Here is a 72,089-nt window from a genome sequence, read left to right as displayed (position 1 = left end):
ACACGAAGGCTATACATTACGCTTTACACATCAAAGCTATTCACTAGGCTATATACATGAAGGCTATTCACTACGCTTTACACATCAAAGCTATTTATTAGGCTATGTACATGAAGTCTATTCACTAGACTTTATACATGAAGGCTATTTACTAAGCTTTATACATGAAAACTATTCACAAGGCTACATACATGAATACTATTCACTAGAATTTATACATGAAGGTTATTCACTAGGCTTTATACATAAAGGTTATTCACTAGGTTTTATACATGAATGCTACATATTAGTCTATATACATGGAGGCTATTCACTAGGCTTTATACATGAAGGCTATTTACTAAGCTTTATACATGAAAACTCTTCACAAGGCTACATACATGAAAGCTATTCACTAGGCTATATTTCCATGAAAGCTATTCACTGGACTATGTACATGAGGGCTATTCACTAGGATTTATAGATGAAGACTATTCACTAGGCTTTATGCATGTAGGCTATTCACTAGGTTTTATACATGAAGGCTATTCACTAGGCTATGTACATGAGGGCTATTCACTAGGATTTATAGTTGAAGGCTATTCACTAGGTTTTAAAGATGAAGGCTATTCACTAGGCTACATACACGAAGGCTATTCACTAGGCTTTATTCATGAAGGCTATTCACTAGGCTTTTTTCATGAAGGTTATTCTCTAGGTTATAAACATGAAGGCTATTCACTAGGTTATATACATGAAGGCTATTTACTAGGCTAGTGGTCACCAACCAGTTGATCGCGATCGGCTTGACGATCTCCATGGCATTTCTAGTCGATCGCCAAACGTTTCTGTAAAAAACCCAACCATTAAGCCTTGTGTTCCTATTTTATTTTATAAGTCTCGGGTTGTTGTTAGTGCAGCCAATTCCGCTGCCCTTCGCGCCGGGTAGGCAAACTGTTGCCATTTCATGTGTCTGAAGGTACAAACTCTGCCTTCACTAGGCTTTGTACATGAAGGCTATTCACCAGGGTTTCTGATTGTTGCTTTTCATCTTCCAATTGATTGGCCTTCGATTAGATGGACTAGGAGCAGTTGAGATTTATGTGATGTAAGACCTATGGGCTGGAAGAAAAGGGAAGAGAATGTGGACTCCATGTTTCTTGGAAGATTAAGAGGTGAACTGAGTCACCATGTAAACATGCTAGCTTCTTTAGAACTGCCTTAATGTACAGATGAGGGGAATTTCCTTGAAAGCACTGTAAATTTGAATCAATAAAACATAAAACCGCTTATGATTTGTTATGGACATTTGTAGTCTCTGTCATGACACGTTATGATGCATGTTTTAAAGCATTTTATAAACAGGTTGGTTCGAGCCCTGAATGCTGATACCCCCCCCCCCCCCCTCGCCTTATTGCTTATCTAGTCAAAATGGTGCCCAAGTGATGTAGATTCTAAGGATACTTCTTGTCCAATTACTTTAACTAAAATATATTTTTCTCCACATGTACTGTGATTGCTATTTGAAGAGTTTCTCTTCCAAAATGCTATACATCCATTTTTAGAAATGTTGGTCAATTAGCTTTTATTGTAAAAGATTGGCTTGTATAAGTACACTGGGGATAATGGAGAAGGTGGGCGACACCTGGAGGGGGGTGGAGACAAGTACAAAGACAGGTGAAACAGATCAGGGTGTGACGGAACCAAGTTTTCCTCCATGATTTTGCCTGTGCTTAGCTCTATTCCGTGTCTTTTTATACAAAACAAATCCCTCGCCCGTGCCAATGACAAGCATCCTGAGTTAGGAAGGATGCCTGTATATTTGAAGTGACTGGGTTTATTGATTCACCATCCAAAGTGAAAATAATAACTTTACCATGTTCAAAGAGCTATTCAGTGTCTATTTAAATTGTTTTTTTAACCATCGACCAATAGGTGCCCTTCTTGCGAGGCATTGGAAAACCCCTCTGGTCTTTGTGGTTGAATATGTGCTTGAAATTCACTGCTCGACTGAGGGACCTTTCAGATAACTGTATGTGTGGGCAACAGTTATGAGGTAGTCATAAAGAAATCATGTTAAACACTGATTATTATGTGACCTTGTAAAGCTAATTCTTACTCCTGAACGTATTTAGGGGTTGAATACTTATTAACTTGTAAACATTTCTAAAAACATATTTCCACTTTGACATTATTGGGTATTGTATGTAGGCCAGTGACACAAAATCTAAATGTAATCAATTATTAATTCCGGCTGTAACATAACAAAATATGGAAAAAGTCAAGAGCTGTGAATACTTTCTGAAGGCACTGTATATTCACCTCACTCTCAGAAAAATAAGTAGTACTGCTAGGCTTTACAGAGTCAAATAAGACAAATGACTAAAAATATGTCATATGAGATACAGTTGACGTCAGAAGTTTACATACATCTTAGCCAAATACATTTCAACTCAGTTTTTCACAATTCCTAACATTTAATCCTAGTAAAAAATCCGCCGTACGTCAGTTACAATCACCACTTTATTTTAAGAAAGTGAAATGTTGAAATAATAATATAGAGAATGATTTATTTCAGCTTCTATTTCCTTCATAACATTCCCAGTGGGTCAGAAGTTTACATACAGTCAATTAGTATTTCGTAGCATTGCCTTTAAATTGTTAAACTTGGGTCAAACGTTAGGCCCATTCCTCCTGACAGAGCTGGTGTAAATTAGTCAGGTTTGTAAGCCTCCTTGCTCACAAACGCTTTTTCAGTTCTGCCAAAATATTTTCTGTAGGGTTGAGGTCAGGGTTTTGTGATGGCCACTCCCATACCTTGACTTTGTTGTCTTTAAGCCATTTTGCCACAACTTTGGAAATATGCTTTGGGTCATTGTCCATTTGGAACACCCATTTGTGACCAAGCTTTAGCTTCCTGACTGATGTCTTGAGATGTTGCTTCAATATATCCACATAATTTTCCATCCTCATGATGCCATCCATTTTGTGAAGTGCACCAGTCCCTCCTACAGCAAAGCACTCAACATGATGCTGCCACCCCTGTGCTTCACGGTTGGGATGGTGTTCTTCGGCTTGCAAGCATCCCACTTTTTCCTCCAAACATAACGATGGTCATTATGGCCAAAGAGTTCTATTTTTGTTTCATCAAACTAGAGGACATTTCTCCAAAAAGTACCATCTTTGTCCCCATGTGCAGTTCCAAACCATAGTCTGGTTTTTTTATGGCTGTTTTGGAGCAGTGGCTTCTTCCTTGCTGAGCAGCATTTCAGGTTATGTCCATATAGAACTCGTTTTACTGTAGATACTTCCCTCCAGCATCTTCACAAGGTCCTTTGCTGCTGTTCTGGGATTGATTTGCACTTTTTGCACCAAATTACGTTCATCTCTAGGAGACAGAACACGTCTCCTTCCTGAGCGGTATGACAGCTGCGTGGTCCTATGGTGTTTATACTTGTGTACTATTGTTTGTACAGATGAACGTGGTACCTTCAGGTGTTTGGAAATTGCCCTCAAGGATGAACTAGACTTGTGGAGGTCTACAATTATTTTTTCTGAGGTCCTGGCTGATTTCTTTTGATTTTCCCATGATGTCACGCAAAGAGGCACTGAGTTTGAAGGTAGGCCTTGAAATACATCCACAGGTACACCACCAACTGACTCAAATGATGTCAATTAGCCTATCTGAAGCTTCTAAAGCCATTACATAATTTTCTGGAATTTTCCAAGCTGTTTCAAGGCACAGTCAACTTAGTGTATGTAAACTTCTGACCCACTGGAATTGTGATACAGTGAATTATAAGTGAAATAATCTGTCTGTAAACAATTGTTGGAAACATTTCTTATGTCAATCACAAAGTAGATGTCCTAACCGACTTGCCAAAACTGTAGTTCGTTAACAAGAAATTTGTGGAGTGGTTGAAAAAGGAGTTTTAATGACTCCAACCTAAATGTCTGTAAACTTCCGACTTCAACTGTATGTACGTAAAATATTGACATTTTACATTTTAGTCATTTAGTAGATCCTCTTATCCAGAGTGACTTACAGTACAGTTTGTGCACTGTTTGTTTGTTTGTTAGGTGAGACAACTACAGTAAAATATACACTATATGAACATTCCATTCCAGTTAAACAATGAAGATACACTGAATACACAAACATTAAGAACACCTGCTCTTTCCATTACATAACGTGAATGCAGATGAAAGCTATGATCCCTTATTGATGTCACATGTTAAATCCACATCAATCAGTGTAGATAAAGGGGAGGACAATTAAGGCATGGATTGTGTATGATGCCATTGACAGGGTGAATGGGCAAGACAAAATATTGAAATGCCTTGGAACTGGGTATAGTAGTAGGTGCCAGGCATACTGGTTTATGTCAAGAACAACAACGCTGCTGGGTTTTTCACGCTCAACATTTTCCAGTGTGTATAAAGCATGGTCCACCACACAAAAGAGATCCAGCCAACTTGATACAACTGTGGGGAGCATTGGAATCAACACGGACCAGCATCCCTGTGGAACGCTTTTGACACCTTGTAGAGTCCATGCCCCGCCAATATTAGGAAGGTGTGCCCAATGTTTGGTATACTCACTGTATAGTGTTTTCAAAACAATCTATTTTAATACGCAAATAAAATGTATGAATTACAAATCTGAGAACTGTAATATTTTACACACACGAGAAGGTACTCATGAGCAATAATTTTTGGTCAAAATCACCAATGTGAAAAATTGGCAGATATAGCGTTTTGGAACTAAACTCTTAATTTTTTATAAAAACAGAATTTTACCTGTGATTCTTAGTTAGTCCCCAAGTCATTGACAGATCCATAATACATTTCCATTAGTCAACGTTTTTCTTCCAATTTCACATCTTTACTTTATTTTTGTCAGACCCCAAACGAACCCAAGAGATAGTTTTATTTAATTAGGTGATTCACAAGGAATCATCTGTAAGATCATTTTCAACATGGATCTAATTTTAAACTTTATTGTAAAGGATTCAAATCGGAGTAATAAATATACTAATAAAATCATTTCATTTCTCTTGCCTATTACTTCTGTCTCCATAAAACTTGAGATGTGTATTAAGCTGGCAATTATGACTTTATTCAAATCTGTAAATGTAGTATCATTTGTACTGAATAAAGTATCATTCTCCTCTCTATCCCAGTCTCAGTGGCAGATATGTCTAATAATCATATACACGCACGCACACACACACACGCACGCACACACGCACGCACGCACGCACACACACACACACACACACACACACACACACACATTGTTCCCTCCAACGTTATCAGCTTACTCCATCATATTGAACCAAATCCATCTTGGCGCCACGTACTTCTCGGAATCCCTCCATTGCAGGTCTGAAGAAGAAACAAGACAAATCTTTGGTGAGTCTGAATACAGACACACATCAATACAAACCCACGCGCACACTTGCACACATACACTCTTTCTCACACACACAAACACACACACACACACACACACACACACACACACACACACACACACACACACACACACACACACACACACACACACACACACATATATTTAAAATAGGCAGACAATCTGACGCTGTCAGAAACCTGAATACAATGCTGTGTATTAATATTTCACGATGCTCTCCCCTCGTTGACCACAACATACCAGAAATACATAGAGAAGCAGGTTAACATCTCTCCAGACCACTAAGTGTGTGTGTGTGTGTGTGTGTGTGTGTGTGTGTGTGTGTGTGTGTGTGTGTGTGTGTGTGTGTGTGTGTGTGTGTGTGACAGAGAGCGAGAGAGAGAGAGAGAGAGAGAGAGAGAGAGAAAGACAGATAAAGAGAAAGACAAATTGGTTGTACAAGTATGTTTGTGTGTGTTATTTAGCCAATGAGTTGAAGGCATTCAGAATAAAAGTTCAATTGAGCAGCATGTATGCTTTAACCTTTTTACCATTAGAATATGAATGTGCATGTGTACGTGTGAATGTGTGTGTGTGTGACAGTTTCAGATTATTATTATATTCTCTTGCTATTAGCTGATTGTAAAATTGCTGTAAATTTACAGCAACTAAATGACAGTTAACTAACCTAAATCTATATTACAATACAGTACTGTAAAGAGCAATACTTTTAAAATAGCATTTTTGTCACGTCCTGACCTTAGTTCTTTTTTTATGTCACTATTTTAGTTTGGTCAGGGCGTGAGTTGGGGTGGGAATTCTATGTTTTGGTTCTGTGTGTGTAGTTCTATGTGTTTGGCCTGGTATGGTTCCCAATCAGAGGCAGCTGTCAATCTTTGTCTCTGATTCGGAACCATACATAGGTAGCCTGTGTTTGTGGGTAGTTATTTTCTGTTTAGTGTTTTTGTTGCACCTTGCAGAACTGTTTGTTTGTCGGCTTGTTGTTTTTGTTCGAGTATTCATCTTTATTAAAATTACTATGAATACGTACCACGCTGCACTTTGGTGCTCTTCTCCTTCTCCCGACGACAATCGTTACAATTTTACAATAAAGAATTGTATTACCTGACGTTTTGACATCAATCTGACGTCTTCCTCAGAGATACCTGACCATTGCACTTAACTCTAGTGGCCCATTGAGACACAACAATATGCCAAAATAACAATTATAATAAGGTAAATGGCTAATTATATCACAAAATAATAATAATAATAATATTAATAAGAGAAATAGCATGTCTTGTTAGTCAATAGGCCATGTAAATATTAGTATACAGTGCATTCGGAAAGTATCCTTGACTTTTTCCACATTTTGTTACGTTACAGCCTCATTCTAAAATGGATTAATTCGTTTTTTTTCCCTCATCAATCTTCACACAATACCCCATAATGACAAAGCAAAAACAGGTTTCTAGAAATGTTTGCAAAATGTTTGCAAAAACATCACATTTACATTAGTATTCAGACAATTTACTCAATACTCAATGAAGCACCTTTGGCAGCGATTATAGCCTCAAGTTCATTTGGGTGTGACGTTACAAGCTTGGCAGACCTGTATTTGGGAAGTTTCTCCCATCTACTCTGCAGATCCTCTCAAGCTTTGTCAGGTTGGATTGGGAGCGTCGCTACACAGCTATTTTCAGGTCTCTCCAGAGCTGTTCGGTCCAGTTCAAGTCTGGGCTCTGGCTGGGCCCCTCAAGGACATTCAGAGACTTGTCCTGTTGGAAGGTGAACCTTCGCCCCAGTCTGAGGAGCAGGTTTTTTTTTATCAAGGATCTCTCTGTACTTTGCTCTGATCATCTTTCCCTCGATCCTGACTAGTCTCCCAGTCCCTGCCACTGGAAAACCAGACCGTTTCTCACGGTCTAAAAGTTCTTAAGGTGCCTTTTGGCAAATTCCAAGCGGGCTGTCGTGTGCCTTTTACTGAGGAGTGGCTTCCGTCTGGCCACTATAACATAAAGGCCTGATTGGTGGAGTGCAGCAGAGATGGTTGTCCTTCTGGAAGGTTCTACCTTTTCCACAGAGGCACTGGAGGTCTGTCAGAGTGACCATTGGGTTCTTGGTCACCTTCTCCCCCGACTGCTCAATTTTACCCGGCGGCAAACTCTAGGAAGAGTCTTGGGGGTTCCAAACTTCTTCCATTTAAGAATGATTATTGTGTTCTTGCTGCAGAAATGTTTTGGTACCCTTCCCCAGGTCTGTGCCTCGACACAATCCTGTTTCAATTCCTTTGACCTCATGGCTTGGTTTTTGGTGTGACATGCACTGTCAACTGTGGGACATTATATAGACAAATGTGTGCCTTTCTAAATCATGTCCATTCAATTGAATTTACCACAGGTGGACTCAAGTTTAGGAAGCATCTGAATGACGATCAATGGAAACAGGATGCACCCGAGCTCAGTTTCGAGTCTAATAGCAAAGGGTCTGAATATTTAAGTAAATATGGTATTTCTGCTTTTTCTAAAAACTGTTTTTTTTTCATTATGGAGTACTGTGTGTAGATTGATGAGGAAAAACATGAATTTTATCAATTTTAGAATGTTTTAGAATGTATCAAAATGTGAAAAAAGTCACAGGGTTTCTCTGGATTCATAGACACTTAAATATCACCTATATACACATATATGCATTTTGACATGTCCTATTGATTAACGAGACAAACTATTTATCTTATTATTAGTATATTTTGTGTTATAATTCGCAATAAACCTTGAAACATATTTTCATTATTATTGTGTTATATGGTTGTGTCTCAATGAGCCACTAGGCTATAAGTTGGAGTTAACCTTTCATATGTGAGTTCCAAATATCTCTAATGGTCACCCCAGCGTCTGTTGGTTTATGCACGTGATGTCAGAATGCACACTGTTCCAAAATGTGATTATTACGCAACAGGACAGTTAACACGCGCTGCCTGCTAATTATCTGTAGGCTATGTTTCAATTTGTCAATTTCAAATTATTTTCTAACAAGTTGTATTTTCTTACTACAGTTTGAATCGATGTGTTTTCCGCCTCCTCATTAATTCACATAGAAGTAGTCCATTTCAGCATTGTGGACAATTTATGCTTGAGGCTTTACTGAGCCATAAACTTCTCTCTTCCAGTAGAAACCACCGCACTTCACTCATGTTTGCGCAGATCAAGTATGCATATATCTGTGCAGTCTTGCAAGAATTGGAAAATGTTCTTGCTGGCGCTAGCTTTGCCTTCCTTGTTGTTTTCCTTACACATAATAACTTAGGACATGTGTGCGTTCCTATCAAAGTAAGTTCCTTATTTTCTGTATATCGTGTTGTCGTTTCTACTGTAGGCACATACAGTATGTATTCATATATATATATGTATGTAATGAGCATACATAATGTATTTACAGTTTTATTCACGTTTTCAATTACTGATTATTGTACTGTTAAACTGATTATAATGAGCTAAGGTACTTGCCAGATATGTGTGGCGCCATGTTTGTTGACATTATATAATGCATTCTGGGTGTCATGTAATCTGCCAGACCAAAGACGTTATAATGAGGTGAAGGAATGGTTCACTAATCTTTTGGGTAAACTTCCGGAAATTAATGAAGGGAAGTGGATGATCGTAAATGACACACCCCCTTGAACATGCATACTATAAACAGACCAAACTCATCTTGTCTCCACTTATTATCTTTGGTTGATGCAAAAACACAAACTTCTCATCGTCGTATTACATTCGATTTCTAGAAATTGTTTTACAATTTTTTTTCGATCAATGGTGAGCTCACGTGATATGATTAATTACAAATAGTAATTGCTATTAGCTAATTCATATTGTAGTTTCGGTCAGCTGAGAGTTATGAAAATATGACCACAGCTATGCAGTGCCTTAGACCACTGTACCACTTGGGAGGACCTTGGCAACAACACATCTGTCACGCTGATCCTCACCACTGGGGCCCCTCGGGGGTGCATGCTTAATCTCCTCCTGTACTCCCTGCTCACCCACAACTGCGAGGCCCAGAACAACTCCAACACCATCATTAACCTCTCTTGAGTAGGGGGCAGTATTTTCACGTCCAGATGAAAAGCATGCCCAAAGTAAACTGCCTGTTACTCAGGCCTAGAAGCTAGGATATGCATATAAGATTTGGATAGAAAACACTCTAAAGTTTCGAAAACTGTTAAAATGATGTCTGTGAGTATAACAGAACTGATATGACAGGCAAAACCCTGAGGACAAACCATCCCCCCCAAAACAAAATTCAGCCTACCACTGCTTTCAATGGCTGTCAATTTTATTATAAGGCGAAATCCTCCCAGATTGCAGTTCCTAGGGCTTCCACTAGATGTCAACAGTCTTTAAAAATAGTTTCATGCTGGTTTTCAGAAAAATGAGCCAGAAATTGTAGTTTTTCTAGGTGGCTCCCATTTTGGCTGTAGTGTTTCCAAGCGTGTGGAAGAGAACGCGTTCTTTGGTATTTTTCTCCGGTAAAGACAATAACGATTCTCCGTCTTAAATTGTATCATTTATTTACGTATTAAGGTACCTAAGCTTTCATTATAAACAACTTGTTTGGAAAAGTTTATTAATAACGTTTGAGATTAATTAATTCAGTAATTGACGATACAAATTACAGGTAATTTGTTACAGCAAGGTAATTGGTGTTTTTGTGTAATAAAGTGTGTTAAGGCAGTAGGATTGAACTGAGCTGAGATGGTCATAAATAGCATGCTGCCGAAACAGGGGTCTTTCATCTACTTCACAACAGCTAGCAGCATCCATCTGATCCCACTGAGTCCACTGAGTCCACTGACTCCCACACATTAGACACTATACACTACCACCATTAGGCTAGGTGCACTCAAAGCCCCTACAAGTTCACTCAAAGAAAAAAAAGTTGGAACGATGTAACAAGAGTTTAAAGTTTAAATCAGTGTAAAATGGATATTGAGGGACATTTTATTTCATTTCTTTCATGACAACCCCAAGTAAAAAAACATTTGACTGTGATAAATGGCCTGTTAATTGAGAGTCATGTTTCTACACACATTCAGAGACAAACATACACAGAGCCTTCCGCCTTCAGCCTCCGTCCTCATGGGTCACTAGGGTTCATAGGTCAGTGCTGTTGGGCGGTGTTTGTGCCCATCTCTGCCTGGCATCCAGTGTGGCATACTAAACTAACTGCCGTCTCTCCATTCTGCCAGCTCATGCACAGTCCCTCTGCCAGCTGCTGCCAAACCCAGCCTGGGCCATCTGGTGCCGTCCAACCTGCTACGGCCATGCCAAACGGAACAAGCTCTGAAGAGATCAAACCACGCTTAACTGCTGTCAACACATCTAAACAGGCTATGTGAGGACAGCATGGTCACTTTCTGAGACTGACTGAGAAATTGAAGGAAATTAAGTGAAATGCTGGAGGAGGAAAACTCAAAGATGAGTGCTTCAGAGATTTGGGGAGATTTTCAAGAGAGAATCGTCTGATACATTTTATTGAGGTTGGGTGCGTGTGTGTGTGTGTGTGAAATATGGTTGTTGTGAGGTGCACAGTGCTCTTTCTACCAACAAATTTCATCAGAACTGCAATCCTCTCAAGAGTGGGCATCCTACTCTCTCAACCTCTTACCCACGGCTGCTTTCACACAAAATACACACAATCAGAGAATTCATACACACAAAATGCATACACACAGAAAACATTCACACACAGAATACATACACACACAGAATACATCCACACAGAGAATACATGCACACACAAACATCAGGCACACACACACACACACACACACACACACACACACACACAGGCAGGCACAAATACACACATAAACAGAGAGAAACACACACCAGGCACACAAGGACACACACACACACACAGATGCACTCACGCAGCCACTTGAAAACAAAAGAGGACAGAAAAGCACTAAACAAAACATTGTCTCAAATCTCAGAAGACGAAGGGAATACAACATTTATGACCCTCTCCTTGCATCCCCTCCCTCTGCCTCTGAGCTGGGCTAGCTCTCAGCTCTGATCTATGGGCCAGGGGAAGCAGGGAATGCTGCTCCTTTTCTCTGTCCCTCTCTCGCTCTCTCTCTCTTTTCTTTTCTCTCACTCTCCCTCTTTTTATTGTCTTTTTTCCCCTCATCACTACGTTTCTTCATGTGTTCCCATGTCTGTCTGTCTGTCTGTCTGTCTGTCTGTCTGTCTGTCTGCCTGTCTGTCTGTCTGTCTGTCTGTCTGTCTGTCTGTCTGTCTGTCTGTCTGTCTGTCTGTCTGTCTGTCTGTCCCTGCTTGTATTTATTGGATCTGATCTCTTGGCTCTGGCCCATTGATTTGTGGCACTGGGATTTCTATCTGTCTCCCGGCAACCTGTCCTTTTGATCCTCAGAGACAAAGCTACACAAACATTTGTCAACCTTGGAGAAACACTCAGCTGGCGTTGAAGATCCAATCTGGATTGATGTATTCCAGACCTTGCTTAAAATACCGTTTAGGGTATTTCAAAGTATTCGGGTATTTTTTTAGTCAAAAACCCAAGCAGTTGAATAATTAGGATGCATTGGAGTATACAATTGGAAATTATTGGCATGTATTTGTAAATACTAAAATACACACTATTTATACAAATATAAAAATACTCTAACGCATTTGAACCAGGTCTGTTTAGTAGTTTAAATAATGTATTTGGAAAATAAGTATTTGAAAATAGTTTCAAATACTTCCAATAGAAGTAGTTGTTTCAGGTCACATATTCAAGTTCACAGAAAATAAGTTGTATATGTATTCCAGAACTGCAGCATTTGTGTAATCTTTGATTCACTCTCGTAAGCTTAAAATGTTATATGCAGTGTATGATAGCGATTAAATGACTATAGATGGACAAGCAACATTCCAGCACTAATTTACCTGATTAAAATAATGTGTTCATTATGGTCTTTCATTCAGACCACGATTAGTTGAATCAATTGTGTTTGAGCTGGACTGGAACAAAAGCCTTCGAGGACCAGAGTTGCCCACCCCTGACTTAGATGGTGGTTAGACTAAAGGGGAAAAGTGGGAGGAAGAGAGGGATACTCTCTCACATGCAGACAGTCTGCTCTTCGTTTGACTGACTCTGGCTCTGCTTGAGTAGCAGAGACCTCTTAGGGAGCCATGTGTTTCACACCACCCCCTAGTGGTATTATCACTCATTGCAATCCATCCACCAAACCATAACGCTCATCTTTATGAAGTCAGTACAGTATGTTATTATTTAGTTGAAAACTCTGTTTATACATTTTTACACACATTCACACATTTTAATTCAGTGTTAATTAATTCCCAACAGTAATTAGAAACCTTTAATGAATCGCTACTCTTTTACACCTTATCTCTCTCCCGTTCTCTGCTTTTCTGTCAGTCAGTGGAGGCTACTCAGAGGAGGAAGGGGAGGACCATCCTACTCAATGAGTTTCACAAAAATAAAATAGTGAAACGTTAAAACAAATTTAAAAAATGTATGAAACTATACCAAATATATTCAAGTCAACAAATAACTGATTAAAACACACTGTTTTGCAATGCAGGTCTACAGTAGCCTCAACAGCCCTCTCTGGGGTAGCATACTGGTGTAGCCAGAGGATAGCTATTTTCAAGCCTCCTCTGGGTACATTGACTTCAATACAAAACCTTGGAGACTCATGTTTCACACCCCCTTCCATAGACTTATACAATAAGTATGATGACTTCTGGAGGACGTCCTCCAACGTATCAGAGCTCTTGCAGCATGAACTGACATGTTGTCCACCCAATCAAAGGATCGAAGTCCACAAGCGACGGGAAAAAGTGCGAGGAGGAGATATACAACAAGAAAAGTGATGATTCTGTTTCAATTTGGCTGCTATGAAAGTGAACTGTGTGTGCGGCTGATCAGGGGTGTGTGTATTCATTCTGCCGATTCAGTTGAAAACAAATCATAAATGGAAGCAAACGGAACAAAACAGGGATAAACCTACAGTACCTGAATTTGTTCAATAGAAAATATTGTTTTCCACGCTTTGAATTAATGTTTACACCCTAGATCAGCTAGAAGCAGGCAAGAGTGTGCAAGGCGGTATTGAATGTGTCACTGTCTGTCACCTTGATTACTCAAAATTCCCCCCGACCTTGTGCACCTACGTTATACATTTTAATTCGTAGTCTAGGTTGTAGCAACCTCATGATGGGTATAGGGCTAATTCTAGTATCATGGAGTAGCCTAAACGTATCGATGTTACATTAAGCTGGGTGAATAAAATATGAATGGCAGTCATCGAATATGCTGTAACAGAAATAAAGCCATGCTAATCTTCAACGGCACCGACCACCACTGCTGTCACTTTACCTTTGTTGCACTTCAGTTCATTTTTTTTTCAGAGTGGACCTGTCAGTTGTTGCCAGTGTGTGGAGGTGTGTGAAGAGAGAGCTGGGAGTGATGGAACCGAGGCAAGCATGGTAAGTGACTGATATAAGGACTGGTTCAGAGCCTAGCTGGGTCTGTAAAAGAGCTGAACAACAAACGTACAACTCATGTCAATGGTACTGATCATTCTGCCTCACACACACGCACACGCACACACATTCACACTCATCTGAACCTGTGTCGTTAACACTTCATTTGGGCAGACAGCATGTTGATAACCCTTTGAAACACCAGTCCTCAAGTGACAATACAAATATAACGGATGTGAAATGGCTTGCTAGTTAGCGGTGTTCGCGCTAAATAGCGTTTCAATCGGTGACGTCACTTGCTCTGAGACCTTGAAGTAGTAATTCCCCTTGCTCTGCAAGGGCCGCGGCTTTTGTGGAGCGATGGGTAACGATGCTTCGTGGGTGAGTGTTGTTGATGTGTGCAGAGGGTCCCTGGTTCGCGCCCGGGTATGGGCGAGGGGACGGTCTAAAGTTATACTGTTACATTGGTGCCGTGACCCGGATCACTGGTTGCTGCGGAAAAGGAGAAGGTCAAAAGGGGGGTGAGTGTAACGGATGTGAAATGGCTAGCTAGTTAGCGGTGTTCGCGCTCAATAGCGTTTCAATTGGTGACGTCACTTGCTCTGAGACCTTGAAGTAGTAGTTCCCCTTGCTCTGCAAGGGCCGCGGCTTTTGTGGAGCAATGGGTAACGATGCTTCGTGGGTGAGTGTTGTTGATGTGTGCAGAGGGTCCCTGGTTCGCGCCCGGGTATGGGCGAGGGGACGGTCTAAAGTTATACTGTTACACACACACACCACACACATATGCACGCTGGCACACACACACATACAACTCAGTTACTCCCAACCCTCAGAACACTCTGCGCAACCACCACAGCAATCTTAGATGTGTGTGTAAATGAGTGAGTGTGTAGGGATGGCTGAAACCAGGAGGAGAGGACGGAGGAGAAAACTGTGATGCTCTGAAGTGTTAAACCCTCCTCACATCCTCCTCCATTGCAAGTATCCTCTTCTTGATGGGATTGAGATAAAGTGTGTGTTCGTGTACGCGCAAGGGCTGTCAGTGTCATGCTGAAACAGCCTCCTCAACTGGACTCACACTGAGTGCTCTTTGGCTGGGGTCTAGAGGGTAGACACGGTCTGGAGGGGTGGAGGATGAGTGGAGAGGGCTGGAGGAGGGCTAGAGGAAGGGTGGACCTGCTGCACTCCTTCTGCCTAAGATCTCACTATCTATCTTCATCAAAAAGAGGTCTGGGAGGTCTGGGAGGTGGGAAGGAGTAGACATAAACACCCAGTGCCGCCTCTAGATTTTTTGGGGCCCTAAGAGAGATTTCGTTGCCCCCACCTCCCCCCACCTCGAGGGCATTGCATTTTAGTGCCCCCACCACCCCCCTGGCAGTGGATATTTTTTTATTTTTTTTAAAGTTAATATTCTGCAATCCCACACATGTTCATATGATATCTGAGTGAGAGTGACAAACAAAATCAATGGGAGGCTCCTGTAGGTCAGGGCCCCTGGAAACATGCCGTGCGTGTCCGGTTGGTAATTTGGTGATGATTACTATAAGGTTAAGATAGCTGGCTAGGCTACCTTACCTAGCAATTAAAAACATGTTAGCTGACATGGACTGAGTGACTGTGATTGACTGACATAACACGTAGAAAACTGCTGATGATTTCAAAATTGCACCTTGAATCTAGTTTTCTAACTCAGTAAGTTGAGAACCCAAATAACTTCCCTATGTGCAGCGCATAGTCTGCGTATAGGCTGAGTACACACACACACACACCCCATTTCCTATCTGCCATAGTTCCTGCTTTATGTCTTTACTGGAGGACGGGGTCAGTTACACGGTAACATCTGTACCTCCCTGCACGCCTCTGCTCCGCTCTCTGACCTGAGATGTGTAGACGGGTTAGAGGAGTGGGACGGGTAGAAAACGGGCTCTGACATGGCTACATGGGCCTTGTGATCTTTGCATGGCGGGTATCTTCTCATCCTTTTTTTATTTCCTCAATCCACTTTCAAAACTTAGTTTCAAAAGCTGAACAAAATGTCACCCCCACCCGAGACGTCATTCTCCGATTTTTGTCATTCTGTAACATTCACTTGTTAAAAGAGGGGTAATTGTAAATGTTCCTCTCATAGTGGCAGAGTAGCTCTCTCCAGCTGTAGTGACTGTGCCCTACTGTTAACTCAGATCTTATTGTCCCTCTTTCTGACTCTCATTTAATGCTGACAGCTTGACGGCTTGGCACATTGTTGTGTGGGCGTTTTGGCCTCACGCTGCGCTGATTAAATGTTAACGGTGTCACTTCATAAGAGTCAGGGACAGGGAGGAATATGTGAAAAATAACGATTTCAGCTGGGGTGAGATATATCACACATTGAAATGCAAACAATTATGCAGTAAAACTTATAATTAGTTGAGAAATGTTGTAGAGGGAAAGAGAGAAAGCGGAAGGTATAGAGAAAAAATAATCAGGAAGATGCGTTAGTTATGACTGGACCGGGCTTAAACAGAGTGAAGTGAGCCAAGCGTTGTCTCAGGCTGTAGCTTGATAAGACATCAACAACAACGTCATTTAGAATGACGATCCACTTTCATCAGTCAGCACGAAAGTGGCATCTGCAACAATCCTGTTGTTTATTTGGGAACCGGTCCCAGCTCCTGTATGTTGGCTTGATTGAATCTACTCGTGTTTTACCCAAATAATACACCCATCTCAGGGACCCTGGATTAACGTAATCCATAATCTACTGCCCTTTCTGAAATTATAGGCATTTTTTGAAATTAGGAGTATTTATGCTGGGTTGACAGCACTTTGATGATTACAGTAGTAGAGTAGTAGAATTGGAGTGACTATACTGTATGGTTGGGAAGTAACCCATCCTAGTGGCTTTATGACGTCCTGTATTGGAAAGCTCTTGGTAGTGTACTAACCTGCAGGGTTAGACCCTCTAAAGGGAATGAGAAAATCATTATAATGGACTGGATTGGATTTCCATTAGGAATATTGACAAACTTCATCAAGAGGTCACAGGAGGATTCAATGTATCATAAAAACACAAAAATATAAAAACATATGGCTTGTTTGTTGGTGGGAGACAGAGGGATTGAATTCATTGGTGAACGCAATAGCAGATGTTGAACGTGTATTTTGTTTTGATACTGTCGACCAGTTGAGACGTTGAAAGGCAAAGCTTAACATACTGGGTAGATCGCTGAATAGGGTGTTAGCCAATGGGTGTGTGAATACAATAATTCAGCGATGCATATTGTAGCAACACACACACACACACACACACACACACACACACACACACACACACACACACACACACACACACACACTGAATGCAGACATAGTATAGTCAGAGTACATCCAGTACATACATTGACATCCGGCTTTCTGTTTGAGACATCAGATTCCAGAATAAACTCACTCTGATCTTTTCATTCCCATGCTAAACTCATCCACCATTACGATAATGAAACCATAATCTAATCAACCCACGCTCCCATAAAAGGATCATCTGCATGGATGAGAGATTAATAATAACTAAATATTTATTTAAAAAAATAACATTCCCACCAAAATAGACCATTCGACTTATTTGGGTCACCAACGCTTGGTGTATTTCGATATTGAGTCAATCAACAGTTTATGGGTTATTAGCATTTCACTGTTACTCTAAAACATGCTGTTAATATACACACGACAAAAGACATGCTAATGCTTCCTATTCAAATACATACCCATGCAGCCATAAGTGACCATTTATAATACTAAATATGATAAGTATGCTACTTATCGAAGATAATTGTGAATATTTCATAGAAAAAAAGGCTTACGATAGTAACATGCAATCCCCAATTACTGGCAAAAACCTGTGTTTTCAGGTGAACGCTGTTCTGACACACATACACGTGTATTCACATCAACACACACACGCACACACACACACACACACACACACACACACACACACACACACACACACACACACACACACACACACAGTGAATTGTGAGTTTTTTATTATTGTGCAGATTGAGGAGCCAATTAGTTACCATCCAGACGCTGATCAGCTAATCCTTCACTGGAGGAGTGCCTGCATAGGGAATAGGCCAAACACACGCGCACGCGCACACGCACACACACACACACACACACAGCAGAGAGAGTTGTTGATTGTCACAGTAATAATAGTGGCACTTCTCCCCCCACTACACTTCCTGGAGGACAAAAGTGTTAACCGGTGCCAGCTTCATCACGGAACATAATAGAAGATGCTTCCTATTCAAACACATAGACACACACACCGGCTGCAGCCAAAACTGACCATTTAGAATACTAACAATTGTATGGTATTTATCTGTGATAATTGTGAACACTTCTCTGTAAAAAAAAAGGCTCACGATATTACCATGGTAATCCCCAATTACCGGCAAAAACGTGAAAGCTGTGGTGACACACATACAAGCGTACAGAAATCGACAAACAAACACACACAAATGTACACACACACACACACACACACAGTGAGGTGTGAGTTTTTTTTTTTTATCATTGTCTAGATAGAGGAGCCAATTAGCAATGCACACACACACGCACACTCAGACACACACAATTAAGTGGCCACAGTTTACTTATCAGCATAAATCAATACATACATTTCCTTAAACGCCAACTTGAGTGTTATAATTGGTCACTCTCTGGCTCTAACAAGTTTAACTTTCTTCAATAAACCAACTTCCTACTCCTTCATAAATCATTACCATAAAATATCATCAACATTGAAACTGCGTATTGACCAAGGGAGACCTCCTGGTAGTGTAAAAGTGTGATTTGATTAAAAATGTGTAATATTAGTATTGGAATATCAAATGGAACAGATGTTATGGTAATGTGGGGGCGCATTGGCTGTCCGTCAACTCCCTCTGATTGACGGTGGCATGCCATTTGAAGGGCAGCCATTTCCTACTGTATCCCAAACACTTATCCTCCACTCAGAGAAGGAACACATATGGGCTCCATAATGGCATGTCAGAGACATGCAGCTCTGTGAATCTTAATGCTGTTTCTTTAACATATCAGAAGGAAGTGGAAAGAGATGAGCTGAAGTCTGAAGCCTGAAGTTGTGTTGCTTGGATATATAATGTGTCATATTCCTACTGTTAACCCACCTGCCCAGACGTCGGGTTCAATCCCAGGCTGTTTCACATCCGGCCGTGACCGGGAGCCCCATGGGGCGGCGCACAATTGGCCCAGCATCGTCCGGGTTATGGAAGGGTTTGGCTGGGGGGAGATTTCTTTGGCTAATTGTGCTCTAGCGACTCCTTGTGGCGGGCCGGGCGCCTGCAAGCTGACTGCGGTCGTCAGTTGGACGGTATTTCCTCTGATACATTGGTGTGGCTGGCTTCCGGGTTAAGAGAGCAGTGTGTTAATAAGGAGCGTGGCTTGGCGGGGTCATGTTTCGGAGGATGCATGGCTCTTGATCTTTGCCTCTCCTGAGTCCTTTGGGGAGTGCAGCGATGAGATAAGATTGTAACTACCGATTGAGTATCACGAAAAAGAGGATAAAGAAAAACAGCTACAACGTTAATTCAACCAGTGTGTGTCCATTGGGAAGTGTACTGTAAATGCACACACTGACGGACACAAAAAACAGACAACACACAAGCACTCCCTTCAAGCACTTCATTTCACCACATCACAATCACATTCCCAATAACAGCCTTTTATCTGGCGGTTGGGTATTGGAGGAAATGCAATTCACCCCTGGATACTATGGCTATTAACCAACAGCACCATCATTTGTGGAGAAAAGCACAGTTGAGGCCCACCAGGGATTTCCTGACAGTATAATGCTTTTTACCACCGCTCGTTTGGGAAAAATTATAACGCACATGCACAGAGAGGCACACAGAGAGGCACACACACATACAAAGGAACACACGCTGAGCCACACACACACACAGAGCCACACACACACACACACTTCGTCACCCCCCTCTGCCAGCATTATGACTGCCTATCCAATCGAAGGACTCCCCTGAGCGTACTTCCTTGCTCTGCGGAACATCACTTCATTTGACCATTTAAATAATCCCTGGGATGCATCAGAGAGATGGGCGGCGGAATAATTACCACCTGGGAGCAGTAAGGAGCTGAGCAGAGCGCAGGGAGTGAGATCTGGGACACACACACGCTGAGCATAGGGTGGGAGATCTGCTGAGGAAATATTAAAGGCTTCATACTATGTATCTTTATATCAAGTACTATATTGTACCGGGGAACGGGGCAGAGAGCGGAACAGAAGTGTACACACTTAGCAAGTTTTTCCTATCTTGGACCTAAAATGGTTCTTTGGCCATAGCTGTGGGAATATTTTCAGGGGTGGGGTGCTGCAATTTCTTTTTCCCACGCTAGAGACGGCTATATCGGGCCGCTAATACAGGACTAGTAAAGGCCCAGTGCACAACTTTAGCTAATGATTGCATTTTTATTTTATTTAGAAAACATACACTGCATTCGGCAAGTATTCAGACTCCTTCGCTATTTCCACATTTTGTTACAGCCTTACTCTAAAATCGTTTAAATAACTTTTTTTCTCATCACTACCCCATAATGAAATGAAAAAGTGAAAACGCGAAAACAGGTTTTTTGAAATGTTTGCAAGTATTAAAAATGTAAAACTGAAGATGAACAGAGCAATGTACAGAGAGATCCTTGATGAAAACCTGCTCCAGAGCGCTCAGGACCTCAGACTGACAGAGCTTGAGAGGATCTGCAGAGAAGAATGGGAGAAACTCCACAAATACAGGTGTGCCAAGCTTGTAGCATCATACCCAAGAAGACTCGAGGCTGAAACCGCTGCTAAAGGTACTTAAAGTACTGAGTAATGAGTCTGATTACTTATGTAAATGTGATATTTACGAAGTTTTTTTTATATATTTGCAAACATTTCTAAAAACCTATTTTTGCTTTATAATTATGGGGTATTGTGTGTACTGTAGATTGATGAGGGGGAAAAAACTATTGAATCAATTATAGAATAAGGCTGTAACGTAACAAAATGCTACCAAATTCAGGAAACTAGGCGTTTGTGTAACGGTTTTCTTCCGTTGAAGGAGAGGAGGACCAAAATGCAGCGTGGTTAGTGTTCAACATGTTTAATAAGGACAATAAACATTAACACTACAAAATAACAAATGTGAAAAAAACGAAAAAGTCCTATCTGGTGCATAGACACAAAGACAGAAGACAACCACCCACAAAACCCAACACAAAACAGGCTACCTAAATATGGTTCCCAATCAGAGACAATGACAAACACCTGCCTCTGATTGAGAACCATATCAGGCCAAACAACAAACCCAACATAGAAACACAAAACATACAATGCCCACTCAGCTCACGTCCTGACCAACACTAAAACAAAGAAAACACAAAATAACTATGGTCAGAACGTGACAGTATGTCTGTCGCAAGTCGCAACTTTACAGGAGAGCCGTTTGAACGTAATTCTGATTTTTTTAATCAAAATTAGTTTTTTGGAAGAAAGTTTTTTCTAAAGATCTGAAACCAAAAAGGATTCTACTATGGGTACAAAATAACCCTTTTGGAATCCTTTTTTCTAAGTTTATAGCTGGGTAAGATATTGTTTAAGAATACACCAGAGTTGTTAATGACTACCCAACCCGCATGCGGGAGCGTAATCATCAACTGACACTAATTACCATAACGCAACGGACATAAATATACCTAGAAAATATTCCTATTCATGAAAATCACAAATTAAATATATTGAGACACAGCTTAGCCTTTTGTTAATCACGCTGTCATCTCAGATTTTCAAAATATGCTTTACAGCCAAAGCTAGACAAGCATTTGTGTAAGTTTATCGATAGCCTAGCACAGCATTTTGTCCAGCCAGCAGCAGGTAACTTGGTCACGGAAATCAGAAAAGCAATCAAATTAAATCGTTTACCTTTGATGAGCTTCGGATGTTTTCACTCACGAGACTCCCAGCTAGATAGCAAATGTTCCTTTTTTCCAAAAATCGTATTTTTGTAGGCGAAATAGCTCAGTTTGTTCTTCACTTTGGCTGAGAAATCGCCCGGAAATTGCAGTCACGAAAACGCCAAAAATATTCAAAATTAGCTCCATAATATCGACAGAAACATGGCAAACGTTGTTTATAATCAATCCTCAAGGTGTTTTTCAAATATCTATTCGATAATATATCCATCGGGACAATTTGTTTTTCAGTAGGACAGATTGGAATAATAGCTACCTCTGTATTTTACCCTAGAGTCACTCTGGGAGCCATCAGGTGACCACTTGCGCAATGTAGCCGCTTACGGGTATTTTTCAACATAAATGCGTAAAACTACGTCACAATGCTGTTGACACCTTCGGGAATACGGAGAAAGAGTAATCTGGTTGATAGCCCATTTACTGCTCAATAGGGATGCATTGGAATGCAGCGCTTTCAAAACATGAGGCACTTCCGGATTGGATTTTTCTCAGGCTTTCGCCTGCAACATCAGTTCTGTTATACTCACAGACAATATTTTTACAGTTTTGGAAACTTTAGAGTGTTTTCTATCCTAAGCTGTCAATTATATGCATATTCTAGCATCTTGTCCTGACAAAATATCCCGTTTACTACGGGAACATTATTTTTCCAAAAATGAAAATACTGCCCCCTAGTCAGAAAAGGTTTTTATGAAATCAAATAAAGAAAAAGTATTTTAAAAGGTTGGTATTGAAGTTATGGTTTCAGTTGGACGAGGTCTTAGACATCAGGTTATGAGGGAAACACACAGAAACACACCATTCACAGTGCTCATTGCATGCCAGATAGTTACACAGCCCTGGGGAGTTAGACAGATGCGTTACCCAGCTCTGAGGCATCACCCTGGGGCAAAGCTGCTGTGAGGGTGGCCCTGGGGGATCTGGAGGTCCATCAACAGAGAGTCATGGGAGTATAATCTATCATTTCAGATTTTAATGGGAAAACTGCAGAATCAAAGCGAAGAAGGTGAAGAGCCAGGTCAAGGCCTCTGGATTCAGCCACTTATCAAACACAGCAGCCCACTGTCAGCATTTATGTGTCAGTCGCGTGTGTGTGTGTGTGTGTGTATGTGTGCGAGTCTTTCAACACCTTTTTCATTGCTATTTATTGCCATGTCTCCATTGCTGTTCCGATTCTCTTCTGTGCCTTTGTTAAACTGTATTCTTGAAAGTGTTGTTGTGTAGAGTGGAGGAGGGTTGGAGGTGACAGGACAGGGGGACTGGGGAGAGGAGGACACTGTAACCCTGGATTAAAATATAGCCAGAAAAAGGATGGTCCCTCATTCCGAACAGCAGTTTACAGCAGAAAAGTGCCATTTCTGCCAGAGCATCAGCCACATTGTGGCCAAGTGTCCAGTCATAGCACAGCAGTCCTCCCCTGGCTCTCAGGGAATAGCATCATCATTGAGGGAGGAGGAAGAGGAGCAGAGCCACGCCCCCTCGCTCCACAAGGGAGTTCTGATTGATCCATACAGGGATTCAGCCAATCACAAGGTTTCATTGTCATGCTGCTGCTGGAGCTAAGTGAGGCTGTCTTTATTTATTGAACAAACAGCAAGAAAATGTTACTTTTATTGATGCTATAGTTGCGATTGAGAGTTAGCTCTGTGTTTTAATGCACAGAGAGACACATCTATCCACCTTCTTTGCAACTCAACTACTTTTAAGTAATTTATTTTCTGTCTTTGAAGTTATTATTTCTGTGTTAGATAAAGAAGTATATTAGCTTAAAACTGAAACAATCAAATCTCACTGTGTTTACAAACTGCAATAAGCCTTGCAATGTCAGTTTCTACCACTGTACCTACACTTGAAGTCAGAAGTTTACATACACCTTAGCCAAATACATTTAAACTCAGTTTTTCACAACTCCTGACATTTAATCCAGGTAAAAATGCTATGTCTTAGGTCAGTTAGGATCAGCACTTTATTTTAAGAATGTGAAATGTCAGAATAATAGTAGAGAGAATGATTTATTCCATCTATTTTGTGAAGTCCACCAGTCCCTCCTGCAGCAAAGCACACCCACAACATGATGCTGCCACCCCCGTGCTTCACGGATGGGATGGTGTTCTTTGGGTTGCAAGCCTCTCCCTTTTTCCTCCAAACATAACGATGGTCATTATGGCCAAACAGTTCAATTTTTGTTTCATCAGACCAGAGGACATTTCTCCAAAAAGTACGATATTTGTCCCCATGTGCAGTTGCAAACCGTAGTCTGGCTTTTTTATGGCAATTTTGGAGCAGTGGCTTCTTCCTTGCTGAACGGCCTTTCAGGTTATGTCGATATAGAACTCGTTTTACTGTGGATATAGATACAGATACTTTTGTACTTTTGTACCTTTGCTGTTGTTCTGGAATTGATTTGCACTTTTTGCACCAAATTACATTCATCTCTAGGAGGCAGAGACGTCTCCTTCCTGAGCGGTATGACGGCAGCGTGGTCCAATGGTGTTTATACTTGCGTACTATTGTTTGTACCTTCATGAATTTGGAAATTGCTCCCTATGATGAACCAGACTTGTGGAAGTCTACAATTATTTTTCTGAGGTCTTGGCTGATTTCTTTGGATTTTGCCATGATGTCAAGCAAAGAGGCACTGAGTTTGAAGGTAGGCCTTGAAATAGATCCACAGGTACACCTCCAATTGACTCAAATGATGTCAATTAGCCTATCAGAAGCTTCTAACAGCATGACATCATTTTCTGGAATTTTCCAAGCTCTTCCAAGGCATGGTCAACTTAGTGTATGTGAACTTCTCACCCACTGGAATTGTGATACAGTGAATTACAAGTGAAATAATCTGTCTGTAAACAATTGTTGGAAAAATTACTTGTGTCATGCACAAAGTCGATGTCCTAACCGACTTGCCAAAACTGTAGTTTGTTAACAAGACATTTGTGGAGTGATTGAAAAAAATGTTTCAATAACTCCAACCTAATTGTACGTAAACCTCGGACCTCAACTGTATGCGCACTGCTAACTTTATTTCCCATGCTGCAGCTAAATCAGAGCTAGCCTATGTTGATTGTACTGGAGACGATCACGAGTGTTTTACCCGAAACCTTATGTTAGAAGAAGGTCAAGAAAATACAACCATACAAGTGAATGTACAGAAATAGATTGTTTCTTATTCAAAAAAAGAGTGTCTTTCTGCTTATTGAAATGTTCTTTGGGTATTATAAGTCATTGTGCATTTCCTCAGCCAAGTGAATGTTTTAACCCTTTCTGTTGTATGAATGTAGGTACACCATGGTTGACCATAGGACTCTGTACAATACAGTTTGTCATAAGTGCTATAGCCTGGCCATTTGTCTCATTGGTGGTTGGATGTTGCCTCCTATTGCATTTGACAAAGCTTTGACTCTGGGCTAAATGTGAGACCAGCGTTGATTGTATGACAGACAGTGTCTTCCTGTCTGTCCCATAGCTTTTACTATGGATGTAGACATGGCTTTCTAAGATATACTGCATATTAAGGGTGTTCTTATACCCTGCCCGATACATTACCTGTTTATCATTGTATCAATGAACTCGGAAACCATTTAGAATCAAATGTGCTTTCTTGGATGTAGCTGTGTTCTTTTTTTCTTCATCAAGGACATATTTTCATGATTGAGTGCAATGATAAAGGGACTCAAGTGTTAAGATGGTTCTAAGTTTAGTCCTCATTCCTTCTTTACAGGAGTGGCTGGAATATTTTAAACCACTTATATGGATGTAGATGTTGTTATCTTTTTTGTAGTGATTATTTATTCATTGTCTTAATTCTCTAAACCTCTAGTTGATACAGTATTACAAGTTATAGCTCATTTCTGTTTAAACTGAAACTGGCTTTGGTTCTGGGTTCTTTGGAGCTCCATGGTGATATTTAGCAAAGTGCTTTACTTTGCAGTGTCTCTTTCAATGGGCTTCATTTTCAGTTGACTTCGTAATATATTGTCCGTAAACCATTGCGACAATACTCTGCACTAATCATGTGTAGGAGTATTTCTCAAAGATACTTAATTGCTCATTGATCCTTATGACTGCAGCTAGGGTTTAGTTTCTTTGAAATCCTCATGTTGAACTCAGAGAATCCCCTTTAAAGAGGAGCTACTTTGGAAGGAGTGGTAAAGTGTTTTATGTGTGTACCTATAGCCTATAAGCTGGGTTGACGGAAAAGCCATGCAGATCATTGATTGCCAAAAGAGCCAAAAGGGCGATGCACTATTTACACATTGCTATGACGTTACAGTAGTACAGCGAGCCATATTTAATGTTAGGGCTCCCGAGTGGTGCAGCGGTTTGAGGCACTGCATCTCAGTGCTAGAGGCGTCACTACAGACTCTGGTTTGATTCCAGGCTGTGTCATAACTGGCTGTGATTGGGAGTCCCATAGGGCGGTGCACAGTTGTCCGCGTTAGAGTTTGGCCCGTGGTAGGCCGTCATTGTAAATAATAATTTGTTCTTAACTGACTTGCCTAGTTACATAAATGTTACATTAAAATTCCACACTACATTGTTGGATTTGAAGAACTCTAAGAACGTACCGTTGTGCAGAATTGATATTTCCTCTGAGTTACAATGACTATTCATGATCTTTGTTCTGCATCTATTGTGTGCTTTTTAGCCCTCTCTTCCCTTGTACTGCTCCCTGTATTTCTGAAGGTAATATTTTTGTCTCTTTGCACAGATAACTCTCTCTATCCAGAGCTGGAACTAGCCGTTTGTCGGTTCTGTGCATCCTGTTCTATCTCTGCGACCCTGCAATCTGTGAATTCTGACCCTTGCCAACATATCCAGTGCTCCTGGGCAGGGCATGGTGTGGGTGCCGGGCCGTAGGTGCCAAGCGGCCTACAATCTGGGGAGCTTTGCGGTGCCGTGCTGTGGTACAGGGGTGTAGGTGGAGCATTTGTGAATGGTGCTCAGCCATTCTCTTCCGGCACTGTGCTGCTCCCTGGCACTTCCTGGCCTTTGATGGAGCACAGCCAGCCGGTATGGTGCTTCTCTCTCTCTGACCCTTTGCAGTGTGTCTCTCTCCCAGGCTTTCACAAACACAACCTCTGCTCCCAGAGAAGGATATAAAATGAATGAAAATGAGGCTATTTGCCTCTTTCGCTTTCCCTCTCTCCCCCTCTATCTATATCTTTCTTTCTCCCTCAGTCTCTCTCCGTTTTTCTCTCCATGAACCCTGTAAACTCATACCTTGGGTGGGTCTCCAAACATTGGGTAAACATTGCCTCCACATTGTAAACAAGACAGTTTGAACAACTCCTGTCAGGGAAAGTATTATGAAAGATGGATGGTTCCTAACTATACTTATGTCTGACACTGACTACTACTAGAACTTTGATGGATGATGCAATATTGATTAATTTGAATACTGAAAATAACTCAGAGCTCATGAATATATGATGTAAAAGCCTGAGTTCACCAGCGAATATACCAGTGGGGCACCGTCAGGGCCCTATACGCCCCCAGTGAGGGCCTAAGGATAGATACAAATCTGTATATATTTTTATATATTATAATTTGTCATTTTGTTTTCATTGGTTTAATATTTTTTTTTGTCTTAATTGTAATTATCTTCCTATTGAATTTCTTACGTTTGTGTTGGAAAAAGAAGGGCTAATATCCAAGAGAAAAATGTTTTTCTTTGGTAGTCTCTTGGTAGAAATAATCTAGCTGGGCTCAACGCTCATTGGCTAGGTCCTCAGGCTTTGAATAGACGGTGCCAGCCAATGTCATTGACGTTGACTTCAATTAGAGCAGCATTTTGGAATGACAGTAGAATCAACCAATCACAAATTGTCTTGTAATAGGTGGGACAATTGTATGTAATTGGGCCTTGAGGCACTAATTCAGAGCTAATTGCGAGCCTTATCTTGTTTTCTCAAGCTTGAGCCTAGCTAGCTGGCTATCTTTTTGCAGTGAGTGTATGTAGCGACGGCAGTGGCAACTGCAGGGAGAGTAATCGAGGACGATGTGGTGACTAAATCGCCCTTTTCAAGACTAACTTTTAATGAATAGTTCAATCTTGTACATACCTGGAGACCAACTCCTGCACTGCCTGATTTGTTGCCACGAGGAAAGAGTTTTGAAAGGCATTTTCAAGTTAATAATTATGAGCGCTATCCGTGGATAACCTGCTGTGAGCTGACAAAAAAAAAGCTTTACTCTTGGAATTGCCTACTCTTCAGCACAGATAATAGCTCAAGCTGGACAACTGGTTTCAAAGATTTAGCCTGTTTGACAGTCAGCACTTCGACACCAAAACTCAACTTCACACCTGCGAGCTACAGTGAGTTAAAAATATTTGGGGAACAAGACTAGACCTTCTTCTTAACGAGCAGTGGCGGAATGAGACACTTGCTCACAATAATGAAGTCAGACACAACAGGGAGATTCTAAAGTGCCTTATTCCATACGGTTGTGTTTTTAGGCAAGCAAGAATTTGCATTCAGAGGACACGTGGAGGGTAAAGAATCAGCTAATAGGGAAACTACTTGGAAATACTGGAATGCTTGGCTGAGTATGACAGCACGTTAAACTGCCATTTGGCTACGGCTACCGTTTTCACAGGCACTTCCAGCCAAATCCAAAATGACCTGGTACACGCGGTTGCGAATGTAATGACAGGAAAATTGAAGAAAATCATTTTTTTTCTCATCTTGGTGGCCTAGCAGCGTTTTTCTCAAGATCTGTCAAACGAAGAAAACTACTGGATGAAATATGCCATCAAAGACTATCCAGAGTGGCGCCATGGAACTTCTCCTCACGCTTAGTTTGCACTGTGTATGAAAAAACAGCGGAACTCATTGATCTCTATGAATACATAGGGTGCCATCACGTTGCTTTTGATGAAGACACAGCTCACAGCGCAGATGGACACATGGTGCACATAACAAGCTTCGAGTTCTGCTTCCTGCTATCGGCGATCTACGCCATGTTTGCAAACTCCGACGTGCTGTTTGGAATATTGCAGAACAGGGAGTTTGACATGCAGTTCTGCTTGTCCAGGGTGGACGACTTCTGCAACACCACAGAGAGGGAAAAAGGAACATTCGATATCACCTACGAGGACACTGAGTGAGACCAGAAGTTCCAAGGGGGCGCAGGACACATGTGCAAGGAGACGTTTGTGGCCAGTACCAACAGCTACACAGTGTGATCACCGTCAACATTGTCACTCAGCTAAGGAACAGGTTCAATAACCATGAAATGCTCATGTTCCTTTCCCTCCTTGACCCACAAAAGTTCCCAATAGATAGGGAAACACCAAACTTTCCAAACGCTCCACTTTCTCCAGCAGAAAAGACTAGTTGATAGTATGCGCCAATTGTATCTGCTTACCTGTCTAGTTTGGATCATTCCGGTGTCCACTGCATCAGTAGAAAGAACAATTTCGGCACTAAAAAGGATACAGACATATGCCAGGAACACCACTGGACAGGCCCGACTGTCAGCCCTGGCTTTAATCACAATCGAAAAATAACTTATTTTGGATTTAAAATCCAAAGACAACCTGCCCTTTTTATAAAGAAGGACAGGAGAATGGACTTCGGTTTTAAATGATAATCATAATGGTGAAGGGACTTTTGGTTTTAATCTAGAGCTTGATTTTTGTTGCTATGTCGTTCATATCATTTTGAATACAATGTGTAAAATATTATTTCAACTTTAGATCACTCGTTGTGTGGTAAAAACAAAGGTAATGACGTTTCGTGTGGTGATGCATTTTTTTATTGTTGCATGCTGGAGATAGAACATCGAATACAGCGCAACTTTTTTCTCTCTGACAGCATATACTGTCCGTGGTCTTGTAAACAATGTGAGTAGTTGTGTGGTTGAATTTATTCCGCCACTATTTGAGTGACTGTTTGTTTTGGCAAATACTTCTTTGAAACAACGCAACTGTATTTTCTTCTAAAGTGATTCCTGCTATTGATTTTTGCAACCGTTGTGTACGTGTGCTGCTTCTGCGAGCCACAGCCAAGGCGTGGCTTAGGACCGTTTCACTCTGTCATCAAAGAATTGCTTCTCCTACATATTGTAGGTCTGGAAAAGAAAAGTCTCAATTCATGCTCTGTATACACAGGCATCCGAGTTCCCTATCTATACTTATGAAGTCAGATATTTTTCCGCAACTGAGGGCCTAGCTCCAATAGTCACGGTTCGTCACTGGAATATACAGCAATATACATGGCTCACTCGGGATACGTTATCAGAGTCGATACAGCCACCTGGTTTCTTCACGCATCACACCAACAAAAACTGGTAAGAAGAAGGGCGGGGGTGTATGCCTTATGATTAACGAGTTGTGGTGTGATCATAACAACATACAGGAACTCAAGTCCTTTTGTTCACCTGACCTAGGATTTCTTGCAATCAAATGCTGCCCGCATGATCTACCAAGAGAATTCTCTTAGATTATAATAACAGTCGTGTGTACCCCCCCAAGCAAACACCTCGACAGCCCTGAAAGAACTTCATTGGACTATGTAAGCTGGAAACCACATATCCCGAGGCTGCATTTATTGTAGCTGGGGATTTTAACAAGGCTAATCTGAAAACAAGGCATCCAAAATTTTATCAGCATATCGAATGCGCAACCCAGGCTGGAAAAAACCTGGATCATTGTTACTCTAACTTCCACGACGCATACAAATCCTTCCCTCGCCAAATCTGACCAGGACTCCATTTTGTTGCTCCCAGCCTATAGACAGAAAATAAAACAGGAAACGCCGTGCTCAGGTCTGTTCAACGCTGGTCCGACCAATCTGATTCCACGCTTCAAGATTACTTTGATCACGTGGACTGGGATATGTTCCGGATAGCGTTGAACAACAACATTGATGTATATGCTGATTCAGTGTGCGAGTTTATTAGCAAGTGCATCGGTGATGTTGTACCCACGGCGACTATTCAAATCTTCCCCAACCAGAAACCGTGGATTGATGGCAGCATACGCGCAAAACTGAAAGTGCGAACCATTGCTTTTCATCAGGGCAAGGCGACTGGAAACATGACCGAATACAAACAGTGTAGCTATTCCCTCTACAAGGCAAAGTTGGAGACTTTTATCTCCCTCACCAACTTCAAACATCTGCTATCTGAGCAGCTAACCGAGCGCTGCAGCTGTACATAGTCTATCGGTAAACAGCCCACCCATTTTTACCTACCTCATCCCCATACTGTTTTTATTTATTTACTTTTCTGCTCTTTTGCACACCAATATCTCTACCTGTACATGACCATCTGATCATTTATCACTCCAGTGTTGTTAATCTGCAAAATTGTAATTATTCGCCTACCTCCTCATGCCTTTTGCACACAATGTATATAGACACCCCTTTTTTTCTACTGTGTTACTGACTTGTTAATTGTTTACTCCATGTGTAACTCTGTGTTGTCTGTTCACACTGCTATGCTTTATCTTGGCCAGGTCACAGTTGCAAATGATAACTTGTTCTCAACTAGCCTACCTGGTTAAATAGAGGTGAAATAAAATAAATAAAATAAATAAAAAATCAAACAAGCTAAGCGTCAGTATAGAAATAAAGTAGAGTTGCAATTCAATGGCTCAGACATGAGAGGTATGTGGCAGGGTCTACAGTCAATCATGGACTACAAAAAGAAAACCAGCCAGGTCGTGTACCTCAATGTCTTGCTCCCAGACAAACTAAACAGCTTCTTTGCTCGCTTTCAGGACAATATACTACCACCGACACGGCCAGCAACCAAAACCTGCGGGATCTCCTTCACTGCAGCCAATGTGAGTAAAACATTTAAACGTGGTAACACTTGCAAGGCTGCTGGCCCAGACGGCATCCCTAGCCGTGTCCTCAGAGCATGCGCAGACCAGCTGGCTAGTGTGTTTATGGACATATTCAATCAATCCCTTTCCCAGTCTGCTGTTCTCACATGTTTCAAGAGGGCCACCATTGTTCCTGTTCCCAAGAAAGCTAAGGTAACTGAGCTAAACGACTATCGCCCTATAGCACTCACTTCCGTCATCATGAAGTGCTTTCACCTCCACCCTACCGGACACCCTACACCCACTCCAATTTGCTTACCTCCCCAATAGGTCCACAGACGATGTAGTCGCCATCACACTGTGCAAACATGTATGGCAATTTAGCTAGTTAGCTTGCACTTTCTAGCTAATTTGTCCTATTTAGCTAGCTTGCTGTTGCTAGCTAATTTGTCCTGGGATATAAACATTCAGTTGTTATTTTACCTGAAATGCACAAGGTCTTCTACTCTGACAATTAATCCACACATAAAACGACCAACCAAATCGTTTCTAGTCATGTCTCCTCCTTCCAGGCTTTTTCATCTTTAAACTTATATGGTGATAGGCATCTAAACTTTCATAGCATTACCACGACTACCGGCAATAGTTTGTCATTCAATCACCCACGTGGGTATAACCAATGAGGAGATGGAACGTGGGTACCTGCTTCTAAAAACCAATGAGGAGATGGGAGAGGCAGGAGTTGCAGCGCGATCTGCGTCAGAAATAGAAAGGAGTTCTATTTTAGCCCTTGGCATCGCAGACGCTCGTTGGCGCACGCGAGCAGTGTGGGTGCAATATTTGAATAACATGGATTTCTAAATTTATTTTGCGATGCTTACGCGACGTGTACGGTCTGGTTAGCATGTAATTGAGGTGTATATTAATCTCACATTCCAGTGTTCGAACACGTAAACAAGGCTGCATGGGATTTCTCTACTCTGTGCAGCCAATGGCAATGTCTGCTTTAGGTATCATTCCAAGAGCCATTTATGGATTTGTCAACTCTATCTCAGTTCCATTCTATGTTAATGTATTGCCATTTGTAAATATGAGTACTGTACATACATTGGAATATCTCTTACCCTGACCATGAAATTGTTATTTGTCACCTCTGACACCCACTATGTTCTTGAACAGATTACTATCTAGTCGAAACCCCTCTAGGGGTTAAAAACTTTTCTGAGGTCAGATCTTAGCTATTGAATGGCACTTATCTAGCAATATCCTCCAGTTGAAATACCATAGTAAATATTAGCAATTCATACAACCCTGTCATAACAAATTATTCAAATGAGTAAGCTTTGAAGACATATCTTATCAGAGTGAGAGATTACTTTTCTCTCTCTGGGAGCTTCACCAAGCAAAGCACACCTTCCCTCACTCTCCCTTCAACCCATTTCCTCTGAGCCTGAGTGGCTTTTCAGCCGTCGCAGGGTTAAAATATGTGTAATACCCGGGGACCAAACACATGGTCGGAAAGGAGGCCAGTTTATTTTTCTTACTTCCCTGACCTGTCTGGATTTGATCCCATGAGCTATCGTTTCTAGACCTTGCCATTTCTTTTTATTTTCATCTACAAATGGCACTGTTCATTTCCCCCAAGATAATCAGGTTGCAAATTATTTCAGACAAATGTAGCACTTCAGGAAATAGCAGGAATTATTTTCTGAAAGGTTAAGCAAAAATATTATATTTCACATTTCAGGGACACATACTTCCATAAGGACGAAGCTTTCGCTTAATTAAGCATGGGTTATGTATAGCAACCCAGAACGTTATTCGAAACAATGTGCATTTTTCGGAAATGTGAACAAATAACAGGAAGCCATTTTGAGAATTTGGGGTTCATGATTGAGTCAATGAATGAAGAAGGCCTTCCTTGGTCAGTCTTTCTGCTGGCCTGTAGTCTAGTCCTTAATGCAGCGGTCTGGCTGTCATAGACAGGGCCTGAAGGAAGTGCTTGATACTGTCAGCCGGTGTTTGGCTCCGACTGGGCGATGGAAAATCTATGTCAGTTTGGATTCCCGGCGCTCCGGATAGGGCTTTGGCCACAGCAGGATCCTTCCCGCTTGAGCCTGAAAAGACCTGGCGTCTTCCATTTCGCCGAAGCTCCCTGGCTGTCTCCAAGGAAACCAGGAATTCTGCAGGAATAGTAGACCACCAGGGGTGGAAAGAGGACTGAAATATCCTGCTCAATTAGAAGGACTGTTACTTTAATGACATTTTACTGAAGTAGAAGTACAATGACTGATTACTAAAACAATTATCAAAAAAGTACAAGTACTCGGAAAACTACTCAATTACAGTAATGAGAGAAGTTGTAATTAGTTACTTCAAACCTCTGAAGACCAGGAGGGTTGGGAATATTAAGAGAAAAGAAAAACATGCTCTCTCATTTCAGATCATCAAGTTTTCTTAGGGGCTCCTGAGTGGCACAGATATCTAAGGCACTGCATCTCAGTACTAGAGGGGTCACTACAGATCCTGGTTCGATTCCAGGCTGTATCACAACTGGCCATGATTGGGAGTCCCATCGTCATCTGTGTTTGACCGGGATAAGCTGTCATTGTAAATAAGAATTTGTCTAGTTAAGACTTGCCTAGTTAAAAAGTAACATACATAATTTATTTTTAAATGACAAATATACAGTTGAAGTCGGAAGTTTATATACACTTTTGTGCCTGTTTCCTCCAGCATCTTCACAAGGTCCTTTGCTGCTGTTCTGTGGGATTGATTTGCACTTTTCGCACCAAAGTACGTTCACCTCTAGGAGACAGAATGCGTATCCTTCCTGAGCGGTATGACGGCTGCGTGGTCCCATGGTGTTTATACTTGTGTACTATTGTTTGTACAGATGAACGTGGTACCTTCATGCGTTTGGAAATTGCTCCCAAGGATGAACCAGACTTGTGGAGGTCTACAATTTTTGGGGGATTTTCCCATGATGTCAAGCAAAGAGGCACTGAGTTTGAAGGTAGGCCTTCAAGGTACACCTCCAAGGTACACCTCCAATTGACTCAAATGATGTCAAATATTTTCCAAGCTGTTTCAAAGCACAGTCAACTTAGTGTATGTAAACTTCTGACCCACTGGAATTGTGAGACCGTGAATTACAAGTGAAATAATGTGTCTGTAAACAAATGTTGGAAATATTACTTGTGTTATGCACAATGTAGATGTCCTAACCGACTTGCCAAAACTATAGTTTGTTAACAAGAGATTTGTGGAGTGGTTGAAAAACAAATTTTAATGACTCCAACCTAAGTGTATGTAAACTTCCGACTTCCACTGTATATACTAATTAATAATAATTAGGTGGGTGCTTATATTTTTCCTGTTTCATACATGTACAAGTGTGTATTAATACGCATGAGTGAATTGGAAATGTACTTTTTGCGTACCCCAACTCTCCTTGAGACACCCTCTGAAAGTGGGGTCAGGCCAGGGTCAGTACAGTACATACGGGTACTCCTTCTCTAAATAACTGTTAGAAAATGAAGACTTCTTCTATGAAAATGTATCATTGTATTAGGGGGAGAGGTATTTGGGGGATACTGTGGTTTAACTGGATCATACCTCTGAATTGGACACTTAACAGAGCTAACGCTGACACTATCGTCACTATCATCAATCTCAACATAAAGATAATCACTGTAATAGCTAGCCTCTTCCTAGTATTCCTCCTCATCATCCCTACCACCAGCACAACCACCAGCACAACTTCCACCCTAATCTGCATCACAACAACTCTGGCCCCTCTAAAACTTTTGTTTGTTTAAAAATTTGAAGAGGCTGTTTCCCTTTGACCGTAATGTATCGCTACATTCGCCCCCACTGCATCGGCTTAATGTGCACTTAGTATGCAGGCAAGGGCCTCATTAAAATGCAAAGTGCGTTCTGGGAAAACTAGCTCATCTGTAAACACGGAACTGTGATTTTCTCCGACCGAGCCGGAGCAAAACGGAAGCAGGCGGCTCCTCTCCCTCTCTCCCTCTTTCCTTGGTGCTCCATGGAAGGATGTCTCAATCCAGAGGGGCTGGAACTCGATCGGACACAGCAAGGCCTCTAAATTATGCAGGCTGGAACAGTGAGGCATTGTTTCACTTTTAGCAGGGACTAATCTCTCCTCTTATGTGTTTTCCCTCTTTGTTTTTTTTACTTATTTACGGAGTGCGATCCCTCTCTCTGCTTTGTCCCACGATGTTAAATATTTAGAAGATGCTGTCGTGTCGAATGCCTCTCACCCTGGTTGTGCTACCGGTCTGGGCTGATGGTAATGGAATGAGAGCAGCGCATTTAGAGAAACACAAAGTGTTTGCTTAGTGATTTAATAAAACAAAGAGGTATTAAAATGTGATCCGGACCAGTCTGTCACTTAGGGAGTGTGTCTCAAAGCCTACTTTGATCCTCTCCTACGGAAGGCTTTGTTCACTGCAACTACCGACCTAGGCGGTTCAATGTAATTTGGAGATGCAACGTGCGTTTTCAGTGAACTACACATACATCTATGTTTTGCTCTTTGATGCCCATCAGGTTCATATGAGGAAAATTAGATACAATGAAAAAAAAAATGGATCCAATACAGGAAAACCAAGTCAGGAAAAATTGAATACATATAAAAAACAAATCAATCAGACCAATAAACAGCATGTTCTGATGTTCTTGTAGCATGAATTCCTGAGGTGCTTCAGTAAACAACCCTACTCAGTAGCCACTTCAACATCCACAAGTAGTTTACCATGGAATCAATCGCCTCTTCTTTCTACTGTAGCTGTTGAGAGATGAATGAATATCATTTTGTGAATTTTCCAGTAACTATGGCTTTCCATATCTGTAAAAAAAAAAATATCCCTACAAAATGCATTACCCTGTCTGGTGCCATTGGGCAGATTGTCAAATATTATAAAGTATATATTAAAAATTCTGTGTGACGTCTCATGTGTAGACACTGTGCCTGCTCATGCAAATAAATTCATGAATATTTAACAGAGATGCAAATGAGTACACATGACAAGCAAGGCTTTTAGCTTGGAATTTAATTATAAGTGTAGTCGCTTGCAAATGAGTTTACTTTTTCCCTTTCCTTTTCTTTCTTTCACTCCTTTTCCCTTCACAATATTCCCTATAACCAATTATGTTCCCCATGTTATGAATTCCAATATCTCTGGTGTGACAGGAGGAGGAAAATACTTCTCTATTCCAAATACACATCTCGTATTTTATACAACAAAGTTGCTCTCGTTCGTGGCAGAGAGAGAAGCAACTGAGATGGTAAACGGGGTCTATGCACCAGGTTTTATCGTGTTATGTTCTGACATTCTGATTGTCCAACTTCTAGGTTTCAACCTTCAGGGTGAGTGACTAACCATGATAAGAGATTGGTTAAGACGAGCGGCGAGTCCACTCATTAAAAAAAAGAAGGAAAACTCTCCCTCTTTTCTCTTTTTTTTCTCCCGTGGCCTAGTTTGGTAGAGGCCCTTATACGACGTGACTGTTCATTAGCACGTCTCAAATAAAGGTAACGCAGAAGGTTGGCCCTAACGCCAAGGTCAAGGACTTTTTAAAGTCTAGGCCAGACAGCTCTCCCTTTTGTAGCTCTTTCACCTCTTTATTTTTTCTGTTCTGTTTTTTTATCCTCCATTCACAGGAAGGATGAGCCTCTTTCAGGCTGGAGAGATTGTGTTGTGTCTGTCTCGCATACAGACTTCACCAAGCTTGATATTTAGAGTTTCCAGAATCAGACAGCTAGAGACAGAGATGATAGCTCGGGAAAGGTGATTGTCCTGCAGGATTCATCTCCTCCTAAGGTCTCCTTGCGGCAATTTAGGACCTTTCTAATCTCATATAGTATTTCAAGATTATAACATGAAGTAAACCTGATCTGAGTCTCTAAGACACTTTCAAATTACTCTGAGGTGTATATGACAGTGCTAGAGAGTCTGAAAGGGACGTTATACTGGAAAGTGAGACTTGTCAGAGACTCCAAAACGTATTCGACCCAACGGCAGCACTCATGGCCCTTGAAGTACACACCCGCAGCACTTTGTCTATGTGTCGGTACAGAGAGGAAGGGTTGTAAATAGCACTTCATCTAATTCTCCGTCGTTGAAAGGCCACGGAAATGGCTGCTTTATAGCAGGCAGGGTGAGAAATCTCCTCCTCGTCGATACTAATGCCGACCCAGGCGGTTGAGGAAGAGGCCAGGGGCCAATCAATAGGAGACATATAAAGTATTTCAGATGGTTTCATGGGGTCTGTGTGAAGCATCACTATTTATTTGAGTCTCTGTTGGAGACAGACGGCAGAGTGGAGGAAGGGAGGAGTTGTCTTTGTCCGAGTTGTTGAGGAAGACAAACTGGGGTGAACTTTACTGGGCGGAGAAGAGGTCAAAGAGACAGAGGAAAGGAGGAGAGGAGGCAGGACTGATTTAGTGGGCAGTGAAAATGTTTGGTATGAATCACAGAGTAAAGGACAATCAAGTAAATAATGCTTCAGGGAAGGGATTTGCCCATGAGCGCCACCATAACGCATGAGAGGTCATGAGGTCCAGAAAATGGTGTCTCTGTAATCAAACACCCAACAAACAGCAACCACTACAACCAAAATTGGATCACTAAGTCTCTCTCCTTCCCATCTCAAGCCCTCTCCCCTTCTCTTCCCTGTTCCCTGTCCCACTCCCTCCTCGCCCATCTCTCAGGCCCTTTCCCCCTCTCAAGCCCCTCCTCCTCTCTCCCCTCCCCTGTCCCCACTCCCCCCTCTCCCATCTCTCAGGCCTTCTCCCCCTCTCAGGCCCCTTCCCCTCTCTCCCCTATCCCCTCTCCCCTTTCTCAAGCCCTCTCCCCCCTCTCAGGCCCAGAGCGCCTGTGGCTGTGTGTGTGTGGCCGTGGGTTAATCATTCTCTCTGGTCTGCCTCTCTCTTTCTCTTTCTCTGCTGTAATTGGGTCAAGTGGAACCTTATAACACTCAAGTAGCAGGCTGACCTAATGTGGACCCATCTCCTCACCCCCTTTTCCCCTCATCATCATCCACAACCCTGCCTCCCTGCTCCTCATCATCCCCCTACCCGTGACCCTCGACCACAACCCTCACCTCCATATCCCATCTCTCCTCATCCCACGGCCCTTCTCCTTAGCCCTCCTGCCACTCTCCCTCTTCTCATCCCCTTTTCTGCCCTCATTCCTCACTCTAATGGAGATGTGATGGAGGGAGAAGAGAGGAGAGAGAGAAGGAGAAGGAATGAAACATTGACATGGGAAGCTCCTACAGTTTATTTCATATCAAAGTCAGGATTCATTTGGCCCTGCTTGCCCAGGTCTGCACAAGTTTAGACAGGGGCCAGACCATCAATTAGAAAGTAATTGTGGAGCTAAAGTGTGTGTATTTTTGTGTGTTATATGGTTGATTGATTGGTTGATGCCAGACAGAGAGAGAGAAAGCATTCCCCAGAACACACTTGTGGTTGGCCTTGGGTCAAGGGTTTTAACTTGATTCTACATGGATTCGACCTACCGTATCTCATTCATTGCCATGAGGATAGACCACAACATACTGTCAGCCATTTTATGGTAAGAGAGGAGCAGTCAGAAACACCTGGTTCAGACATCTCTGCCTGTAGATGGTCTCTGTCTCTTCCTGTCTGGGGTTGTACTGGCCATGCAACTAGACACATACACTGAGTGTAAAAAACATTAAGAGCACCTGGTTTTTCCATGACATAGACTTAGCAGGTGAATCCAGGTGAAAGCTATGATGCTTTAATGATGCCACTTGTTAAATCAATTTCAATCTGTGTAGATAAAGGGTAGGAGACAGGTTAAAGAAGGATTTTTAAGCCTTCAGTCAATTGAGACATGGATTGTGTCTGTGTGCCATTCAGAGGGTGAATGGGCAAGACAATAGATTTAAGTGCTTTTGAAAGGGGTATGGTAGTAGGTGCCAGGCGCACCGGTTTGTGTCAAGAACAGCAATGCTGATGGGTTATTTACGCTCAACAGTTTCCAGTGTGTATCAAGAATGGTCCACCACCCAAAGGACATCCAGCCAACTTGACAAAATTGTGGTATCATTGGAGTAAACATGGGCCAGCATCCCTGTGGAATGCTTTTGACACCTTGTAGAATCCATGTCCCAACTAATTGAGGCTGTTCGGAGGGCAAAAGGGGGAGGGGTGCAACTCAATATTAGGAAGGTTCTCTTGACATGTTGTACAATCAGTGTGGCTCAGATGGTAGAGCATGGTGCTTGCAAAGATGTATGAACTTACTACTGTAAGTTGCTCTGGATAAACACGTCTGCTGAATGACTACAATGTGCATGGTGTATTCTATGAAGGAGATACCATATGTAATGAACAATTAAAAATGGTATATTTCTGCATTGCCCAAATTCCCATAGTAGGGAAATGTCACAACAAACAGATAGTCATTTGATTTCTAATGACTAGTGATTCACTGGCGACAGTGTTCTTCTGGACTGTGACTCAGACTAGGCTGTGTGTCCAGCCAGCCGCTGACCTCAATCCTGGGCCAGCCTCTGTGCTACAGTCATAGTGTCAGCCCTGACCTAAATCTCTCTTCTATTCAATCTTCCATTCTCTCTTTTATATTCTCTCTCGGCGTCGGTCTCCCTCTCCTATTCTCTTGTTTTTTCCTCTCTGTCTCTGCCACCCCTCGCTTTATCTCCTGCTTTCTAAGTGAAGTAGTGTAGGAAAGCTGAATGTTCCCATCCGAGCGGGAATATTGGACTAATGGCGTCCGTGGCGTGGACACAGTGGTTCCTCTTCATGTCTCTAGTGTATTATCCTGACAGCTGGAAGACTAAGTTTGTCAGTCTCTCCTCTCTCTCTCTCTCTCCCTCTCTCTCGCAATCTGTCTTTCTCCCACTCCCCTCTCTCTCTCTTAAATTCAAATGGCTTTATTGGCATGGAAAGTGTTACCAAATACATTGCCAAAGCAAACATATAGACATATAAAATCAATGATGACGCAGATATATAATAATAGGACCAATAATAATACTCAGTGAGTAGTAACAATTAACAGGACACTACAGTAAGAAATAGTGAGAAAGACACAGACAGCAATGTTATTGCTTTGGATGGCCGTTCCACTGGCTGTCCCTATGGGTGTGGCAGGAAGCTACATATTTTGCAGCTAATATGGTACAAAGGTCGTTTTTTTTGTTGCCAATAGTTATTAGATTTCTCTTTCCCTCTCTCTCTCTCTATCTTCCCCTCTTCCTCTTCTCTTCCCTCTCCCACCCTCTCTCCTGATATCACAATTGAAACTGCCTGTAACACAGAATCTGTCTTTTCAGCATCACTCATAGCTGTCATATAGACTTTCATGCAATTTCACCTGTCAAAAGACTTTAATACAATTTCAGACCCAATTTGCATCCCATTTTCACCAATTTATAACATCAAGCTAAGGTTGTTTCCCCTGCAGAGCTGGCTGATGGAGCCGAGCCAGAGGGCCTGCTGGATGGTAGGCAGTAACCAAACTGCAGTGATAGTGTTCCGTGTGTGTTAGCTGTCTTTTTAAGGCCGTGCCGTGTCCTCATCCCCCTCCTCCACCCCCCTCTGCACCAGAGGACCAATTTCCTCTGTTATTGTCTGCAGCTGTTCTGTCCTTGATCCGCCATCTTCCTCCGGCGCTGTAAAACACTGACGAACCCCCTTCAGGACACTTTCAACAACCAAAGAGCATAAAAGATCCTTAACTGAGTCTCCCTCAATTACATTGACACAGCTGATGGGGAGAAAGGAAAAACAGACCATTAAAAAAAAGAAAAAAGAAGGGAAGGCAATTGTAGGCAACTAGGCAGAAGCCTGGCGGTAATGAGAGAAACGTTTATAGGGCAAGCGGGGCCCGCTAAAGAAAACGACAACGAGAACCGCTAAAAGGGGCCTAACAGTATGACTTTGTCTGTTTTACTGTAAGAGAGCAGACAGGCTTGAAGTGATTAATTTAGCTCTGAGCTCTGTCCTGAGTACTGCCTCATCTCTTCTGTACCTAAGCGTCTCTAGCCTCTAACAAGAGCAACTAGCTCTCACCTCAGAATTAGACGTTCATCCATGTTTCTCAAACTTCAAATTTCAAAGTTGTTGCAAATCTCAAAAGTGTTTACGGTTAAGTTTAGGCATTAAGTCCAAAACCTTAAGGTTAGGCATTAACTCTGAATGGTTAAGGTAAGGGTTAAGGTTAGGGATAGGCTTAAAACAAACATAGCTGGATTTGAACAGGATTACAACCATCCGCCATCCCTGTCCACAACACACTAGAAAAACCCAAACTTACTTGAAGGTAGCAGCTCTCGCTGTTGCCCCTAGTGGCCGCTTTCCACATCCTCTCCCGACGTACTCAGATATGGATTGACGTCGAATACTGACTTGTATCACAGGTGACCTGGCTGAAAAAGATAGATGAAGGGAGCAGACGAGAGTGTTACTAATCTGCTACTAATAGTCTCCTCATGAGAAAGGGGACAGTCTTATTGGAGAAAATGAGCCTGCAGTCATATCTTTATGTAATCCGGTAATTGAACATTGACTACTTGGTGAGAACTTAAGTGTTCATTAATTAACCAATTCACAATTAACAAAAATGGCCAATTAACATAGACACACTAAATATGAATACATATGCAGTGTTTTCACACACACAATTCACGAACGCACACACACATGCGTGAACACACACACACACACACACACACACACACACACACACACTACAAGCTATTGTACCTGAGCTGAGCTTCCAGACTCCAAAATAAAGATAAAGCACTCGGAGGCGTGATGTCCAGTGAGAGGTGGGAGATTAGTCACACCTGATCCCCAGGTGCCCCTGGCAACCTAACTCAGGTGTGTTCTTTACAAGATGGCCTCCAGCCCTGCATGCTCCAGAAAGCCAAACAGCCAACGACAAGGAGAGAAAAGAACCTATCATTGCTTCGGTTGGCTTTCACCTCCGGATGTTTTCTGCAACAACAAGGTGGATATACGTATTTTTAGATTCCACCCTCAGTGCTTCTGTTTCAATTTAGAGATTTCAGACATTCAGAGATGTTGATGGGTTTTCCAGGACAGGACCCACCTCCGTGTCTTCCTGTATATGTTTCCAGTAACACCTCAGTCACTCAGTATGTACTAGAAATACCACTTTCTGGCAGTAAATAACATAGCCTGTCATTCATATCCAAAACCATAGGGGCAAATATCTACCCACTTTCATCCCAAACATAAAACAACATTTAAAAAGAACCTGTGTCTGAAATTAGCTATTTCTTCTAATGCCTAGTCAAGAGCCCCTGCATGCGCTTCATTAGTGTGATGAAATTGAGTGTGTGGCTTTCACAGGGCTAATATTTCAAAGAGACTATCAATCATGTATCAGGCTGTCTGGGGGAGAAGCAGGCTGTCGTCGACTGGCTGTCAGAGCGGTGCTTCCAGAATATACACCCCTAGATACACCGCAGGTAGAGAGGATTATAGGCAATGTAACAGTGAGCCTCTCCTTAGATCTCTCTTAGGATGAGTCCCTAATAATGTCACATTTATACACATGTATACATGCACATCTTCACACACGCTGTTTAATTGATTGACCGATTGATGTCGGATGTACCTGTACTCTGAAGCCTTAATGTTAACTTCCATTTCATATTAGTCTATTCTACTCCATTACAGAAGCCCTAGACTACAGTATACGAATGGCAGGACATTCTATTGAATGTACCACTAGATGCTGAGTGTGGCCATATTTCAACCTACCACAGTCAGTGTATCTAACGTCCTGCTGGAAGTAATCAGGCGAGACGCAGCAGGTGGGGAGGTCCACAGCAGTGCTATCCCCTCACCATGGCGACAGGCATCTGGTCAGCCAAAGGTAGTCCTCATGGTCTCAGCCAACATCCACAATGACTGGTCAGCCATGGCCAGACCTCCGACTGTATAGCTGGCTCAGGTCCTACACCCACACCGAGGCCTAATACTCCTGAGTGGACTCCTTTCCTCGCTTTTTCTCTCCTCTCGCCTCTCTTCCTGGTCTTATAGCTTCTCAATTTATATCCTGTAATCCTCATTATTCATATTCACTGGCCAATCATATTCCTCTAAGACACAGAATGCAGATAGTTCAGGTCAGGAATGGAGGAACCTAGTTAAGGCTGCTGGGGTAATGTGAGGTAGGACCGATAATATGTGTAACCTTTCAGACATCACTGACAGCTCTCTCCTTCTCCAGGCTGTTGTTTTAGTCACTATAATGCTAATGCCTTGGCATTTTGCTTCTGGGGGTTACCACAGTACAATGAGTTACTGAGTTTCTTGTCCTTATCTTAAAACCCAACTCTTCTCACTTCTCACAACCATACACAGGGACCAACATCTTTATTCAGGATATTATCACTGTATGTATGGCTTTGTGTTTCATGTGCAGACTCTAAGTATGGTGGTGCACAGTTTGTTTTTCATGTGATTAATGTGTTATCACAAGCCATGCAGTTTTATAATCAAGTAATTTGACTATAGACTCATTAGAAAACCCATGCAGGAAACGTAATTCAATAGAAAACCATGCTGTCAAAAGCAACATTATCATGTTGAAGTTAATTTATTTATTCAAGTCTGACAGGAATATGATGTGAAATAAAATATTATCATATTACAGTAGCTAGTTTTCTCATTTGTGTTGATGTCCCATTTTGTGTCAATACTATTAACATTCTCGTTTAATTCCCTGTGAGCAGTTAGGTAGCTGTGGTCTGTGTTAAATGGATATGAAGCTGGGTCTCTCTCTCTCTCTCTCTCTGTCTCTCTCTCTCTCTCTGTCTCTCTCTCTCTCTCTCTCTCTCTCTCGCTCTGTCTGTCTCTCTCTCTGTCTCACTCTCTCTCTCTGTCTCTCTCTCTCTCTCTCTCTCTCTCTCTCTCTCTCTCTGTCTCTCTCTCTGTCTCTCTCTCTCTCTCTCTCTCTCTCTCTCTCTCTGTCTCTCTCTCTGTCTCTCTCTCTCTCTCTGTCTCTCTCTCTCTCTCTCTCTCTCTCTCTCTCTGTCTGTCTCTCTCTCTGTCTCACTCTCTCTCTCTGTCTCTCTCTCTCTCTCTCTCTCTCTCTCTCTCTGTCTCTCTCTCTGTCTCTCTCTCTCTCTCTGTCTCTCTCTCTCTCTCTCTCTCTCTCTCTGTCTGTCTCTCTCTCTGTCTCACTCTCTCTCTCTCTCTCTCTCTCTCTCTCTCTCTCCCTCTCTCAAACATAAAGGGAAATAAACATTATTATTCACTATGCACAGTGTTGTAACCATGTGCAAATAGTTTAAGTATGAAATATAGGTTGTATTTAAAATGTTGTTTGTGTACCACTGGTTGCTCTTTTCTCATGGCAAAGGGCCACGGATCTTGCTGCTGTGATTGCACACTGGTATTTTGCCCAACAGATATGGAGTTGTTTTCAAATTCTCTCTCTCTCTCTCTCTCTCTCTCTCTCTCTCTCTCTCTCTCTCTCTCTCTCTCTCTCTCTCTCTCTCTCTCTCTCTCTCTCTCTCTCTCTCTCTCTCTCTCTCAATGAAGTGTATGCTGGGAGTGAGTCAGGCAGCAGGAGCGATTGTTGGAGCGACTGAATTTCTATCACTCTATTGGGTTTTGGTGTTTTCAGTGTGTCTATATACAGTTGAAGTCGGAAGTTTACATACACCTTAGCCAAATACATTTGAACTCAGTTTTCACAATTCCTGACATTTAATCCTTGTAAAAATAGCTTTTATTAGCTTTAGTAGCTTTTATTTCTTTCATCACATTCCCAGTGGCTCAGAAGTTTACATACACTCAATTAGTATTTGGTAGTAATGACTTTAAATTGTTTAACTTGTTGTAGCCTTCCACAAGCTTCCCACAATAAGTTGGGTGAATGTTGGCCCATTCCTCCTGACAGAGCTGGTGTAACTGAGTCAGGTTTGTAGGCCTCCTTGCTCACACACTCTTTTTCAGTTCAGCCCACAAATGTTCTATAGGATTGAGGTCAGAGCTTTGTGATGGCCACTCCAATACCTTGAAATTGTTGTCCTTTTGCCACAACTTTGGAAGTATGCTTCAGGTCATTGTCCATTTGGAACACCCATTTGCGACCAAGCTTTAACTTCCTGACTGATGTCTTGAGATTTTGCTTCAATATATCCACATAATTTTCCTGTCTCATGATGCCATCCATTTTGTCAAGTGCACCAGTCCCTCCTGCAGTAAAGCACACCCACAACATGTTGCTGCCACCCCCGTGCTTCACGGTTGGGATGGTGTTCTTCAGTTTGCATCCTCCCACTTTTTCCACCAAACATAACGATGGTCATTATGGCCAAACAGTTCTATTTTTGTTTCATCAGACCAGAGGACATTTCTCCAAAAAGTATGATCTTTGTCCCCATGTGCAGTTGCAAACGTTAGTCTGGCTTTTTTTTATGGCAGTTTTGGAGCAGTGGCTTCTTCCCTGCCTTTCAGGTTATGTCGGTATAGGACTCATTTTACTGTGGATATAGATATCTTTGTACTTGCTTCCTCCAGCATCTTCACAAGGTCCTTTGCTGTTGTTCTGGGATTGATATGCACTTTTCGCACCAAAGTACGTTCATCTCTAGGAGACAGAACACGCCTCCTTCCTGAGCGGTATGATTGCTGCGTGGTCCCATGGTGTTTATACTTGCGTACTATTGTTTGTACAGATAAACGTGGTACCTTCAGGCGTTTGGAAATTGCTCCCTAGGATGAACCAGACTTGTGAAGGTCTACAATTTGTTTTTTTAGGTCTTGGCTGATTTATTTTGATTTTCCCATGATGTCAAACAAAGAGGCACTGAGTTTGAAGGTAGGCCTTGAAATACATCCACAGGTACACCTCAAATTGACTCAAATGATGTCAATTAGCCTGTCAGAAGCTTCTAAAGCCATGACATCGGTGTCTGGAATTTTCCAAGCTGTTTAAAGGCACGTCCAACTTAGTGTATGTAAACTTCTGACCCACTGGAATTCTGATACAGTGAATTATAAGTGAATAATCTGTCTGTAAACAATTGTTGGAAAAATTACTTGTGTCATGAACAATGTAGATGTCCTAGCCAACTTGCCAACTATAGTTTGTTAACAAAAAATTTGTGGAGTGGTTGAAAAACAAGTTTCAATGACTCCAAGCTAAGTTTATGTAAACTTCCGACTTCAACTATATACATTGGTTAGTTTAGTTGTTTTATGGTTATATTTGTCTCATTGTCACTAAGCATGTAATTGGGTGGTGTGATAATACAGACTGTTTTTGTCAAGGGTGCAACCAGCGTGTGGGGCTTGCAAAGGCCTGTCGCGGAGGGTTGGGTTTTGAAAAACTTAGTCAGCGGAATGGTTTGAAGATTCCGGCTGCCAAAGGGTGTTCTGTGGAAGAATCTAGCTAAAACTGTTCGCCTTATAGTTGGGTATGATGGCATTAAATCTGCCTCAAGGCTGAATAGCGATGTAGTGATAATCTTAGATTCCATTGAAAAGGTGAAGACGATAGTTGAGAGTGGTGTTGTATTGCACGATACTCAGACGTCGGTATTTCCTCTTTTGAATCTGTTGAAGAAAGTTATACTTTCTAATGTGCCACCATTCGTTAGAGATGAAGTGTCGGAGGGAGAGTTATCTCCTCATGGTCAACTTGTATCTACAAAAAAGAATATGCTTTTTGGATGCACATCTTTGCTGAAACATGTCATGTCTCAGAGGAGACAAGTGCACATGATTTTAAAGAAGAATACTGACAAACTGAATTTAGCCTTCAGTTTTAAGATTTGATTATGTGCTCTACGCATCTACTGAATCAATGTAACGCTTTGGCTGTGGAAGAAGGGGGAGGCATTTTGGTAGGTTATTGTGCCGAAAACCAGTGCGCAGATCCAGGTAGCAGCTATAGTGACGGTACAGCTAATGCACCACCATGAAGGGATGAACATACTAAGGTTGCAGGGGAAGGGAGAAGGTGGGTAGATGTGGTTGGAAAACTAGGAAAGGAGGGTGGGGTGGCTACGGGGGCAATTGTGGTGGGTCAGACCAAAAAGGGAGGGGAAATAGCAGGTGAGTCTGCGACTGGGATCGCTGAGTCGGTGCTGGAAAATGAAAGTGGAGTTCAAGAGGAGAATGAAACAATGGAAAATGAAGCAGCTGTGTTTAAAGTACCGAGGATTAAGAGGAAGAATTTAAGGGGTGATGAAGGTTCTAATTCTAAGACGAAGGTAGAGATTGATAAATCATTTGGGGATGAAACGATTGTAAAGATGATGGCGTTTTCTTCTGGGGAGGATAGTGAGAGTCATTTGACACATCACAACAAAATAGTGAGGGAAATGGGGTGGAAGGGAGGTATGGGATTGAGAAAGTACATCAATTTCTGAATTTGACAAAAGGGAAGTAATATATGCAGGATTATAATGTAACAGATTTTTTTCCTGAAAGTGATTTGTTTATTGAATCAGCAAAGGTTTTGATGTAAAAAATAACAGGGGGAGGTTTGACAAGCCCTGAAGTTGCTAGTTCAGTCGCAGTCTTAACTCTGTAAAGAGACAGAAATAGTTTTCTGTCTCTTCCTCTATATTGTTTTCCCAGCCATAAGCAGTTTTAAGAGTTCTTCTTTAAATGTAAATGTGGCGAGAGAGCAAAAAAAGAGCTGTGTTGTGTTAGTTAATTAAGGGAAAGGGAAATGACAAGTTTTCTACTGGAAACGCGTAGTAACATTGAAAATGAAGTTGTGGCAACAGGAGTGTGGAGGGGGGGGACAGTGGTGTGTAGTCATAAAAGCTCAAAAGTGGGGGTGTGGCTATCCTGTTCTCAAAAGGGTTTTTGCCTTTGTCATATGAGGTTGAAGAGGCAGTTGAGCAGAGGTTATTCAAAGTTAGAGCGAGGTATGAAAACATCACTATGTGTTTAATAAATGCATATGCCCCAGTGGTGGCAGATGGCAGGGTTTGTTTTGTTGAGACATTATCAAATACCACTGAGAAATGTAACACTGATAATAATTTATTTCTTGCTGGGGATTTTAACTGCACAGTCAGTGATTTAGATAGAATATAGTTTGGGGGGGTTAACCTCCAGAAGGGCTGTCCTCACCCTACTACCAAAAAAGGGTGACTCTCGGGAGGTGAAGAACTGGAGGCTGGTGGCCTTATTGTGCACTGATGATAAGATCCTGTCCATGGCTTTGTCCAACAGGCTGAGGGAGGAGATGGGCAAAATCATACACTACTGTGTTCCTGGCAGGCAGATAGCGGATAATGTTTCCCTGATTCTAGGGCTGTTGGGTTGGATGCTGGTCTAGTTTCAATTGATCAGGAAAAGGCAGTTGTGTTTGTTATGTGCCACCATCATATTTATTTCACCTTTAAGTTTATTTTTAACTAAGCAAGCCAGTTAAGAACAATGATAGCCTAGGAACAATGGGTTAACTGCCTTGTCCAGGGGAAGAACGACCTCTTACCTTGTCAGGCTCGGGGATTCGATCTTGCAACCTTTCAGTTACTAGTCCAACACTGAGCTCCCTGCTGCCCCATATAGAGCCACCACTAAATAGCATTTGAAGTCAGATTGAAGGGGTGTACCTTTCAGAGGATATTCCTCCTATTCGTCTCTCAGCCTATGCAGATGATGTAGTTATTTTAGTGAAAAATGAAGCGGAGGTGGATAGTTTGAGTCTAATGGTTGATAGGTTTAGGGGAATATCCTCTGCAAAGGTAAATTGGCGAAAAAGTTGTGCTTTACAGATTGGGAAATGGTCTGGAGGGATTATGGCTTTTCCAGAGGGGCTAGAATGGTGTAGGGGAGCTTTTAAGTATCTTGGAGTGTACCTAGGGGATGAGGGGACTATGGAAAAAATGGTGGAAGCGAGGATTAGGAGATGGCGTTGGTTGTTATCTCATATGCCATATAGGGGCACACTATTATTGTTAACAATGTGGTTGCCTCTAAACTGTGGCATCGGTTGTCATGTTTAGAGGCACCATCTGGCCTTCTGGCTAAGATACAGGCAATTATTTTAGATTTTTGGGGGGATAAATATCATTGGGTTCGACAGTGTAACGTCTGCTTCCAACTCACACTCTCAAACACATAGATCCCCTGAACACATCTCACTTTCCAGCCCACTTTCCAGCTCACACTCTCAAACACATAGATCCCCGAACGCAGCTCACGCTCCAGATCCCAATCACCTGAATTCTGATCACCTGTTCAAACACCTGTATGTCATTATCACACACTATTTAGTTCAGTTCTTTGCACCCCATCATTGTGAGGTATTTTTTTTGTTTTGTGACACACTTCAAGTCGGAGCTCTGTTTTTGCCATAATGCAATCCTTCCATGTATGATAGTTTTGGCCTGCCTCACTAATGACGCTTTTTATATAGTCCCTGCCTGTACTTTAGCTTATCGGATTCCCTGTTATCAACCTATTGCCTGATCTCCTTGACAACGTTACAAGCCTTTCCCTGCCTGTAATGTTGCCTTTTTGGACCCCCTGTGTATGACCTTCTGCCTGCCCCTGGACCAGCTACCTGCCTCCTCCTGTGGTCCTTTACCAATAAACACCTGCTGCGCCCTGCGCTTGAAACCAGCTCTCTGTCTCCCATCGTGTTCATTACAGACCGTTTTTTTCCTATTTGTCGAAAGAGGAGGGGGGACAAGGTCTTGTACATCTTGCTAGTAGGGCTGCTGCTTTCCGGTTCCACTTTATTCAAAGATTGCTTTATGGACCAAAACATGTGGTTTGGAGAGGGGTGGCAGGTCTTGTAATACAGCAGGTAGGGGATTAGGTTTAAAGAAGGCTTTATTTTTGGTTGATAGTAGCCAGATTTCGAGGGAGGGAGTACCTCCGTTTTACAGAGGCCTTCTTAGGGTTTGGAGTATAATGAAGGTGTCCAGAAGCACTACAGTGGAGTCAGTGCATTGGCTACGGGAGGAACCTCCAGTTGGGGCAAGATTGGATTGTACAACTGCAGCTGTTCCACATTTCTCCATGATTCTGGTGAAGGGCAAAATCGTCACCCTAAAACAGTTAATGGACATGGCTGGGCCATGGCTGAACATTTGGGGGTGAGGTCGGAAACGGTTGTTGGACAACTGCATGGAAGCTGCAGGATAGCTCTGTCAGCAGAAGAGTGGATTATGCTTAACAGTCACAAGGAAAAGGGACAAGATGAAAACGTCCCATTTCCAAGACTAGGGATTACACCCAATATCTCAGAGTCAGAAAGAAAGGTGTTATTACTGGATTTGAGAGGGTTGCAAGAGGTGGGTTTGGATGAAGTGGATGGGAAGGATTTAAATAGGGGGTGTGTCAAGGTGTTGAATAAAGATACATTGAAAAATAGGCCTTGATGACAAGGTAAAGCCAGCATGGAGAGCACTGCACAAGCCACCGTTACAAAAGGGTACTGGTGATATGCAATGGAGGGTGTTGATGACAAGGTAAAGCCAGCATGGAGAGCACTGTACATGCCACCAGTACTAAAGGGTACTGGTGATATGCAATGGAGGGTGTTGATGACAAGGTAAAGCCAGCATGGAGAGCACTGTACATGCCACCAGTACTAAAGGGTACTGGTGATATGCAATGGAGGGTGTTGATGACAAGGTAAAGCCAGCATGGAGAGCACTGTACATGCCACCAGTACTAAAGGGTACTGGTGATATGCAATGGAGGGTGTTGCATGGCATCATTGCAGTTAATGCTTTTGTTTCTGTAATTAATTCAGATGTTGGAGATGGATGTCCTTTTTCTAATATAAGATAAACCATTTTCATTGTTTTATGGGGTGTGAGAGGATAAAGTATCTCTTTGAAATAATAGAGTCTTTGTTTACAGCTGTAGGGGAGATTTTCAATAACACTGTTTTTTTGGGGTGGGGTTTCAATATAGGAAGCAGCAGATAAGAAAATGTCAACTGTTACATTTTATTTTGGGACAAGCCAAGATGTCAAGTTCTTTGAGTAGGGAACATAAGATAGACACGGGATATAGGCTGGATGTAAAATATATTTTGAAGGGATTCGTTCTTCTCGGCTGTAAAAGATCTCCCATTGTTTGAGGAGAAGTGGGCTTACGAAGGAGCTGTTTGTTTTGTGGAGGAGGGGAAACTATTTTTTGTTGATGGAATTAGTTGAATGTAAATTGTTTTTTATCTGTATTTATTAGTTTTTTATGTTAATTTAAGTATGACACATTTGTTGTTTAATTTCTGAAAAGGCACAGTGTGCCATTATTTTGTTAATTTTTATTATCTTTATTTAACTAGGAAAGTCAGTTAAGAACAAATTGTTATTTTTAATAACTGCATAGGAACAGGGGAATGCCTTGTTCAGGGGAAGAACGACAGATTTTTACCTTGTCAGCTCAGGGATTCGGTCTTGCAACCTTTCGTTTACTAGTCCGACGCTCTAACCACTAGGCTACCTGCCAGCCCAATTTAATCGGTTAATTCATGAGTATAAAATAAAGGTTAAATAAAAACTCAATACTCCCTCTCTCTCGCTCACCATTTTTGTTTCTCTATCTTTCTATGTTTCTCCAAATTTCCTGAGTTATATTCCATGTCCATATAAAGCTTTCCAGATTAAGACATATCCACATATTAGATCCCCTAGACTCTATTTCTGCATCTTTTCAAACGTCCTTTGTATTCTTCCTATATTAGTCTTGTTAAACTTTGCATCCAGGGGAAAATAGCTTGGAGAGCATTGTCAATGGATTTCTTAATCTGAATATGAATATACTGTATAACCCCTCCCCCCCATTGAGTGGAGAAAAAGCACGGCTAAATACACTTGACCTTGGCAGAGCAGCGGGTGTCATGAAACTATGCCCAGCACTCGCATCTCCTCTTGGCACGGCACCATCGCTGACAGTGCTCTGAGGGTTGGCAGGGATTATACTCTTAGGGTGAAGATCATTGTAACATGTTCAAATAAGGCCGTCTGCCAAAAGGCAGTGCTGCATATTCTTCTTCCAGAGATATACACACACACACACACACACACACTGTACACATGCACACACACATACATACACACACTGCCTGCGTTGCACACACATTAATACACACACACTGCATGCATGCACACACACACACACACATACAGTGCCTTGCGAAAGTATTCGGCCCCCTTGAACTTTGCGACCTTTTGCCACATTTCAGGCTTCAAACATAAAGATATAAAACTGTATTTTTTTGTGAAGAATCAACAACAAGTGGGACACAATCATGAAATGGAACGACATTTATTGGATATTTCAAACTTTTTTAACAAATCAAAAACTGAAAAATTGGGCGTGCAAAATTATTCAGCCCCTTTACTTTCAGTGCAGCAAACTCTCTCCAGAAGTTCAGTGAGGATCTCTGAATGATCCAATGTTGACCTAAATGACTAATGATGATAAATACAATCCACCTGTGTGTAATCAAGTCTCCGTATAAATGCACCTGCACTGTGATAGTCTCAGAGGTCCGTTAAAAGCGCAGAGAGCATCATGAAGAACAAGGAACACACCAGGCAGGTCCGAGATACTGTTGTGAAGAAGTTTAAAGCCGGATTTGGATACAAAAAGATTTCCCAAGCTTTAAACATCCCAAGGAGCACTGTGCAAGCGATAATATTGAAATGGAAGGAGTATCAGACAACTGCAAATCTACCAAGACCTGGCCGTCCCTCTAAACTTTCAGCTCATACAAGGAGAAGACTGATCAGAGATGCAGCCAAGAGGCCCATGATCACTCTGGATGAACTGCAGAGATCTACAGCTGAGGTGGAAGACTCTGTCCATAGGACAACAATCAGTCGTATATTGCACAAATCTGGCCTTTATGGAAGAGTGGCAAGAAGAAAACCATTTCTTAAAGATATCCATAAAAAGTGTTGTTTAAAGTTTGCCACAAGCCACCTGGGAGACACACCAAACATGTGGAAGAAGGTGCTCTGGTCAGATGAAACCAAAATGGAACTTTTTGGCAACAATGCAAAACGTTATGTTTGGCGTAAAAGCAACATAGCTGAACACACCATCCCCACTGTCAAACATGGTGGTGGCAGCATCATGGTTTGGGCCTGCTTTTCTTCAGCAGGGACAGGGAAGATGGTTAAAATTGATGGGAAGATGGATGGAGCCAAATACAGGACCATTCTGGAAGAAAACCTGATGGAGTCTGCAAAAGACCTGAGACTGGGACGGAGATTTGTCTTCCAACAAGACAATGATCCAAAACATAAAGCAAAATCTACAATGAAATGGTTCAAAAATAAACATATCCAGGTGTTAGAATGGCCAAGTCAAAGTCCAGACCTAAATCCAATCGAGAATCTGTGGAAAGAACTGAAAACTGCTGTTCACAAATGCTCTCCATCCAACCTCACTGAGCTCGAGCTGTTTTGCAAGGAGGAATGGGAAAAAATGTCAGTCTCTCGATGTGCAAAACTGATAGAGACATACCCCAAGCGACTTACAGCTGTAATCACAGCAAAAGGTGGCGCTACAAAGTATTAACTTAAGGGGGCTGAATAATTTTGCACGCCCAATTTTTCAGTTTTTGATTTGTTAAAAAAGTTTGAAATATCCAATAAATGTCGTTCCACTTCATGATTGTGTCCCACTTGTTGTTGATTCTTCACAAAAACATAGTTTTATATCTTTATGTTTTAAGCCTGAAATGTGGCAAAAGGTCGCAAAGTTTAAGGGGGCCGAATACTTTCGCAAGGTACTGTATATATATATACACACACACATACTGCACGCATGCACACACATACACACACACACACACACACAAATACACCCAACTAGAACAGCGTGACATTCCTGAAGTCTGGGGTTCACTACAATGAACTATGGAGCAACACGGATCGAAGTTGATTGTTCATTACAAAGTCATGTGCATTATATTGTTCAACTTCAACCAATGCCAACACAATTATAACTGTACAGCTGGTGTATGTGTGTTACTGTATGTGTGTTACAGCATCAAGGAATACAATGAAATATCAGAAAATATCTTCTCTTTATAATAGATATGCATTCTGCTCATGCTATCAGATTGACTACTGTCACAGCAAGTGCTGTCATAATGATATCAACGGTATATCTAACCGGAGTTTGAGATGAAGACCAAAGGGGAGGTATAGGGCACAGACAGTAATGCATCAGTAACTGTGCTAGACGAACCAGTCGGTCAGTCTCTAGGTGGAGCCTGGGCTCTGAGATATGGAGAGTGACAGAGAGAGTGAAGACAACCAGGTCTCCAGCCTCATCGCTAGGCTTTAATTTGGGCTGTGGGGGAAATACAGTGTCTTGTTCCCAAGGTAATAGAATTTGATCTGCTGCCTGGCTCATATTGCAGCTTTAGTTGAGATAAGCCATGGTTTCTCCTTGTGTCTGAAATTATTTGATCAGCAACTGGATGATTTCCCTCTCTCTCTCTCTCTCTCCCTCTAGTTCTCTCTCTGTCTCCCCCTCTCTTCATCTTCCTCTCTTTGTCTCTCTCTCTCTCTCTGTAGTTCTCCCTATCTCTCGCTTGCTCTGTTTCTGTCACTATGCCTCTCCCCCTCAGAAAAGCTCACCCACACAGACATATTGAAACTCATAGTTAATGCAGTTTAAATTTGTAGTGTTATGCAGACTACAAACTCGCACATGGGGGATGTCACTTTTTCAGGCTGTTAATTTAAGAGACAAGTTCATTTCCAGTGCACTTAAGACACATTAATAAGATTAATGAATCACAAGCTACTTTTGTTTTTCAAACTAAATGTGTGTAGATGTGTGTGTGCGTGCGCGTGTGTGCGCAAGTGTGTTTGATTTATCAGCGAGCTAAGTGCTCTGCATAACTTCGTCCTCTCTATCACGTTTCCTCACGCTCCCAACCAACTCTAATCCAGCTAACCCCCCACCCAAAATAAAAAAAACATGCATATTTGGTGAAAACTTAAAGGGACAGAGTTAATGATTAAGAGTTTGGCAGGGGGGCATTGCGAGTCATTAGCCTCATTAGTTTCAAATTATATCTGTGTCACATCTTTCCTGCCATGCTGGACAGGTCTGTTAGTGCCATTAGCATTAGGCTATGATAAATATGACTGTCTGGGGGTGCTAAATCGCTAATTTAGCCCAGTCAGCATCCCTCCATCCCTCCCTCCAAGCTGGGGGAAGTAGTGAGAAGTGCTGGGGCGTCGATAGACTGGTAAAACTGCTAGCGCTACACAGGGCTGGAGGATTGGAGGATTAGCATTGCTACACTAGAGCACTCTCAGCTCATTACAAGGCCTAAACACAGCGATGGACGGCTAACAACATTAGCGTCTCTTCTTCTATGCTGGAAAATGGTACCTATAACAATATCTCAAGAAAGAGAATGACCATTACAGTTGTTGGCTTTATTTTCTGATCCACTATGCTGGCAAGAAAAGTCTGAAGTATCACAGCTAGCCAGTTTGCATTAGCTACACTACAGCCTTTACTATGGCAGTTAGCCAGTTAGCGTCATTACTCTAGGCAACAGCCTTTATCATGCCTAAGTCCCATCAGAACTTGGCCCTACTCCAGGTTTATGAAGCCTTAAGAGTGGACGGCATATGCTGCTGGATTTGGGCCGCATGCAGTTTTGCTGTGCTATTAGCATGGTGTCAATTAAAACAATTGCTTTTCTCTATTGTTGTTTTGTTTATACCGTTAACATTTTAGGCAGATTGTGCCAATCATATTTCATTTGAGTATGTTATAAACTATGCTCTGAATCTTTTCCTGTCCACACCAACGAGAGAGAGAGAGAGAGAGAGAGAGAGAGAGAGAGAGAGAGAGAGAGAGAGAGAGAGAGAGAGAGAGAGAGAGAGAGAGAGAGAGAGAGAGAGAGAGAGAGAGAGAGAGAGAGAGAACTCTATTTGTAGGAACTGACTCCCCCAAGCTGAATGACTTGGCTAGGGTGAGTTTCGCTCTCATATCTTTTTTTTGTGCCCTTTTTCCTGCTCCGTTCTTGGGAGAATAATATTAGCTATGCTAGAACGGAGAGCAGGGTAACTATCTGCAAGGGAGATGGCAGCCACGAGAGAGAGTGAACTCCAAAGACGAATCCCATTTGATTATGTAACAATTACCTTTATCACTCAGCAGGACTGATGGAAGGATAGAGAAAAGCTGGGAGGGAGGGCAAGAGAAAATACTGTTCCAGGAGACAGAGAACAGGAGCTAGCAGAAAACCCACATGTAATGCTTTATTTGTTTTCACACTGTTTCTCATGCTGGATGTCCCTGTCTTTTGTTCTGTCCCACCATTTTCTATCTCTCTCTCTCGTTCTCTCGCTTGTTATCTTTCTCTCTCTCTCTCTCTCTCTCTCTCTCTCTCTCTCTCTCTCTCTCGCTCACTCTCTCTCTCTCTCTCTCTCTCGCTCCCTCTCTCCTTCTCTGAGGTCAGTCCAGTTCGAATGTGTTTGCCTGAGGTCCCAACGAATAAAACAACTAGAGATGGTGTAGTCGGAAAATGTGAACGATTATGAAGGCCAGTGATGAAGACGAGTCTAGCGACTTTCAGGTGCCGAGGCCCAGCAGGATGACTCAATCACGATTTATGACATTGTCCGGAGGGCTGACCACATGTTGGCTATCACAAGAGTCAAACACATCCGTGGATTTCTCTGGGGCGGGACGTCCCCATAGAACCCTGGGAGCACAAACACCGTTGGAGGTGTGAAGACAGGATGAAAACGTGAATGGACAAAATGAATGTTACGTTGTGAATTGTGTTAGGAGTTTATAAAGAGCTATGGATTTTGATAAGTTCTATTGTACTGTAAGGTCTCTGGATTTCCTTTTTACAGAGTTACGGTGTTTTTCTGTTCCCTGAACGGCAGTCAGATCAGATGTGCGCTTCTATCATTTAGAGTTGTCGTGACAATAACGTTTTAATGTCTTTTGTTTATTGTTTTGGCCAAGCAAAGTTGTGTTAATTAGATGATACTGAGATTTGGCACTCTGGGAAGAAAAAAAGTTGAAACTGTTCATGGAGTCATTGTTAAACCAATCTCCTGGTGTAGTGTTCCCTTAAACTATAGTGTGTTTGTTTACTTTCATACATTTAGATATTTTGTATATTTCCACATTTAATTCTTCTGGTATGTACCATTTGATATTTGTATTGTTATTGCATATGTTACGGTGCGTGAATGAGGACCCAAAAGCGAATCAACTTAAACAGAGCTTCTTTAATTACCAAACATAGGTAGGCTCAGATGGACCGGCAGATTCCGACAGGACAGGACAAGGTTACAGCAAACATGACGACAGTCTGGTTCAGGCATGAATGACACAAACAAACAAGAATCCGACAAGGACAGGAGCAGAAACAGAGAGAGATATAGGGACCTAATCAGAGGGAAAAAAGGGAACAGGTGGGGAACGGGGTGAATGGGTAGTTAGAGGAGACAAGGGACAGCTGGGGGAAAGCGGGGGAGAAAAGGTAACCTAACACGACCAGCAGAGGGAGACAGGGTGAAGGGAAAGGACAGAGACAAGACAACATGACAGTACATGACAGTACCCCCCCACTCACCGAGCGCCTCCTGGCGCACTCGAGGAGGAAACCTGGCGGCAACGGAGGAAATCATCAATCAGCGCACGGTCCAGCACGTCCCGAGAGGGAACCCAACTCCTCTCCTCAGGACCGTACCCCTCCCAGTCAACTAGGTACTGATGACCACGGCCCCGAGGACGCATGTCCAAGATTTTACGGACCCTGTAGATAGGTGCGCCCTCGACAAGGATGGGGGGGGGGGGGGGGAAGACGAGCGGGGGCGCGAAGAACGGGCTTAACACAGGAGACATGGAAGACCGGGTGGACGCGACGAAGATATCGCGGAAGAAGAAGTCGCACTGCGACAGGATTAATGACCTGAGAGATACGGAATGGACCAATGAACCGCGGGGTCAACTTGCGAGAAGCCGTCTTAAGGGGAAGGTTCTGAGTGGAGAGCCAAACTCTCTGACCGCGACAATATCTAGGACTCTTAGTTCTACGCTTATTAGCAGCTCTCACAGTCTGCGCCCTATAACGGCAAAGTGCAGACCTGACCCTCTTCCAGGTGCGCTCGCAACGTTGGACAAAAGCCTGAGCGGAGGGGACGCTGGACTCGGCGAACTGAGATGAGAACAACGGAGGCTGGTACCCGAGGCTACTCTGAAAAGGAGATAGCCCGGTCGCAGACGAAGGAAGCGAGTTGTGGGCGTATTCTGCCCAGGGGAGCTGTTCTGACCAAGACGCAGGGTTGCGAAAAGAAAGACTGCGTAAGATGCGACCAATAGTCTGATTGGCCCGTTCTGCTTGACCGTTAGACTGGGGGTGAAAGCCGGAAGAGAGACTGACGGAAGCCCCAATCAAACGGCAAAACTCCCTCCAAAATTGAGACGTGAATTGCGGACCTCTGTCCGAAACGACGTCTGACGGAAGGCCATGAATTCTGAAAACATTCTCGATGATGATTTGTGCCGTCTCTTTAGCAGAAGGAAGCTTAGCAAGGGGAATGAAATGAGCCGCCTTAGAGAACCTATCGACAACCGTAAGAATAACAGTCTTCCCCGCTGACGAAGGCAGTCCGGTGACAAAATCTAAGGCGATGTGAGACCACGGTCGAGAGGGAATAGGAAGCGGCCTGAGACGGCCGGCAGGAGGAGAGTTACCGGACTTAGTCTGCGCGCAGACCGAACAAGCAGCCACGAAACGACGCGTGTCATGCTCCCGGGTGGGCCACCAGAAACGCTGGCGAATGGAAGCAAGCGTACCCCGAACGCCAGGGTGGCCGGCTAACTTGGCAGAGTGAGCCCACTGAAGAACGGCCAGACGAGTAGGAACGGGAACGAAAAGAAGGTTCCTAGGACAAGCGCGCGGCGACGGAGTTTGAGTGAGTGCTTGCTTTACCTGCCTCTCAATTCCCCAGACAGTCAACCCGACAACACGCCCCTCGGGGAGAATCCCCTCGGGGTCAGTGGAGGCTACTGAAGAACTGAAGAGACGAGACAAAGCATCAGGCTTGGTGTTCTTAGAGCCCGGACGATAAGAAATCACGAACTCGAAACGAGCGAAAAACAGCGCCCAACGCGCCTGACGCGCATTAAGTCGTTTGGCAGAACGGATGTACTCAAGGTTCCTATGGTCAGTCCAAACGACAAAAGGAACGGTCGCCCCCTCCAACCACTGTCGCCATTCGCCTAGGGCTAACCGGATGGCGAGCAGTTCGCGGTTACCCACATCATAGTTACGTTCCGACGGCGACAGGCGATGAGAAAAATACGCGCATGGGTGGACCTTGTCGTCAGAGAGGGAGCGCTGAGAAAGGATGGCTCCCACTCCCACCTCTGACGCGTCAACCTCGACAACGAACTGTCTAGAGACGTCAGGTGTAACAAGGATAGGAGCGGATGTAAAACGATTCTTGAGGAGATCAAAAGCTCCCTGGGCGGAAACGGACCACTTAAAGCACGTCTTGACAGAAGTAAGGGCTGTGAGAGGAGCTGCCACCTGACCGAAATTACGGATGAAACGACGATAGAAGTTCGCGAAGCCGAGAAAGCGCTGCAGCTCGACGCGTGACTTAGGGACGGGCCAATCAATGACAGCTTGGACCTTAGCGGGATCCATCTTAATGCCTTCAGCGGAAATAACAGAACCGAGAAATGTGACGGAGGAGGCATGAAAAGTGCACTTCTCAGCCTTCACAAAAAGACAATTCTCTAAAAGGCGCTGGAGGACACGTCGAACGTGCTGAACATGAATCTGGAGTGACGGTGAAAAAATCAGGATATCGTCAAGGTAAACGAAAACAAAGATGTTCAGCATGTCTCTCAGGACATCATTGACTAATGCCTGAAAGACAGCTGGAGCGTTAGCGAGGCCGAAAGGAAGAACCCGGTATTCAAAGTGCCCTAACGGAGTGTTAAACGCCGTCTTCCACTCGTCCCCCTCCCTGATGCGCACGAGATGGTAAGCGTTACGAAGGTCCAACTTAGTGAAAAACCTGGCTCCCTGCAGGATCTCGAAGGCTGAAGACATAAGAGGAAGCGGATAACGATTCTTCACTGTTATGTCATTCAGCCCTCGATAATCTATGCAGGGGCGCAGAGACCCGTCCTTCTTCTTGACAAAAAAAAACCCCGCTCCGGCGGGAGAGGAGGAGGGGACTATGGTACCGGCGTCAAGAGCTACAGACAAATAATCTTCGAGAGCCTTACGTTCGGGAGCCGACAGAGAGTATAGTCTACCCCGGGGGGGGGTGGTTCCCGGAAGGAGATCAATACTACAATCATACGACCGGTGTGGAGGAAGAGAGGTGGCCCTGGACCGACTGAACACCGTGCGCAGATTGTGATATTCCTCCGGCACCCCTGTCAAATCACCAGGCTCCTCCTGTGAAGAAGAGACAGAGGAAACAGGAGGGATAGCAGACATTAAACATTTCACATGACAAGAGACGTTCCAGGAGAGGATAGAATTACTAGACCAATTAATGGAAGGATTATGACAAACTAGCCAGGGATGGCCCAAAACAACAGGTGTAAAAGGTGAACGAAAAATTAAAAAAGAAATGGTTTCACTATGATTACCAGAAACAGTGAGGGTTAAAGGTAGCGTCTCACGCTGAATCCTGGGGAGAGGACTACCATCCAGGGCGAACAAGGCCGTGGGCTCCTTTAACTGTCTGAGAGGAATGTCATGTTCCCGAGCCCAGGTCTCGTCCATAAAACAGCCCTCCGCCCCAGAGTCTATTAAGGCACTGCAGGAAGCTGACGAACCGGTCCAGCGTAGATGGACCGACAAGGTAGTGCAGGATCTTGAAGGAGAGACAGGAGTAGTAGCGCTCACCAGTAGCCCTCCGCTTACTGACGAGCTCTGGCCTTTTACTGGACATGAAGTGACAAAATGACCAGCGGAACCGCAATAGAGACAGAGGCGGTTGGTGATTCTCCGTTCCCTCTCCTCAGTCGAGATGCGGATACCTCCCAGCTGCATGGGCTCAGCACCCGAGCCGGCAGAGGAAGATGGTAGTGATGCGGAGAGGGAGGCGACGGAGAGCGCGAGCTCCTTTCCACGAGCTCGGTGACGAAGATCAACCCGTCGCTCAATGCGAATAGCGAGTTCAATCAAGGAATCCACGCTGGAAGGAACCTCCCGGGAGAGAATCTCATCCTTTACCTCTGCGCGGAAACCCTCCAGAAGACGAGCGAGCAAGGCCGGCTCGTTCCAGCCACTGGAGACAGCAAGAGTGCGAAACTCAATAGAGTAGTCTGTTATGGATCGATTGCCTTGACATAGGGAAGACAGGGCCCTGGAAGCCTCCTCCCCAAAAACAGATCGATCAAAAACCCGTATCATCTCCTCCTTAAAGTCTTGATACTGGTTAGTACACTCAGCCCTTGCCTCCCAGATTGCCGTGCCCCACTCACGAGCCCGTCCAATAAGGAGAGATATGACGTAGGCGACACGAGCAGTGCTCCTGGAGTAAGTGTTGGGCTGGAGAGAAAACACAATATCACACTGGGTGAGGAACGAGCGGCATTCAGTGGGCTCCCCAGAGTAACACGGCGGGTTATTGATTCTGGGCTCCGGAGATTCGAAAGCCCTGGAAGTGGCCGGTGGATCGAGGCGGAGATGGTGAACCTGTTCTGTGAGGTTGGAGACTTGGGTGGCCAGGGTCTCAACGGCATGTCGAGCAGCAGACAATTCCTGCTTGTGTCTGCCTAGCATCGCTCCCTGGATCTCGACGGCTGAGTGGAGAGGATCCGAAGTCGCTGGGTCCATTCTCGGTCGGATTCTTCTGTTACGGTGCGTGAATGAGGACCCAAAAGCGAATCAACTTAAACAGAGCTTCTTTAATTACCAAACATAGGTAGGCTCAGATGGACCGGCAGATTCCGACAGGACAGGACAAGGTTACAGCAAACATGACGACAGTCTGGTTCAGGCATGAATGACACAAACAAACAAGAATCCGACAAGGACAGGAGCAGAAACAGAGAGAGATATAGGGACCTAATCAGAGGGAAAAAAGGGAACAGGTGGGGAACGGGGTGAATGGGTAGTTAGAGGAGACAAGGGACAGCTGGGGGAAAGCGGGGGAGAAAAGGTAACCTAACACGACCAGCAGAGGGAGACAGGGTGAAGGGAAAGGACAGAGACAAGACAACATGACAGTACATGACAGCATAACTGTAATAAATCTGATTTCCTTTTAAATGGATACCAACTCTAGTCTTCATATATCGGAGTAATATTTCTTGATGTCTGGTCTAATGGTAAATGTTATTCACACTACACATATCATGTATGCTTAGCCTGTAACTGTGCATCTCTGAGTTAAGGTTAACTTAATCATTTAATGTTGGGACATTGATCGCGTAATATTAGCTCTTTGTCTATTAGCATCTTAATAATTGCTTAACGGTTATCTTGGACACATGTAACATAGTATTTTGAGTGTTGATGCAAGGCTTGCTACCTTGGTTAGACCCATCGATTATGATTATGGGCCTATAGCATTCACATGATAATGGAGTCAGATTGAATATTATATTATGGTCGTATTCATCTAACACTAATTTCTGTCATCCTCAGTCGAAAAGGATTTTCCCTCATGTTTAATAAGAATTACATTTGCTCTGGGAACCACAACTCACCACACACACTCTCACACAGATACATAGATACACACACACTTATTTATTATTTTGAAGTGGCCAGTCGAGCCGATCTCAGCTTTACTGGAAGATGTGGTATATTTCCCTTACAAAAAAAACACGTAAAATGTTAATTTTCACATGTGAAATAGCTTTTTTCACACGTTGAGCTTAAATTTAACTGATGAGCCATATTTTCACATGATTTGCATTCACATCTTAACACCAAGTTCACATCTTAACACCACCTTTTCACGTGAGAAGAAAAACATGTTTTCATCTCACGTGAATGGCAGTTGCACATGTAAAATGTAAAATGTAAAATGTGCAGTTTCACATGTTAAAAACTTTATTATCATGTGAAAATCTGACTTTCACATGTGGAATTGTGGAAGTTCACCTGTGAAAACCATTCACGTGAAAATCGAATTAGTAGTTTCACATATGAGAAACTTTTACATGTAGAATTTTAGTAACAATGTTTCCACATGTGGAATTGCACATTCTGTAACGCCATTCTGTAAAAAGGTAACTTAGCCTAACTTCTTCTTATGTTGGTCAGTGACCATGGGAAGACACCCAGTGAAAAGAACAGAGAAACAGGTGTTTCATGTCTCCTTAGTGATTTTTTTGCATGTGTTAAAATGTGACCCTTTTCAAGAAGCTAGGCACATGCCGTGTTTCATTACTTCACAGGAGAGGTATTTGAAAGTTTTTGAATATTTATTTTCAAAATGAATTTTGGGGCAGAAATGCCTTCTGGAACATATGAACTTTCATGTGCCTTAATACCAAACTTGTGTGCCAGCTGCCAATTGAGGCAATTGAGGTGGTTTGGGATGAGTTGGACCGCAGAGTGAAGAAAAAGGGAACTCCTTCCAGACAGTTGGAAAATAATTCCAGGTGAAGCTGGTTGAGAGAATGCCAAGAGTGTGCAAAGCTGTTATTTATTTAAAAATATGTATTGAACCTTTATTTAACTAGGCAAGTCAGTTAAGAACAAATTCTTATTTACAATGACGGCCTACCTGGGAACAGTGGGTTAACTGTCTTGTTCAGGGGCAGAATGACAGATTTTTACCTTGATGGATTTTTACCTTGTCATCATCATATTTTTTTGCAAGTGTTTTTTGTTACTACATAACTCAGTATCATATTCATATCATATTTGACATGTGCAAATCATACTTGATTGTAAAATGATGTCATTATTCTACCTCCATAGTTTTCAGACCTACAGTACCAGTCAAAAGGCACATGAAAGTTCACTTGTTCCAGAAGGCAGTTTACGTTCAAATGGCTCTCCTGTGATGTAGTGACGAGTGACATACGCCTAGTTTCCTGAAACGAGTCACATTTACTAAAGTTGCAACTAGTAAATCTTCTTCTGTGAATCAAAACTACATTTGCCTATGTCGAATCTGTGCACTCAGAGTTTTGGCACTAATTTTACAAATAATTTGTATAAAAAGTTTTGCAATTGTAAAAAAAAAAAATCTGCAAGCAAGCAGCACAGAAAAATACGAGCTCTGGTGGACAGGGCTTTTTCTTCCGATCAATCAGGTGAGGTGTTGTCATTCTTGATAGTGCTTTCACATTTTACAGGGTTCCAGTTTGGAAGCACACTTTCTACTGTGCTAAATACGGATCAAATTTGTTAAAATGAATAGCAAGCTAGCTAAATGATATTCACATAATTTGAATGCTACAGCAAGGCGGTAGTGAGGAAGATGAAGGGAATAAGTGTGTCCACATACCATAACCGCTACAAAGATGATGCTTTTCTATTGGCATTACATGGCTGGTTATCTAGCTAGCTAGAGCATTCTGGCTAGCCTGTATCTTGTGGTTCTAACGTTGTGTAATAGGTCTAGCTATGTACTTGTAATTTGGTTGAGATTAACTTTAGAAAATAACTGTTTGCTCTGTGTATAGTTGGTGTGTTGTTGATTGGCTATGCTAGTTAGCAAGCTGAGATCTCTACTCAAGTTCGCTAGCTTGCTAATAATGTTTTGAGGAGAACAGGCTAGCTCCCTGTATAATCAAGACAAGTGGAAATGGGGAAGTAGATTAGATCCAGTTGCTTCATCTGCAGTGGCTTCATCTGGCTGCTGCGGTGCCCAATCGGGATGAGCTAGCTAGATGTCAATGTCAAACCAATTATTTTCTAGGAAATGCATGAATAGAACCAGCTATCTGTAGTAACATTATTTGAAACCACCGCATGCATATCATCTGTATCTTTGTTACATTCCATATTATGTTTTACTATATTGTACTGTATTGCAATCTGTCTCAAGTTGTACAAATCATCAGCATGAAGAATACTGAATTATGCTTGAATTGTCAGGTGGACTGAATTCTCATTCAAATAATGTTGTGGTCTCTTTCAGATCTGCTAAGCACACATCTGCCTCTGCTAGCCATAAAACCACTGCCTCAGAGTGGTTGGTTAAGCTCCTTCCTGGCTGGCCCTGTCCCGGGGTGACAATAGCTTATTTGCTTATTTCACAAGGGGCTAGGGAAAACTTGAACCGTACTCACAAAGCATCTCAGTGTTGACCTAGGATCAGTTTGTACTCCTTAAAATCATAATGAATCAAATTATAGTGACTGGTGGGACCTGACACTAGATACCCCCCTTCTGTCTCCCCCTCCCGGGGGATCTGAACCCCTTGACGTGCTGCCATTCCAACTGTAGTTGTGGACGCCTGGCCTGATTTCACAGAGTGCAACATGAACATGATATTGTTATGGAGGGGCAGTGCTCATTTTCAGATGAGACTGTTAGCAGGCATAGTGTGCCTGTGATGGTCAATACAGCACAGCTTGGAACGCTGCTTGTGCAATCAGCATCCAGGATCCAAACAACCAGTTTTATCATGTCTGATATACGACAGTTTTCAGCCAGTCAGCATCCAGGACCCAAACTACCTACACAAATATGATATAATTAATTGTCAGAAAGATTTGAGTGAATTTTACTTTATTTTATTTTATTACACCCACTGCTCTCTCTCTTTCTCTCTTTGTCTCTCACTTGCTCTCTTTCTCGCTCTCCTCCTGTATCTCTCTGTCTTTCTTCTGCTACCTCTCTGTCTCTCTCGCAGGGGGATTTCAGGCCATCTCTGACACAGTAGCGACACTAGTCATCCATTGTGACAGTCTCACTGACTGAGGTCTGACAGACTGGCATTGTGACTGGCCGACTTGCCCAATACCGCGCGCACGCACGCACGCACGCACACACACACACACACATCAACACCTCCAATCCTAGCTAAAGTCTCTTCCACTCTGTCACACATGCTGTCCACTGTCAAATAAACATCACAACAACAACCTCGGAGAATGTTTAACACAGCATTGAGTTCTGGGGTTCTGTTTTTCTGTTTGTTTTTATTTTCTGCCTTGTGAGTTTGGGCCTTTAATGGTAGACAAACCCTGAATTCAGCTCTTGACAGAAAATAAGACCAGACTACAAGCATAACCAAAATGCTATGCGCTCTAATATACACAGTGTGTCCAAAATATTAAGAACACCCGGTGAATCCAGTTGAAAGCTATGATCCCTGATTGATGTCACTTGTTAATCCACTTTCAGTCAGTGTAGATGAAGGAGAGGAGACATGTTAGGGAATGATTTTGATGTCTTGAGACAATTGAGACATGTATTGCGTATGTGTGCCATTCAGAGGGTGAATGGGCAAGACCAAATATTTAAGTACCTTTGAACGAGGTAACTTAGAAGGAGCCAGGTGCACCGGTTTGGGTCAAGAACTGCTTCTGGGTATTTCACACTCAACCGTTTCCTGTGTGTATCAACAAGGGTCCACAACCCAAAGGACATCCAGCCAACTTGACCCAACTGTGGGAAGCATTGGAGTCAACATGGGCCAGCATCCCTGTGGAGCGCTTTCGACACTTTGTAGAGTACATTCCTCAGCAAACTGAGGGTTTTCTGAGACCAAAAGGGGGTGCAACTCAGTTTTATGAAGGTGTTTTAATGTTTTGTACACTTAGTGTATAAAGGGAGAGCAGTAGCTGAACTAAAGGAATGTGATTCATAGACGGCGACAGTATAGTCTATGAGTGAAGGGCGAATTCTCACCCCAATATGACAAAATAATTTGATGTCAGTCAAGTGACTCTGAGTTTTTCAGTTGTTTTGGTTTGGGAGCTGCAATCTGGCTCTTTTTTTTTGTTGATCATTGTGACCCTCTGTCAAGAAAGAAGCAGAGTTGAAACAAGGTCATCTTATCCACAATGACTGACGCCTCTCAACATTGATTCTTTTGAACCCAAAGCATTTGTAACATTTTCTCTCTCTCTACCTACCTATCTCTCACTTTTTTTCTTGCTTCCCCTCTCTCTCTCGCTCTCCCTTTAGTTCTCTCTATCTCTCTCTCTCTCTCTCTCTCTCTCTCTCTCTCTCTCGCTCTCCCTTTAGCTCTCTCTCTCTCTCTCACTCTCCCTTTAGCTCTCTCTCTCTCTCTCTCTCTCTCTCTCTCTCTCTCTCTCTCTCTCTCTCTCTCTCTCTCTCTCTCTCTCTCTCTCTCTCTCACAAACACAGAACTTTCTCCTCTTTATTGCTCTCGATATTCACTTTAATTAAAGTCTCTAACATTGCAGGTGACAAAGTTGTCGTGACATCTTTGTCTGTCTGTAGCTTTTGGCAGGCAACCAATCAATCTATGTTCGAGGAGAAGCCGATTCCCCAGAGGCTAGAGAACACTCCTCTCATCTCCTCTCTGTCTCCTCTCTTTTGTCTACCTCCCCTACCGTCTCCTCCTTCCTGTCTCACTGAAGGAGGACACATTTACATTTGATACCCACATCTTCAACTGATTTCCTAGCAAACAGAGTTCCAGAATATAGTAGGAATAACCACACACTCAAACAATACCGAGAATAAACAGGTGTAATGTACTGTAATATAATGTATATCTAAAAGAGACAGTACCATTTGGTGTGTGACATTGCATCTGATATGGTATGACTGTGGTAAATGTATGAAACATGGAGGTGTGTGTTTTTAATATGTCTGATAAAGAAGTTTTTCTTGGCCAGGGTGTCCATGTGGGGAAGATAGCACGTTTCCAATATTTTCTGATATTTTTCTCTATTAATTCTCAAGGTATTCTACTTCCCTTTGACTCTACCCAGCCCGAGTCTGTTCCCTCATTTTGTGATCTTATCTGTGTTGGCCAGGGCTCTGACTTTGTCTCTCTTTCCCTCCCTTCCTCCTCTCTTTCTCTTTCTTCCTCCCTGCTTAATTTATCTCTCTCTCTCTCCCTCTCTCTCTCTCTCTCTCTCTCTCTTGCTCTCTCTCCATCTCTAGTACTGTACTTCTAAGTTATCTCATTTAGCCAGAGGTCGAGTCTCAAAGCTACTGTGAGCCGTGAGCATTTACCCTTGAGACAGATACTTAGAGAGGAGAATCAGTTACAAGGAAGATTGTGTCTACAGAACTCTCTCTACTGGTTTGAAACTGTATAGTATAGTAAGTTGGAAACCTTACTCAAAGTAAAGTAATATTATTAGTTTTGTACAGTAATTGTTCTTAAGTGTTGTAGTTTTCTGCGTGTTTGTTTTGTTCTGTCTGTGAGGGATTTCTGTTGTGTAATCATGTGATTTCCGAAGGATGAGACAGAACCATCACTTTACCGTCTTCTCTATGTGGGTTATCTGTTCTCTTAAGGGTTCTTACGCTCACTCTTTCCATCTCTCCCACTCTCTCTCCACCTCTCTCTCCATCTCTCCCACTCTCTCTCCACCTCTCTCTCCATCTCTCCCACTAACTCTCCACCTCTCTCTCCATCTCTCCCACTCTCTCTACATCTCTCCCACTCTCTCTCCACCTCTCTCTCCATCTCTCCCACTCTCTCTCCATCTCTCTCTCCATCTCTTCCACTCTCTCCATCTCTCCCACTCGCTCTCCATCTCTCCCACTCGCTCTCCAGTTCTCTCTCCATCTCTCTCACTCTCTCTCCATCTGTCTCTCCATCTCTCCCACTCTCTCTCCACTTCTCTCTCCATCTCTCTAACTCTCTCTTTCTGTCCCTCGAATCAACATATCCAACACAGTCACTCCCCTGCTCTGTATAAAGATACTGTTTAGACCTTGAGCATCTCTATAACCCTATAGACTGGTTTGCTCCCTCTTAGCAGGTAGTAGGCCTGTGATAGGGAAGAGTGACTGGCTCTCTATCTGACAGGGCCAGCCAGTGTAAGCGAAGGGAACCAGTGAAATCTCTTTGTGTGGAGGACTGAAGAGAGCTATGGGAAGTCAGCAGCCATACTGCAGAGATCAATACTAACGGCCAAGCTGCTCGGCAGCAGCCTCTTTTATTTTATTTATTTTATTGAACCTTTATTTAACTATGCAAGTCAGTTAAGAACAAATTCTTGTTTACAATGGCCGCCTACCAAAGGCAAAAGTCCTCCTGCAGGTACGGGGGCTGGGATTAAAAATAAATACATAAATATAGGACAAAACATACATCACAACAGGAGAGACAACACAACATAGAGACATAAGACAACAACATAGCAAAGCTGCAACACATGACAACACAGCATGGTAGCAACACAACATGACGACAACAACATGGTAGCAACACAACATGGTAGCAGCACAAAACATGGTACAAACATTATTGGGCACAGACAACATCACAAAGGGCATTAAGGTAGAGACAACAATACATCACGCAAAGCTGCCACTACTGTCAGTAAGAGGGTCCATGATTGAGTCTTTGAATGAAGCGATTGAGATAAAACTGTCCAGTTTGAGTGTTTTTTGCAGCTCGTTCCAGTCGCTAGCTGCAGCGAACTGAAAAGATGAGCGACCCAGGGATGTGTGTGCTTTGGGGACATTTAACAGAATGTGACTGGCAGAACCAGTGCTGTATATGGAGGATGAGGACTGCAGTAGATAGCTCAGACAGGGGGAGAGAGGCCATCAACAAGTGGGTATTGCGACAGGTATACAGAGATGACCAGTTTACAGAGGAGTATGGAGTGCAGTGATGTGTCCTATAAGGAGCATTGGAGGCAAATCTGATGGCCGAATGGTAAAGAACATTGAGCCGCTTGATCTAGCATGGGTAGGATGGTCATCTGAATCAGGGTTAGTTTGGCAGCTGGGGTGAATAAGGAGTGATTACGATAGAGGAAACCAAGTCTAGATTTAACTTTAGCCTGCAGCTTTGATATGTGCTGAGAGAAGGACCGTCTAGCCACACTCTCAAGTACTTACAGTGGGGAGAACAAGTATTTGATACACTGCCGATTTTGTAGGTTTTCCTTCTTACAAAGCATGTAGAGGTCTGTAATTTGTATCAATAGGTACACTTCAACTGTGAGAGACGGAATCTAATCTAAAAATCCAGAAAATCACATTATATGATTTTTAAGTAATTCATTTGCTTTGTAAGTAGGAAAACCTGCAAAATCGGCAGTGTATCAATTACTTGTTCTCCCCACTGTATATGAGGTGATTTCCTCAAGCTTATGGTGGAGAAATTACAATATTGTTATAATGCTCTTAATATATCAAATGGTTGTTTTATGCAACAGAATAAGGAGTTGTTAGAACGCTCATCTGTGTGTGTTCTACTGAGGATGGACCTCTGGAAGATTTACCATGTCTGGGTGATACCGCATTCCAGAGCATGAGTTAATGTTTCTGTTCTATAGGGTGCCAGGGAGAGATGACCCCAGGGCCAGACCCTGGTCTCTACACAATGAGATACTGTCTGCTGTGAATTCTAAGTATATTTCATACTAATCTTAACTTCGTTATAGGGGGCTGCATTTTCACTTTTGGATAAATAGCGTGCCCAATTTCAACTTCCTGCTACTCATGCAATATAATATAAAATATGCATATTATTAGTAGATTTGGATAGAAAACACTCTGAAGTTTCTAAAACTGTTTGAATCATGTCTGTGAGTATAACAGAACTTATGTAGCAGGCAAACCGAGGACTAACCGTTCAGAATGTTTTTTATTTTGAGGTCTCTGTCTGTTCAGTGAGTACTCATTGGGAAACCATATTTCTTAGGCACTTGTTTTCAGTTCCTACTGCTTCCACTGGATGTCACCAGTCTTTGGAATTTGGTTGAGGTTATTCCTTTGTGCAATGAAGAAGTACGGCCATCTAGGAACTGGGTAACACTGTTGAGAGTTGCGCAAGATTTTAAAAGTAGCCTTGGTTTGTTGTCTTCCTGTATTGAACACAGATAGACCTGTCTTCAATTTGATCGGTTATTAACATTTAAAAATACCTAAAGTTGTATTACAAAAGTAGTTTGAAATGTTTTGGCAAAGTAGTATCTTACATGTGTGATTTAACCTCTTGAAACTAGAGGGCACTATTTTCATTTTTGGAAAAATAACGTTCCCAAAGTAAACAGGCTATTTTTCAGGACCAGATAATAGGATATGCATATAATTGACAGCTTAGGATAGAAAACTCTAACGTTTCCAAAACGGTTTCCAAAACTGTAAAAATATTGTCTGTGAGTATAACAGAACTAATATTGCAGGCGAAAGCCTGAGAAAAATCCAATCAGGAAGTGACTCTTATATAGAAACCTCTGCGTTCCTATGCGTCCCTA

The 72,089-nt window shown here is 42.6% G+C and overlaps 1 long non-coding RNA gene across 1 annotated transcript; it reads left to right on the top strand.

Annotated features, from left to right (window-relative positions):
* The first annotated feature begins 27,820 nt into the window (after window positions 1-27,820).
* Window positions 27,821-57,943, top strand: LOC118938696. Its single transcript, XR_005035928.1, has 3 exons — window positions 27,821-28,261; window positions 31,670-31,735; window positions 57,217-57,943. It is a non-coding gene; the product is annotated as an uncharacterized LOC118938696 (long non-coding RNA).
* Window positions 57,944-72,089: the final 14,146 nt, after the last annotated feature.

This window comes from Oncorhynchus mykiss, chromosome 14, assembly GCF_013265735.2.
Source record: "Oncorhynchus mykiss isolate Arlee chromosome 14, USDA_OmykA_1.1, whole genome shotgun sequence".
Taxonomy (NCBI): domain Eukaryota; kingdom Metazoa; phylum Chordata; class Actinopteri; order Salmoniformes; family Salmonidae; genus Oncorhynchus; species Oncorhynchus mykiss.
Note: the sequence above shows the minus strand (reverse complement) of the source record. Positions and strands in the feature narration are given on the sequence as shown.